This window comes from Phacochoerus africanus, chromosome 4 (genome assembly GCF_016906955.1).
Source record: "Phacochoerus africanus isolate WHEZ1 chromosome 4, ROS_Pafr_v1, whole genome shotgun sequence".
Taxonomy (NCBI): Eukaryota; Metazoa; Chordata; class Mammalia; order Artiodactyla; family Suidae; genus Phacochoerus; species Phacochoerus africanus.
The window spans coordinates 55,817,887-55,889,975 of NC_062547.1; the positions used below are offsets into that span (position 1 = coordinate 55,817,887).

Below are 72,089 nucleotides of genomic sequence, written 5' to 3' on the forward strand. Positions count from 1 at the left end.
CCATGTTCCTGGATTGGAAAAATCAATATTGTAAAAATGGCCATAATACCCAAAGCAATCTACAGATTCAATGCAATCCCTATCAATTTACCCAGGACAGTTTTCACAGAAGTAGAACAAACAATCCAAACATTTATATGGAACCACAAAAGACCCAGAATCACCAAAGCAATCCTGAGAAACAAAAACCAAGCAGGAGGCATCACTCTCCCAGACTTCAAGAAATATTACAAAACCACAGTCATCAAAACAGTGTGGTACTGGTATCAAAACAGACAGACCGACCAATGGAACAGAATAGAGAACCCAGACATAAACCCGGACACCTAGGGTCAATTCATCTTTGACAAGGGAGGCAAGAACATCAAATGGGAAAAAGAAAGACTATTCAGCAAGCATTGCTGGGAAACCTGGACAGCTGCATGCAGAGCAATGAAACTAGAACACACCCTCACACCATGCACAAAAATACACTCTAAATGGCTGAAAGACTTAAATATACGACAGGACACCATCAAACTCCTAGAAGAGAACATAGGCAAAACACTCTCTGACATCAACCTCATGAATATTTTCTCAGGTCGGTCTCCCAACGCAACAGAAATGAAAGCAAAAATAAGCCCATGGGACCTCATCAAACTGAAAAGCTTTTGCACAGCAAAGGAAACCCAAAAGAAACCAAAAAGACAACGTACAGAATGGGAGAAAATAGTTTCAAATGATGCAACCGACAAGGGCTTAATCTCTAGAATATATAAATAACTTATACAACCCAGCAGCAAAAAGGCCAATCAATCAATGGAAAAATGGGCAAAAGACCTGAATAGACTGTTCTCCAGGGAAGATATACAGATGGCCAACAAACACATGAAAAAATGCTCAACATCACTGATTATAAGAGAAATGCAAATCAAAACTACCATGAGATACCACCTCACACCAGTCAGAATGGCCATCATTCATAAATCCACAAATAACAAGTGCTGGAGGGGCTGTGGAGAAAAGGGAACCCTCCGGCACTGCTGGTGGGAATGTAAACTGGTACAGCCACTATGGAGAACAGTTTGGAGATACCTTAGACATCTATACATAGAACTTCCCTATGACCCCACAATCCCACTCTTGGGCATCTATCCGGACAAAACTCTACTTAAAAGAGACACGTGCACCCGCATGTTCATTGAAGCACTATTCACAATAGCCAGGACATGGAAACAACCCAAATGTCCATCGACAGATGATTGGATTCGGAAGATGTGCTATATGTACACAATGAAATACTCCTCAGCCATAAAAAAGAATGACATAATGCCATTTGCAGCAACATGGATGGAACTAGAGAATCTCATCCTGAGTGAAATGAGCCAGAAAGACAAAGACAAATACCATATGATATCACTTATAACTGGAATCTAATATCCAGCACAAATGAACATCTCCTCAGAAAAGAAAATCATGGACTTGGAGAAGAGACTTGTGGCTTCCTGATGGGAAGGGGAGGGGGAGGGAGTGGGAGGGATCAGGAGCTTGGGCTTATCAGACACAACTTAGAATAGATTTTCAAGGAGATCCTGCTGAATAGCATTGAGAACTTTGTCTAGATACTCATGTTGCAACAGAAGAAAGGGTGGGGGAAAAAATGTAATTGTAATGTATACATGTAAGGATAACCTGACCTCCTTGCTATACAGTGGGAAAAAAAAAGTGTTTGGAATAGTTATGACAACTCAATTATATTAATAGATACACAACATAAAGAGATTTAAATTGAGATTACAACATAAATTATGAGAGGAAAAAGAAAATATGTCTTAAGTTTTATGTAATTGAAGATAAGTTGTGATTAGCTAAAAATAAACTGTTATTACTATGAGATATATTATGAAAGCCTAATGGTAATTATAAAACAAGTTTATAATAGATAACCACATAATTAAAATTATAGAATCTATGTATGACACTAAATAAAAATCATCTATTCACAAAGAAAGACAACAAAAGTGAGCAAAAGGAAATAAAATACAATGCAATCAGAAAAAAATTAATTAAATGATGATAGTGAGGGCTTAACTACCAATGATTGTTCTAAATGCAAATGATTTAGATTCTCCAACATTAAAAATGTGTACACCAAAAACTAGTGTAATATTGTAATTCAACTATATCTCAATTAAAAAAAATCTTTAATAAGAAAAAAAAGTTGCTTAGTAAAGAAAAAAAAGGATTCAAGTACAGACTGCTTCAAAGGATTCACGTAAAGTTTAAAGGAAAAAGTGAAGTGATGGATAAAGATATACAATGCAAATGGGAAAAGAGCAAAAATATCTTGTGTTATTTCATAGGAAACATGACTTTAAGTCAAAAGATGTAACAAGTGGCAGAGTTCCCATCGTGGCTCAGTGGTTAACGAACCTGACAAGTAACCATGAGTATGCCATGGGTGTGGCCCTAAAAAGACAATAGACAAAGAAAAAGTAACAAGTGGCAAAGGAAGTCATTATGTAATGCTAAAAGGGTCAATCCATCAAAAATATATAAAATTGTATACAAATGAACATATCTGAAGGAAAAAAATAGACAGCAAAATATAATAGTACAGTATTATATCATTTCATTTTCAACAATGGAGAGATAATGCAGAGCGAAAGTCAATAAGGAAGTAATAATCATAATGTACACTTTAGATAAAATGTACATAACAGGTGTATACAAAACAAATTGATCCAAAACAAAGAGTATACATATACTTTTCAAGACAATCTGGTACTAGCATAAAAACAGGCACATATTCCAGTGAAATGGAATAGAAAGCCCAGATATAAATGCATACATGTGTGTGCAACTAATTTCTTTTAAAAGAACACACAATAAGGAAAGCATAAGCTCTTCAATGAATGGTGTTGGGAAGACTGAATACCCTCCGATTACACCACTCCCAAAAAACAACTGGAAATGCATGATAGACTTAAATGTAAGATGTGAAAATATAAAAATACCTAGAAGGAAACAAACCAGAAAATATATTCTTGACATGGTTCTAGGCAATGATTTATAGGGTAATAAACAAAAGCAAAAGCCAGCATAACCAAGTAAAACTTCGTAAAGCTAAATAGCTTCTGTACAGCAAAGAAAACAATAAAAAAGATTTAAAAAATACTTGAAAATCTGCTCAATGGTAAAATATATTTGCAAACAATACATTTGATAATAGGCTAATATCCAAAATACAGGAATAACATATATACAGATGAAGAACAAAATGAAAAAATTATCTAATGAGCAGAGAGGAATTCCCGTTGTGGCTCTGTGGGTTGAGAATCCAATTAGTATCCATGACGCTGCAGGTTGGATCCCTGGGCTCACTCAATGGGTTAATAATCCGGTGTTGCTGTGAGTTGTGGTGTAGGTCTGGGACATGGCTTGGATCCTGCATGGCTGTGTCTGTGGCTGGCAGCTGCATCTCTGATTTGACACCTAGACTGGGAAAATTCCATATGCCATAGGTGAATTCAAAAAAAAAAAAAAAAGAGAGAGAGAGCCAGGAATCAGTATAGGCTCTTTTCCAAGGAAGACATAAAAATGTCCAATGAGTATATGAAAATGTTCTGAATACCACTGATAGTCAATTAAGTGCAAATACTCCTGTTGGTAGGCTATTAGCAAAAAGACCAATGACAACAAGTAGGTGGAATGAAAGTGGGTAGAAAAATTTAATCCTGTACGCTGTTGTTGGGAGTGTAAATTGGTGCATCCATTATAGAAAATAATACTTTTTTTTCCAAAACACTTAAAAACTGAAATACCATAGGATACAGATATCCCATGTCTAGGTATCTATACAAAAGAAATAAAGTCAGTGACCCAAAGTAATATCATGACACATGTTTTTTACAGCATGAATTACAATAGCCAAGATTTGGGAACAACCTACATGTCCTTTGACAGATGTATAAAGAAAATGTGATATGCATTTATAATATAACATAATATAATAGAACAAAATTATATAACTAATATATATTAATGTTATTGTATTACATATATAATAATATAATGAAAATGGGCTGGAGATAATGGAAAATGTGGTAATGACTCTTAAAATGATCAAGTTTTCAGTTTTAAGGCAATATGAGGATCTAATACATTGCATAGTAAGAGTAATAATATCACACTATATACTTGGGAGCTGCTGACAGTAGATCTTAAGTCTCAGTACATATACACAAAGGAAATACAGGTATGAGCTGAGGGATGCATTCATTACCTTGAACTCAGAAATGCTTCCACAATGAATAGGTATCATGCATTATGACATTGTACACTTCAAATATTTACAGTTATGACAGAGATAGAGTAGGATAATGAAATAGTTTTTTTTTTTTAATTCCTTAAAGACAGAATTTTAAGTGAGATTAGGAGACTGTTGTAAGGTAATGACTACTCAAAATAAGAATCCAGTAACCTAGAAATAATTTACAATACCTTGAAGGAAAATCAAGTGGCTCTAAGAATCAGGCACACTTAATACTCAAGTCCTTCTAGTTAAAACATAAGACAATAGGTATGTGGTCTGAATCTTGTTACATGAAGTCAGGAAGTAAATAGTCCTTGTACATGTAGCCAGGACGGAAAAGTAGGTGAAAGGTGAAAGAATCTAGATGAAAGTGGGCATTATAGCAAAACCTGAGATGAGCTACCATACTTTAGTATAAGTTGCCACACTTTTGCTAATACACACATGATTTAAATAGTGCCATGACAGTGCTGGTTAAAACATCTAGGGTCAAAGGAGGAAATAGGAGAATCCCATCAAGGATTTTTATTTATTTATTTATTAATTTATTTATTTTGCTTTTTCTAGGGCCACTCCCATGGCATATGGAGGTTCCCAGGCTAGGGGTCTAATCGGAGGTGTAGCCACCGGCCAATGCCAGAGCCACAGCAACGCGGGATCCGAGCTGCGTCTGTAACCTACACCATAGCTCACGGCAACACCGGATCCTTTAACCCACTGAGCAAGGCCAGGGACCGAACCCGCAACCTCATGGTTCCTAGTCGGATTCGTTAACCACTGCCCCACGACAGGAACTCCCCATCAAGGATTCTTGATGTCTGCCAAAGAATGAGAATGGTAGTGGTCTTCTCTACCCCCTTACTTTTCTTTTGTTTATAAAAACAGAGTCCTCTCAGTCCTCAGGTTAGAACCCTCTTGCCTGCCCATTTGTATTTCTCATGAGCATACAATGCTGATAAACTCACCCTGCTTGCCACTTTTCCCCTCACTGAATTATTTCTCCACCACAACAAAATAAGCAAACTTCAGTAAGTCCTGACACTTAGTGAGAGGTTTTAGTGGATGTGAGTTTCCTAATAAGTCAGGGAACATGGGTTCAAGTTCCACCTAAGAAATGTGGTTGCAGTTATATTTGTCAGTTATTCCTCAACAAAGTTAAAAAAATCAATACGATTAAACATGTTGGAGTTCCTGTTGTGGTGCAGCAGAAATGAATCTGATAGGAACCATGAGGTTGCAGGTTCAATCCCTAGACTTGCTCAGTGGGTTAATGATCTGGCATTGCTGTGAGCTGTGGCATAGGTCACAGACAAGGCTCAGATCTGGCATTGCTATGGCTCTGACATAGACCAGCAGCAACAGCTCTGATTAGACCCTAGCCTGGGAACCTCCATATCCCGCAGGTGTGCCTTTGAAAACAAAAAATAAATAAAAAATAATTAATTAATTTAATAGACATGTTAAGCTAACTAAAAATATTTTTAAAAATTCTAGTGCTCTTTTGTTCACATCCTGTTCTGGTTTACTATCTATTCTTATGTTTTTGTCTCTCAGAATAAATACATCATAGTTCCCCTTGAAATAACACTTTTGTTCCCTCTTTATTTTTTCCCCTCTGTTTGCTATCCGTATTTTCTTTTAGACAACTTATAAGTTGGTTGATCCCTGACATTCTGTTGTTAGGAAGGACTTTGGACAAGAGCAAATCTTAATAACTGTAAGTTTTACTGACCTCTGGTAAAAATAATCTGTTCATTTGGGAAACTCTATATTTGGGCATCTTCCTTGGACTCATTACCTACGAAAATGCTCTAACAGGTGTTTGAGGACATAACTGGCTACCAAATTTCTGACAGCAAAAAAAAAAAAAAAAAGAGCTGGAATATTTCACAATTCATTTGGTAGACATTTCACTCATTCACTTATATTCTGCCTACTTTTTCCCAAATCTAGAGTCCCTTATGATCAACATATCCATAAACTAAACGACTAGTGCTGTGCCACTTAAGGGAAGTCCAGCTAAACAGAGTAGGTGTGAATATCTAGGGCTTAATAGCCTTAAACACAGATTTTTCAGCCAAACCCCCTGTTTTAGAATCAAATATTGTGTACACAAATGCCTGGTTTTGCACACTGAGGTATACGGAATGATTGGCCAATGAGGATCTGCTGTATAGCACAGAAATCCCCATCTAATATTCTGTTATAATCTCTGTGGGAAAATAATCTAAAAGAGAATTGATGTGTGTGTCTGTACAACTGAATCATTTTGTTGTACAGCAGAACTTATCACAACCTTCTAAATCAACTATATTTCAATACAACTTTAAAAAAGGGTCATATGATAGTTCTGTGTATAGTTTTCTAAGGTACCTCCATACTGTTCTCCACAGTGGTTGTACCCGCTTACATTCCCATCAACAGTGTAGGAGTGTTCCTTTTTCTCCACACCCCTCCAGCATTTGTTATTTGTGGACTTATTAATGATGGCCATTCTGACTGGTGTGAGGTGGTATCTCATGGTAGTTTTGATTTTCATTTCTCCAAAAATCAGGGATATTGAGCATTGTTTCAAGTGCTTGTTGGCCATCTGTATATCTTCCTTGGATAACAGTCTATTCAGGTCTTTTGCCCATTATTCAAATGGGTTGTTGGCTTTTTTTCTGTTGAGTCGTATAAGTTGTTTGTATATTTTAGAGATTAAACCTTTGTCAATTTCATCATTTGAAACTATTTTTTTCCATTATGTGAGTTGTCTTTTTGTTTTCTTTTGTTTTTCAAAAACACTCTTGGACATATATCCAGACAAAACTCTACTTTAAAAAGACACATGCACCTGCATTTTCATTGCAGCACTATTCACAATAGCCAAAGCATGGAATCAACCCAAATGTCCACTGATAGTTGATTGGATCAGGAAGACATGGTATATATACACAATGGAATACTTCTCGGCCATAAAAAAAAAAAACAAAATAATGCCATTTGCAGCAACATGGATGGAAGTAGAGACTCTCATCCTGAGTGAAGTAAGTCGGAAAGAGAAAGACAAATACCATATGATATCCCTTATATCTGGAATCTAATATATGGCACAAAGGATCCTTGCCACAGAAAAGAAAGTCATGACATGGAGAAGAGACTAGTGGTTGCCAAGGGGAAAGGGGAGGGAGTGGGAGGGAGTGGAAGCTTGGGGTACATAGATATGGAATATTGTCTTCGGGATGGATTAGCAATGGGATCCTGCTTTGTAGCACTGGGAACTCTGTCTAATCAATTATGATGGAACACGTAATGTGAGAAAAAATAATGTATACATGTATGTGTAACTGGGTCATCATGCTGTACAGTAGAAAAAAAAATATATATATAAATAAATAATAAAAAATAAAAATTAAAAAGGGAAAAATAAATGCATTGTTATTCCAACTTCAAGCTGCTTGGGGGCTTCTCAGGGCATCATTTATTTTGCTTCTTATATCTTCTCATTTGTAGTTTAATTATCTGCTTTTTAAAGTCTAATAAGTTCAATACTGGTTATTCTTTTACTTTTCAGCTTCCAAAATATTATTGCTGTGGTCTTCTGGCCCAGTCTCTGGATCCTTGTGAATTTATGCCTGGATTTAACAGTCCTTCATTCAGTGGGAAAAAATTATGTCCAAAAACATAATCTCAAACTGTCTTTTTCTCAAAATATATTTTTCTTTCACTTGAATAATAGTTTAGCTTTATATAGAATTTAGGAATAATAATTTTATTCTAGGAATTTTCTTTGAAATTCTTCTTTAACCTGGGTTGCTTAAATTTATATTTTTACATTTCCATGTGTTTAGAGATTTTCCTGAAAAGGAATTAGTATTCATCTTGAGTTTTATTTCATTATTGATGATAATGCAGTCTATATGACTTCAGCACTTTAGAAATGTTTGTTTTACGACCCAGAAAGTTATCTACCTTGAACAATATTTTTGAATGCTTGAAAATCTGTGTTCTCTATTGTTTTTTTTTTTTGGTGGAATTTCCCAGTTTACATTGCAGCAGGGTTATCTTTTTTCTTTGCCCTATTGAGTTTTTTTTTTCCAAATGTTTGAGCTTTACAGTAAGAAAAATTCAGTGTCAGTTTGAACAGGGCTACTTGAAACATATTACTCACTGGGCTTATGTCTAAAAAGCAATAATAATCAAACTTTATCTGTTGAAAATTTCTGACCCATAATCTGCTCCTGCTGCTTATTAATATAAAATGCACTGCAAAGCATCATTTTACACAACTTACAAGACTAACAGGACATGTCCAGTTATTGAAGATGAACATATTTTAAAATGGAAAGAAGATGACTAAACACCAGAACTTATTTTTAAAAAGGAGTTGATTTGGATGGTAGGAGAATTAAAAGATAAATAAATAAGAAAAATAATAAGGGGAAAAACAAAAATAAATAAATACAGAGCAACCACTTCATCCTGTCAGCTAAGAGTGCAAAAAGTAATGTTTCCCATAGTCCCACAATTATTTCATCTGTTAAGTATTCTTAGGCTTTAACAGCAACAACAACAAAAGAAAAATACCCACCATTTCCTTACCCATATTTTGAAAAAAAAATTTTCACATCACAAATACATAAAACCTTCTCTTCCATCCTCATCATTTTCAGCTACGTCTCTTTTCTGTGTGTGATATGTATACGACTATTTACCAATACTCTGTTCTGTTCCACCTGACTGACTAATGACATCTAGCAAGCACTACAAATACTGTGATAAATCAGGGCATTCCTGTCTGTCTCACGATTTCCTGTAATTACATGGTATTACATAATAGCACAAGACCCATGAAATATTCAATAGGCCTCAATCAAAATTTCCAATTCAATTTAACGGTGCTAAAAATTGCTGGGAGCACCATTTAATACCTGAGTTCTTTTTGTGAAAATCCACTTGTATTTTGGCTGAGTTGCATTTGTAAAAATTTACAGGAATGAAAACACAGGAGAAACAATTTTTAAGTATTATTTTTATTTTAAAATAGCCTCATTTTTTGTTTGTAGGTTGAAGAATAGATTTGTCTACATATTTAGGAGAACTATAATTTACATAAATTTGTAATTTAATTTGTACATAGATAATAAATTGAAGAGAGTTCTCTTGTGGTTCAGTATGTTAAGGATCTGGTGTTATCATAGCAGTGGCTTAGGTCTTTGCCATTGCATGGGTTCAGTCCCTGGCCCAGGAACTTCCACATGCTATGGGCACAGCCAGAAAGAAAAAAAAGTTAAAAAAGAATAAATTATGTATGGGTTAAATTTAAAGGTGTGTCCCATAGGTTAAGTATACCTCCACATTGTGTGTATTTAAACACATCATAGGCACCTCACTGTTCTGAGTTCATCTTACAAAATTCCACATAAAAAGTAAATATAGTACAATATATGCATGCAACACTTCTTTACACCCAAGATATCATTCTCATAGTCAAATTAAAGAAAACAGGCTGCATGGCTAGAAAGGACATAGGAAAACTCTAGCAACATTTCCCTTCATCATTTTAAACATGTCTAGAAAAATTTGTGACATATAGTTCTTTTATGTTTTTAATTTTAAAACACATAAAATATAAATCACAAGTCACTACTTTTCTAATTTTAAAATGTTCAGTTCATGCTGTCTAAATTTTTTAAGAAATATAAATTCTTCAAAACAATTTCTCAAATAGTGTACCTCCCTAGAAAAATCTATTTTGAACATTTAATACATAGACAAAACATTGATTTATACAGATTTTTTAAAAAAGTGACTTGTAAAACAATAGGCATAAATAATAATTCATAAAATTCTATGTTACTTAAACCCTCCCAGTTTTAATGCTAATCCAAAGACTCTCTTACAGACAGTGGGTGGATATCATTATTTGCATTTACATTCTGGTTCAAAAAATCAGTTTACTTTGTTTTCTTATGCTGAATCCCTTCCTCAGCAGTCTTTGCAAGGCACTTCTCACATCTTTGTTCCTCAGGGTATAGATGAGAGGGTTCAACAATGGTGTGACCACAGTGAAGAAGAAGGTGACCAACTTGCCACATTTTGAAGCAAACTGGTTCTTAGGGTCTGTGTAAACCATGGCCACTGCCCCATAAAACATGAAGACCACAGTAAGATGGGAGGAACAGGTGGCAATGGCTTTCTTCCTTCCCTCTTCAGAGTGGATGTTACCCAAAGCTTGGGCTATGTATCCATAAGAAGTCAGGATCATTCCCATGGGCATGATGGTAAAGAGAATAGCAGAGACTGTCATCTGCCACTCAGTAATGGCAGTGTCTCCACAAGTCAGCCGTATGAGGGATGGGACCTGGCATAGAAAGTCATCCAGACAGTGGTTTGCACAAAAGGGCAGCCTGAATGTGGTAGGAGTTTGGGTAGCAGATTCTATCAGGCCAGACAGCCAGGACAGAAGCACCAGCTTCCAACAGAACTGAGGATGCATGATGATAGGATAGCGCAGGGGCTGGCAGATAGCAACATAGCGGTCAAGAGCCATCACCACCAGCATGACACCTTGAGTGGCACCAACACAGAGTGACATGCCCAGTTGGATGACACAGCCAGTATAGGTGATGCTCTTATCTGGCCCCCACAAGTTGAACAACATTTGGGGTACAACAATTGTGGTGAAGCAGAGATCCAAGAAGGAAAGATGGCTAAGAAAGAAGTACATGGGGGTGCAGAGTCGAGGGTCCACACAAGAGAGCAAGATGATAGTCAAGTTGGAGAGAACGATCATGGTGTACATGATGATCACAATCCAGAAAAGAGCCATTTCTAGCTGAGGGAATTCAGAGTAGCCAAGAAGTATAAATCCCACTGGGAAGCTCTTGTTGATGCATTCTGTTGCTTTTGGCATTGGATTTTAGACATAATTGTAAGTAAGATTTAGTGAATGAGTTTAAGAAAAACTTTACTTCAATTTATCTAGAGATGGAAAGAATTAGTTTTCCAAAGGGTCTTAGGAAACGGGACATATGGGTGCTTTTCCTTTCCTTACCAATAGGATAAAATCTCTCTTCCATAAGAATGTGAGTTTATGCAGTAGCTGTCTAAATTATTTAAAATAAAATGTTGAGGAGTTCCCATCAAGACTCAGTGGTTAGTGAACCCAACTAACATCCATGAGAATACACCTTCAATCCCTGGCCTCACTCAGTGGGTTAAGGATCCAGTATTGCCTTGATCTGTGATGTTGGCCACAGATGCAGCTCAGATCCTGTGTTGCTGTGGCTGTGGCATAGGCCAGTGGCTACAGGTCCTATTGGACCCCTAGCCTGGAAACCTCCATATGCCATGACTATGGCCCTAAAAATTCAAATAGACCAATAAATAAATTAATTATTAATAAAATTAATTAAAATAAAGTGTTGAATACAAAGTTTTAACTTTGAAATACGTGGTTCTCTACTTTATCAAGGTAACATTCATATTGTTTGGTGTGGTTAATAGGAAGGTGTGAAATGGAGATTTATTCCCCGGTAACAGGGCTTTTCAGTTCCCATTGTAGATTTGAAAGTGTAAGGCCTTGGCCATAAATAATTTTCTAGTGTCTGAAGAAGAGAATATTGGTATTTGAAACACCAGTTTTAAATGAGGCAAAACTTGGTTGGATATTATTTTCCAAATATGTTTAAATTTATTTAAATAAATAAAAATATGAGCTAATATTCTTACATAAGAAATGGCTATAATAAACCCTACAGGTGAATAAGGCCCAAATTATGTGAATAATTTTACAATAGCGCCTGTACAACAAAATGTTAAGCATTATAGAAGTAGTGAAATGAAAATATTAAAAATATTCTCTGGGAATTCCTAGTGGCTAAGAATCTGGCATTATCACTGCTGTAGCCTGAGTCACTGCTGCGGCTCAGGTTTAATCCCTAGCCGAGGAACTTCCAAATGTTATGGGCATGGCCAAAAAACAAAAACAAAACAAAAAGTATTCTCTGATTCTTGCTTCATAAATGTTCACTATTGTTCTCCTCAATAGCCTCTTGGACATAACAGTGTTTATATAGAGCTAGAATTTAACAATAGAAAAATCAAAGTGATAAAATTATAAAAATATATATTTTAAAGCTTTAAATCATGGGCAGAAAAAAAATGAAAGATGATGCAGAGGCATTCGCTAAACAATAGTAACCTAGGGCATTATATTTGGGAATAGCTGTCCTCGAATATTAATATTCCATTATCTAGAAACTTTAGAACTATTCAGAGGATAACAAGAATGAGTGGCATTGGGAACAAAAAATGCTGTTAGGTATATAAAACTGATATCTAGATTATAAATATTAAATTTTTGGTGGCCAAACAATGCAGAAATCTGAGGAAAATTACAGTGGTCCCCTTCTATTTGGTAACAATTTTATGTGTATTTATTAAAACTTTGCATATGCCAGGAGCTGTGTTATAACATGGGAATATACTCTGAAACAAAGAGGTAAAATCCCTGATTTACAAGAAATACCATAGGATAAAGGGATAGAAAGTGAAAAAACAAGCAAGTAAATCATAAGTATTCAACTGTTTTAAAGATAATTAATAAAAAAATACTTTAAAAATTGGGGTATTATGGTTGAGGATAAAAATGGAGGATGCAAGAACGGAAGAGCATCTTTTTATTCAGGGGAAACAGGACAAGTAAGCAGTCTAGTGCTAAGGAACTGTGTCCACTACAAGAGGTCCAACTGGCTGAGGAAATATGAGAACCAGGTGTGTTGGATGTGGTCAGATATGTCCGCTGAACTCAGCTTCTCTATGCTAAACTCTCATGATTTTATCCTGAACTGACCCCATTTTTTTCTCTCCAGGGATTCCTGAGTGAAGTGTAGAGTATCTACGTTACATCAGACTGTATCACTTCCTCAGTTCTCTTACTATTCATAGTTTTATTTCATGTACTTACCTTTACTTGGCTCAGATGCATCATAATTAGCATTTAGACAAGAATGTTCTAGTTCATTTGGAATTTGTTTAAAATGATACTATGGGCTCGTTTGTCTTTAAATAAAAATAGATTTAGATAAATGGTATTTTTTTACTAAAATTTCCTTGAATTACTTTTAAAGATTTTTTTACTTTAAAATATTTCAAAGAAATTGAATGCATATATTTCATGTTATGAGCACTATAGATAATTTAACATATTTTATGAAACAAAAAAGAAATAAAGTCCCTTCTAATCCATCAAACAAAAGAAAATTCTGTAAAAGTTTGTTTTCTTCTTTTAAATATATATTTCAGTAAATGATTTGCATAGATATATTGACATAGTATATAAAATATATACCTACAGAATATAATTAAAATATGTATATCTCTATATTTACCTATGTTATTATAATTGTTTATATAACCTCATGGCTTTAACTATTTTAGAAATGTAACCCCTTTAAGTATAATTTAAATCTCTACTCCATAGTATTTTATTTTAGTAACTGATTTTATATAAAATATTCTATTATTTTAAATGCAAATTCTTTTGAATTTTTTGGTAACCTAAAAAAACACCGAAGTGGCTAAGAAAATATTCTTTATCCTGCCTAAGAATATATTTTTATTAAGGAAAAATTGACTCTTTCATATTCAGGTTCCTTTACATGATTTTCCCTGATCTACCACAGAAAGCAGTCTTGGTAATTTACTCTTTTTTCTTAATTTTATCTTATTTATTTTTTATAATTTTTGTTTTTTCCATTATATCTGGTTTCCAGTGTTCTGTCAATTTTCTACTGTAAAGCAAAGTGACCCAGTCACACAAACATCTATACATTCTTTTTTATCATATTATCATGCTCCATTGTAAGTAACTAGATATAGTTTCCAATGCTATACATCAGGATTTCATTACTTATCCATTCCAAAGGCAATAGTTTGTATCTATGAACCCCAAATTCCCAGTTCATCCCACTCCTTCCCCCTCCCCCTTCACCTTGGCAAACACAAATCTGTTCTCCAAGTCCATGAATTTCTTTTCTGTGGAAAGTTTCATTTGTGCCATATATTAGATTCCAGATATAAGTGATATCATATGGTAATTTTCTTTCTCTTTCTGACTTACTTCAATCAGTATGAGACTCTCTCTTTCCATCATGATCAGTAATAATCATCCTTTTTCCCAACCTGACATTTAGCAAGCAAAAGAGTGGGTCTCTGTTGCGGATTGAACTTGTGTTTTTGTTATCATATGTTCATTTGTTCCTGATAATTCTTCACCAAAATGTTTATGAAATTTTAACTTGATATATTTACCTTTTTCTACTAAATATGCCAAAGATTAATACACCTTACTTTTAGCTTTTGATATATGTCCACATAAATTCTACAATTTTAAATATTTTAATATAGTTTATATCTTTCTCAGAGTTTTGTTTTTGTTTTTGTTTTTTTATGGCCATATTCACAGCATATAGAATTTTCTAGGCCAGGTATTGAGTCCCACAGAAGTCAGATTCATAACCACTGCTCCAGAACAGGAAACCTATTTTTTTTTCCAAATCCTATTTTACTTTCCATAATACTTTAAAGTTTTATTTGTTTATAGTTTATGTAAAATTTTTCATATACAATTGCCATGCTGTTTTAAATATTTATATCTAAAAAGATATTTAGATCTAAATCTTTAATCAACTTAATTTTTAAATATGAAACATATCTAAATTTTATTTCTAATTGATTACTATATCATCAGAATATTTTATTAAAGATTCATTTTTCAGCTCACTGAGTCAAATGACAATTTTGCTGCATTTGTTTGCCAAGAGATCAGCTATAATCATGGTTGGGGGCCACATATTCTATTGTCACTGATATGGCCCAAAATTAACCAATGTGTTAGGAGAACTCTTTCTCTTTTTCTTTCTTCCTTCTTCTTCTTCTTTTCTCTTTTGTCAAAGGAACATAAAAATGGAGTTAGCATTGCTAAAAGATTTATCCAAAATGGAGCTGGGAGACAATTGAGGAAGTTAGACATAAGCACATCTCGGCCTCAATGGGATCTGATCTTTTGAATACTTATTATTCTAATAAAGGCTTCCAGAACATCTGTCAGAAACTCAAGATACTTATCCGACCCTTAACCTAAAACAACCATGACAACCTAACCCTGAAGGACAAATATTTCTTTTGTCAGAATACAGCTTCCTGGCTTTTACCTTTATTAACCCCAGCTCTTTCTTTTCTTCAGCACACTCAGTTTTGCTCAGATATGTGGCTCCTGAAATGCAATTCTTCAGACCCCAAATAAATCTCTTTCTTCTGTGCAGCCTCATTATTGATTATGGTTCAAAGTTCTGTTTTATTTTTATCAGATTATGACGTTGGAAACTTTTTGTGATGGCACTAGTTATACCTAATAAATATATTTCTATGTAGATTTTAATTTTTATTATGCAATCTGTACATTTCTTAAGGATGATTTGTTTCATATTATTACATGTAGAGTGTCTAAAGACATGAAATCATTAAACTCTAGGGTTTATTTTAAATTATACTAAACAATGCACTATTTAATCCTGTACCCCTTTTAATATGAGGGAGTTTTAAAATGTACTACTATAACAAGATAAAAAAATAGCATACAGTAAAATATCTGCCAAAAAGCATTGAAACAAATCAGTTATACATCTAAATGTAGGAATGTTTTAACATACAGTCTCTACATAATTTACAACACGGAATTGTTGAGGTTGAAAAGAGCACAATGATAATCTCATTATATTAAAATATATCATTCTCCATATATTTGCCTGTTTTCCCTTAGAGGCCAAGAATATCTCATAACTGTCAAATTTACATAAGTATGGTGATTTTTCTTAATTTCTAACTGTTCCACCTCAGATGTGTAAGTAGCTTACCTGGGTTGGAAAACAGGTCAGTGGCAGAATCTGGAATATCTAAGACAGACTTTCTGAAAGCCATCCAGAAGTCTTCCTTGCTTTGAGTTCTCATCAAAGACACACCCGCTGTCAGTGACTCCCCAGTTAAATATATGGAACTGTGTAGTCATTAGAAGATGTGACAAAAGGGCTGAACATTTTCATTCTTTTGAGAAAAAAAAGCATAAGCTGCATAGAGGGAACAGGGCTACTCAGGAGGTCTCTGGGGCATGATCACTGCTGGCAATTAGTTGCTAACCCAGAGAATTTCAAAAATCTATATTTAAAAAAAATCCTACTTATGATGGAGCATGATAATGTGAGAAAAAGAATGCATGTATGTTATTTTGCTGTACAGTAGAACATTGACAGAACACTGTAAACCAGCTCTGATGGAAAAATAAAAATCATTAAAAAATAAAATAAGAAATGAACAGGCATAAAAAAAAGAGAAAGTCACATGACACTTGGTTCCCAGGACTTGAAAAAAATGAAAATTACATTTTAAGAAGGAAATACCTATTGTATCTCCGTTAAAGTCCCCACGTAGTTTTATTGTTTCTTAAAAGGATTACATTCACAGTATAATGGTCTTGTTATATAATTTTTTAAAATAAATACACTGATTAGATCAATTTCAAAATTTAAACCAGTCGGAACATTCAGATTCTAATTAGGCGTCAGGTTACTCTGTGTTTATGCACAGGAGTGTGGGTATTTATATGTAACGGGATATCATATACATATATCTATAAATATCTATAACACAGCTATTTATGATCTGATAATCATACCAGCAACCATAGATATTGTTTTAAAGACTTTCAGATCTATTATACATATTACGTTTCCTGGTACAACAGTTAACGAAGTATTAAACAATCCAGTGTATACTTCCATTACCTATCATTGCATGCCTAAGATAAAACTGTGTTATTTTCATCTTCTACTTAATCTTTAGTCTCTAATTTTTTTTTCTTTCCTCTTGTGTAAATACTACTTTGAAATATCCAATATCCTCTAACATATGCAATTGATTTTAACTTATAAAAAGTTTTGTTTTAATGCGTTCTGATTTTCCTTCATCTCTATTATGTTTCCAAAGATTAATATAGGTATAGGCGAAAAACTGGGCATTTAATGAACATTTATGAGTTGAATACCAATGCTTTATGAATCTTAGCATACATAATAAATTAATTACTTAATATTGGGGGACCATTTAAAAATAGCCCATTGACAACCGTTAAATTTCTGCTCAGTTCATAAATTAAATAAGGACTTTTATATTATGTACATTATTTATTAGCACATCTATATGAGATTTATATTATATTAAGTCCAATTGGCATCATACAGTAAATTGGCATACAAAGGAAATGGATAAAATGATTAGCTAAGTCTAGTCCAGTATCTATATTTGCTGGTATGATTATCAGATCATAAATAGCTGTGTTATAGATATTTATAGATATATGTATATGATATCCCGTTACATATAAATACCCACACTCCTGTGCATAAACACAGAGTAACCTGACGCCTAATTAGAATCTGAATGTTCCGACTGGTTTAAATTTTGAAATTGATCTAATCAGTGTATTTATTTTAAAAAATTATATAACAAGACCATTATACTGTGAATGTAATCCTTTTAAGAAACAATAAAACTACGTGGGGACTTTAACGGAGATACAATAGGTATTTCCTTCTTAAAATGTAATTTTCATTTTTTTCAAGTCCTGGGAACCAAGTGTCATGTGACTTTCTCTTTTTTTTATGCCTGTTCATTTCTTATTTTATTTTTTAATGATTTTTATTTTTCCATCAGAGCTGGTTTAGTGTTCTGTCAATTTTAAAATATATTTCAAAATCAAATTTTGAATAATTTATATCAATAGATGAAATAGAAACCTATAACAGCATAAAATTTAGACAACATCTAAAAGGAAAAAAATGTGATATATCAAGAAAGAAAAAGCAGGAGTTTACATGCAATGTTATGTTGGCAATTTTGATCCCCCAAACAAAAAATATAATACCCATTCATGAACAAAAATGTTTTTGATAAAAAATGTTTTCACTTCCCTATGGAAGGGAATATTGGAAGGGTCTAACCCATTTACACATTGGGTAATAGGCAGGCATAATTCGGTTCTGACTGTGGATGCTGCAGCAACCAATGAACCAGGCTCAGGAATTCTCCACTGTATTTTAGGATGCCCTGGAAAACACATCTAGGGCAATAACCTACATAAGAGATCCTTTGTTGATGTCAAGGTTTTCAGAGGGTTCTGGCACCTCACTAAAGCTAAATAAAAGAAAAATAAATGGATAGATTAGAATGGGTAAAAGGACAGTTTCATTTACTCAAGGTGGCATGTCTAAGAAAGATATTTGACTTTAATTTATCCTGAGAGTAAAGAGTATGTGAGTGAGCACCTGACTTCCTCACATATATTGGACATGCCAAAGAGGCATTTGTCTTAACGTTTTAAGAGAACTAAACTAGGAGCTCCACAATTTTGTGTTGGAAACTATGAGAAAGCAGTGACCAGGAATGTCAGAAGGCATTAAAGAGACATGGATTCTAACTACATCACAAATTCTAATGAGACATCTTCTCACAGGTCACTGGGAGTGTGTCATCTTTTTATTTTCATATCTGGCCTATGTGTTTGTCAGCACTCTGTGTTTCTTACCCATATATTTCCTCCACCTTATAGGCATTTCCCTGTATGCACTCACAAATGTGGTATAAGTAGGCTTTGGCAGATACCTGGTGAGTACATAAAGAACATTGGCTAAATCTGGAGGCCAGGGAAAGATTATAAATATGAGCTATAGAGTTATATTTTGGAAAACAAAAGAGAAATGTCAGCACGCAACTTGGTGAGTTGTAGGATCCAGAGAAGGTACACAAGTTTAGAAGCTCTGCCCCAATAAGAAGCAAGAAGATTGGAACATCTACCAACCCCAACTCCACATCCATCCCACTCCCTCTCCCCTCTCCATTGACAACCACAACTCTGTTTTCTGTGTCTGTAACTCTGTTTCTATCTTATAGGTAGGTTTATTTGTGCCGTATTTTAGATTCCACAAATAAGTGATATCATATGGGTCAAACTGCGCAGGGAACTATATCCAATCTCTTGGAATAGAACATGATGGAAGATAGTATGAGAAAAAGTATATAAATATATATGTATGACTGGGTGACTCTGCTGTACAGAAGAAATTGGAACAGCTCTGCAAATCAACTATATGTTAATAAAAATGAATAAATAAATAAAAGCAGTATGGAGCTGGTATATCCATAGAAGCTTGAGAAAGCTTCAGACACTGTATAACTCAAAATATTTCTCCCCTGAAGGAGAGTAGTAAAAACCAGAAGAGGAAAGCACTACTTTAAATTCAAAAGTACCAAAGCAAAATTCTAAGGAATATGAACAATTTAAAGGCAACATATTCCAGCAAAGTATCACAGTAATCACTTAGTTAATCAAACACAAATATATTGAGATCTTCAATTTATCAGATAAATAATTGAAAACAGCTAGCATAAGGAAACTCAGTGAGTTACAAGAGAATAGAGAAAGAGAGCTCATTAATGTAAGGGAAACAATGCATGACCAAAATAAGAAGTTTAACAAAGAAAACAGAAATCTTTAAAAATCTTGGAGTTGAAGAATACAATGATCAGGTGACTTGGTCAAGTAGAAAAAAATGGTAAGCTTTAGTATAAGAAATTTGAAATTACTTATTATAATAGAACAAAGAAAATCAGTTTAAAAAAAGGAAAAATATTGAAAGGATAAAGGCAACATTGTCTATGGATTACAAGTAAAGGTTCAAATTTTGAATCATTGGAGCTCCAGAAATAGAAGAGAGTAAGAAGGTAAGAGAAATTTTATTTTAAAAGGTAATGGCTTAGAGCTTTCCAAATCTGGGGAAAGATACAGGTATGCAAATTCATGAAGCTCTTAGGTTACCAAATACTTATATAGGTATTCTCTCTAAAACATATTAAAATAAAACTGTAAAACATCCAAGACAAAGAATCTTCAATGATGCAAAAGAATATAAATTTATAACATATAAGGGAGTTCCCATTCAAATATAAATGGATGGATTTCTTACAGGTCAAAAAGACTAGTATAATATATTCAGTCTAATAAACCAAAATAAAGTAAAGCTGTACTTCAGAAATTAAGATAAAATTATGACAGACAAACAAAAAAGGAGGGAATCCTTCAACATTAGACTTCCTTTAGAAAAAATACTGAAAGGAGTCCTTCAAATCCAAATTAAATAAAGTTAATTAGCAATATGAACACATATGAAGAATACAACACACTGGTAAAGGTATTTAGCCAAATCAAAACACTATAATACTGTAACATGGTGATTATTAACAACCTAATTCTAGTATACAGGTTAAAATAACAGAGTATTAGGAGTTCCCATCATGGTTCAGTGGTTAACGAATCTGACTAGGAACCATGAAGTTGCAGGTTCAGTCCCTGGCCTTGCTCCATGGGTTAAGGATCCAGCATTGCTGTGAGCTGTGGCATAGGTTGCAGATGAGGCTCAGATCCCACATTGCTGTGGCTCTGGCATAGGCCAGTGGTACAGCTCCAATTGGACCCCTGGCCTGGGAACTTCCATATGCTACAGGACAGCCCAATAATTGGAAAAAGACAAATAAATAAATAAATATATAAATAAATAAAGTAACAGACTATTAAAAATGACTACAGGTTAAATAATTTATTAATAAAAACAATGAAAACATAAAATAAGGGAGAGTAGTAGTTTTTTGTAGGCTATTTAAGTTGTTATCAGAGATTGGGACAAGATGGCAGGTAGAAATACTTAAACTCACACTCTGTCATGAAAACACTAAAATTATAGCCAACCATTGAACAACCATCAATAAAATAGACTGGAAACTACTAAAAAAGATATTCTATGCCCAAAGACAAAGAGGAGGAAACATCAAGACAATAGGAGGGGAACTTTCACAATATAAGCAGTCCCATACCTGCTTGGTGTATGACCCATAGACTGGGGTAAAAAAACCTATATTACAAAGGCTCTCCCACAGGAGTGAGCGTTCTGAACCCAATATCAGTTTCCCCAGCCAGGGGGTCTGGCATTGGAAGGAGGAGCCCCCACAGTATTTGGCATTGAATGCCAGTAAGGATGTGTGCAAGGGCTCCACAGAAGTGGGAGAAACAGAAATTCCACTTTTGGAGGGTGCACAGAGGATTTCATGTGCATTGGGTCCCAGGGTGAAGCAGAGACTCCATAAAAATCTGGGTCAGACCTACCTACAGTTCTTGAAGTGTATCCTGGGAAAGTAGGGACAGCTGTGGCTCATTGTGGGGGCACAGCATTGGAGGCAGAGGTCCCAGAAATATTCATCAGTGTGAACTCCCCTGGAGTCTGCCATTTTGGAAAAATCTGGCACCACCCACCAGGGCTCTGAAGGCCCAGGCCAAACAACAAATGAGGTTGGATCACAGGCCCACCCATCAGCCAACAAACTGCCTAAAGTCCTCCTAAGCATACAGCTGCCCCTAATCACATACAGATACATAGCCCCATCCACTAGAGGGGGAAGACTCAGCTCTACCTATCAGTGGGCAGGTACCAACCCTCTGATCTGAAGGCTGAAGCAAGCCCATTTATCAATCTCCCCCATAAGGAGGCAGACAACGAGAGAGGTTACAACCCTCTAGCCTGCAAAAATGAGACCAGACAAAAAGAAAAGTCAGAGGAATATAAACCAGATGAGGGAATTAGAGAAACACTCAGAAAAAGAGTGAACTCATGCATGAAAAAGACTTTATAGTAATGATAGTAGAAATGATAGAATATCTTGGAAAAAAATGGAGGCAAAGATTAATTAATCACAAGAAACTTTTAACAAAGAAATAGATTTAAAGATTAAGTAAGCAAAGATCCAAATTTCAAAAACCAAAATAAAAAAAATCACTAGAAGAAACCAATAGCAGATTATAGAAGGCAAAATAAGCAAGGTGGGAGATAGACTGGTGGAAAACACTGATGTGAAAAAGTGTAAAGGGAAAAAAAGAAAGAAAAGAAAATGAGGAGCATCTAAGGGAACTCTGAGTAACCTTAAATGTACAAATATTCACACTATAGGGGTGTCAGAAAAAAGATAGAAAGGCCCAGATAAAATATATGAAAAGTTAATAGCCAAACACTTCTCTAACATGGGAAATAAATAATTCACTCAAATACAGGAAGCAGAAAAAATACCATATAAAATAAACACATTGAGGAACACCCCTAGACACATATTAATCAAATTGACCAAAATTATTGACAAAGAGAAAATATTGAAAGCAATTATGGAAGAACAATAAATAGCATACAAGGTAACCCCAGTCAGGTTGTCAGCTGATTTTTCAGTAGAAACCCTAAAGGCCAGAAGGGAGTAGCCTGATACACATAAAGTCATGAAAGGGAAGAAACCTCCAAACAAGAATATTCTGCCCAGGCTCTCATTCAGATTTTAATAAGAAATAAAAAGCTTTACAGACAAGAAAAAGCTAAGAGAATTCAACACCACTAAACCATCTTTACAGAAAATACTACAGGACTTCTCTAGCTGTAGAAGAAAAGCCACAACCAGAAGCAAGAACATTAAAAATGAGAAGGCTCACCAGTAAAGGCAAACGTATAATAAAGACAGGATATCAGCCATACACAAATATGAAATAAAAATTGGCAATTGTGAGAAGAGGTGGATACACATACATGATACTGGAGATGCATTTGCAATTAAGAAACCAGCAACTTAAATCAATATTGTATGTATAGATATAGATAGATAAATAGATAGATAGAGAGAGAGAGAGAGAATAACTCCTATATCAAAACCTCATAATAAAGGCAAAACAAAAACCTTCAATAGATACACACAGAAATAAGAAAAAGCAAAAAATATGCAACTCTAAAGGGAGTCATCAAACCAGAAAAGAAAAGAACAAGAGAAGAAGGAAAGAAAAAAGACCAACAAAAAATAAATCCAAAGCAATCAACAAAATGGCAAAAGAACTTACATATCAATAATAACTTTAAATGTAAATGGACAAAATATTGCAAACAAAAGAATAGACTAGCCAAATGGATACAAAAACAAGAGCAATATATACTCTGTCTACAGGAAACCCACTTCAGCTCTAAGGATACATAAAACCTTAAAGTGAGAGGATGGAAGAAAATATTCCATGCAAATGGAAATCAGGAAAACTAGAGTAGAAATATTCATATTAGAGAAAATAGACATTAAAATAAAGACTGTTAAAAGAGACCAAGAAGGTGAGTACATAATGATCAAAGGATCAATCTAAGAAAAATATGTAAAAATATAAATATATATTTATCCAACATAGGATCACCTCAATTATATAAGGCAACTGCTAACAGCCTTAAAAGGAGAACTCAACAATTGCACAATAATAGTGGGGGAATTTAACACCACACTTAGAGCAATAGACAGCTCCTCCAGAGGTAAAATCAACAAGGAAACACAGCCCTTAATGATGCATTAGACCAGATAGACTTAATAGATATTTATAGTATATTCCATCCAAAAGCAGCAGAATACACATTCTTCTCAAGTGCACATGGAACATTCTCTAGGATAGATCATATTCTGGGAAACAAATCAAGCCTCACTAAATTTTTAAAAAATATTGATATCACATCAAGCATCTTTTCTGACCACAATGCTATAAGACTAGAAATCAACAACAAGAATAAAAAAAAAGCTTCAAAAACCATGAATGTGTGGAAACTAAACAACATGCTACTTACTATACAACCATTGGATCACTGAAGAAATCAAAGTGGAAATTAAAAATACCTAGAAGTAAATGGCAAAAAAGATACAATGATCCAAAAACAATGGGATGCATCAAAAGCGGTTTTATTTATTTTTTATTTTTTGTCTTTTTAGGGCAACACCCACAGTATATGGAGGTTCCCAGGCTAGGGGTCTAATCAGAACTGTAGCTGCTGGCCTATGCCACAGCTTCAGCAATGCCAGATCCAAGTAGCATCTGCAAACTACACCACAGCTCAGAGCAATGCCAGATCCTTAACCCTCTGAGCGAGCCCAGGGATGGAACCTACAGCCTCATGGTTCCTATTCAGATTCGTTTCTGCTGCACCCTGATGGGAACTTCCCAAAAGCAGTATTAAGAGGGAAGTTCATAGTAATACAAGGCTACCTCAGAAAACAAGAAAAATCTCAAATACACAACCTAACTTTGCACCTAAAGCAACTAGAGAAAGAACAAACAAAACCCAAAGTTAGCAGAAAGAAAGCAATAATAAAATACCAGAGCAGATATAAATGAAAAAGAAACAAACAAAAAAAAAACATAGAAAAGATCAATAAAATTAAAAGATGGTTCCTTGAAAAGATCAACAAAATTGATAAAAAACTTAACCAGACTCATAAAGAAAGAAAGGGATTCAAATCAATCAAATTAGAAATGAAAGGTGAGAAGTTACAACAGACATCACAGAAATACAAAGAATCATAAGAGACTATTGCAAGCAACTGTTATGCCTATGACTTGGACAACCAAAAAGAAATGGACAAATTTTTAGAAAGGTACAATCTTCTAAGACTAATCCAGGAAGAAATAATTTAAAAAAAAGATAAATGGACCAATAGCAAATACTGAATTTGAAATTGATTAAAAAATTTCCAACAATCAAAAATCCAGGACCAGATGGCTTCACAGGCAAATATATTAAAAATTTAAAGTGTCAACAGTACACTTCTGAGACTATTCCAAAAAAATTCTGAGGAAGGCATGTTCCCAGAGTCATTTTATGAGGCCACTATCACCCCAATACCAAAACCAGACAAAGGTAGCGCACACACACACACACACACACAAAGACAATTATAGAACAATATTACTGATGAAAATAAATGTAAAAATCCTCAAAAAAATACTAGCAAATGTGATAGAAATCCCAGAAATAAACCCAAGCACCTATGGTCAACTAATATATGACAAGGGAGGCAGGAGCATACAGTGGAGAAAAGACTATAACTTCAATAAATGGTACTGGGAAAGTTGGACAGGTACATATAAAAAATGGAATTAGAACATTTTCAAACTCTATACACAAAATAAACTCAATGAATTAAACACTTAAACATAAGGCCAATTACTATAAAACATCCAGAGGAAAACATAGGCAAAACACTCTTTGACATAAATCAGTTATTTTATTCACCTCTTCAAATAATGACAATACAAAGAAAAGTAAACCAATGGGAACTAATTATACTCAGAAACATTTCACAGTAAAGGAAACCATAAACAAAATGACTACACACGGAATTGGAGAAAATATTTGTAAATGAAGTGACTGACAAGGGATTAATCTCCAATATATATAATAAACTTCTTCAGCTTAGTATAAAAAAAAAACATGAAAAGATGTTCAACATTACCAATTATTAGAGCAATGCAAATCAAAACCAATATGAGTTAATACCTTACAGCCAGAATGGCTATCATCAAATTGTCTATAAATACTAAATACTGGAGAGTGTGTGGGGAAAATGAAACCCTCTTACACTATTGGTGGGAATGTACATTGGTGTGACCACTATAGAAAACAGTATAAAATATCCTCAAAAAACTTAAAATAGAACTCACATACAATACTGCAATCCCACTCTGGGGCATCTATCCAGAGAAAAACCAATTTGGAAAGGTACAGTCACCCCAATTTTCACTGAAGCACTATTTGCAATAACCAAGACATGAAACAACCTAAATGTCCCTCAACAAAGGAATGTAAAGAAGATGTGGTACATATATGCAATGTAATATTACTCAGCCATAAAAACAAATGAAATAATGCCATTTGCAAGCAATATCGAGGGACCTAGAAACTATCATACTATGTGAAGTTAGACAGAAAACAAACATCATTTGATATCACCCATACGTGTAATCCTTAAAAAAGTATACAAATGAACTTATTTGCAGCACAGAAACAGTGTCGTAGATTTTGAAAAACCTATGGTTAACAAAAGGGACAGGTTGAAGTGTGGGAGGGAAGGATCAGGGTTTTGTGATTAGCATATGCACACTGAGGTATATGAAACAATTGGCCAGTGGAGACCTGTTGTATAGCACAGAGCATCTACTAGTATTCTTTGATAGTCTATGTGGTAAAAGAATCTGAGAGAGAATGGATATGTTTGTACATATGACTGGATCACTATGTTGTACAGCAGAAATTAGCACAGACTCATAGGTTAACTATACTTCAATAAAAATTAAACAAAATAAGTTGTCCTTATCAATGTAAAATATAATCTTACATCTGTAAGATGCGTTATGAAGGCCTAATAGTAACCACAAAGGAAAAATCTACCAAAGATGTGCAAAAGATAAAGGAATCAAAGTGTACCACTACAGAAAGGAAGGCATTAATACAAAGGAAGGCATTAATAGAGGAAAAAAGGAATGAGGAAACTACAAAACATCTAGAAAATAGTCAATAAGATGTCATTAGTAAGTCTTTATGTATCAATTATTACAATAAGTTTAAGTTGATTGAATTCTCCAAACAGTAGGCATTGAATAGGTAGAGAGATTGGGGGAAAAAAAATCTATGCTATTTATCAGAGATGCACTAAAGGTTTAGGAACACGTGAAATTCCAAAGTTAATGGATGAAAAAAATATATTCCATACAAAAAAGAAACAAAAACAGTAAGAGTAGTCCTACTTATGTTAGATAAAATAGACTTTCATCCCAAAGTGTTAATTAAAGCTAAGGTCTACTTATAACGATAAAGATGATTAACTCATCAAGAAGTAACAGTCATAAATATATATGCCGTTAATATATTAGGCAAATAAATAACACTTAGGGGATAAATGGACAACAATGAAATAATTATAGAGGACTCTAGCACCACAATTTAATAGTGGATATCATCTGGACAGAAAATCCACAAGAAAACTTTAGACTTGAACTATTCTGTACACCAAAAAAACTTATAGGCATATGAAGTGCATTCCATCAAACAGCAACAGAATACACATTTTCATAGGTCATTAGCTTGGTCACCCAAAAAGTCTTACACGTTTAAGAAAACTGAAATCAGACCAAGTATATTTTCCAATCACAATGACATAAAACTAGAAATTGATAATAGAAGGAAAACTGGAAAATTTTAGTAATAACACCTGTGTAAGTAAAAAATAAATAATTAAATTAAACAATCTAAATTTACACCACAGAAAAATCAGAGAATGAAAAAACTAAGCTCAAAATTAATAGGAAATATTATTTCCTATAAATGAAGGAAATAAGTATTAAAACAGAAATAAAATAGAGATCAGAAAAATAATAGAAATGATTAATACAACTAAGAGCAGTTTTTTGGAAAAAAAATAAATTTGGCAAACATTTTACCTAGAAAATTAAGTGGATGACTAAAATTTAAAGTTTTGGAACAAATGTCCCAGAATATTCTAGGATATTTTCTATAAGGCAGGGAACAAAATATTGTATCTTGTAATTCTCATCATGAAGAAGAAAGAATAATACCGAATAGCCCTCTTTGACTTGGAGGCAACATTTTCCACCTCTAGGAGTACTTCTGCTGATAATGTAAGTGTCATAGAATGTGACATATATGATGGGGCCAAGAAGGAAATCTCTGTGCAACAAGTCTTGACTGAATTGCTAGTAGCCCTGATGTTTTTGCCAGTGTTTAGTAGTCATTGGTGGGAAGAGATTCCAAGTGCAGTTTCTGGTGAACAACAGTAAGAGAACCACGATGGAGACATCTATGCTTTTGGAAAAAATAATATATTCATGGAAACAATATGATATACAGAAATATCGGGCATGATTTTGCACTTAGGTAGAAATGGAGTATCTGATTATAGTCACTTGATGAATATATATATATATTTCATGAACCCATTCTTATGCCCAAAGGAGAGATTCCTTATAATTAGGAGGTGAAGAATAAAAAAATAAACAAATAAACAAATGCAAGTTTGAATTCTGGATGATATAACTTCGCATGAGGTGACCGAAAGACAATAGGTGTTTGAGATTTAAGTCCAAGAGTCAGAGTTTTGGGTAATACACCTTATTATTTACTTTATATGGAAGTATAGATGCTCCAAAGTTCTAGTATATGCCAACACATATGCAGCAGCAAACGAATTGGCAGTTAGGTCAAGGGTCCCAATGAAGAATAATTAAAATATTGGGGAATAGAAGGTTTTGAGGGACATAGAAGTGGACACTGAATGAGAATATTTAGATGATGTATTATAATGCCTACCAAAGAGAACACAACACAGATGAAATATTAAACAAATTCATAGAAAAATAATTCTTCTAGTTGATGTCCATCAGTATATATTATGAGCTGGTAATAGTTACATAATAATGCAGTACTCATGTTACAGAGTAGGGGTTTGTGCATTTATCCCACATTATGGACTTCTACTCACCAAGGTTGTTCTATATAGAGTTACTATGAATTTTTCAACATGTCATTAACAGAAACAATTACCCTGATAGGGAATAATCCCTGGGAAAAACCAATTGGCCAACTGGTGGAAAGTTAATTATACTGGGCCAATTCCTCCTGGAAGATACTCATTTTGACTGAATGTTCTACAAAATTCTAGAAAAAATTTCTAGAAATGGGATTATATTTACTGCTCCCAAGTTACTAGCCAGAACCACTAAGAGCTTTCAATGCATTTAATCAATCAATATGGAACCCCATATAAAATTAATCTGACCAACTGTTTTACACCACAGCACAAGATGTTTAGTGAATATATATAACCATGAGATCCACTTTTGTATTGAACACTCAACTGCCCAAGACCTGCCAGTCCAAATGTGCAATGAAACAGCCTGTTGAAAACACAGTTGAGGTGACTGGTTGAAATGATACTACAGGAGGATGGGATGCCATACTCCAGGATACAGCATCTATTCTAAATAGATAAACATAATAGAGTTCTCTATTTTCTTGAACATATGGGCCTTGTTATAAAGAAACAGAGGTATGACAAATTTAAAGTTACCCCTAGTGACAACTTGGAGAGTGTGTCATACTGTTTCCTCTTCTTTTGGGTTCTGCTGGTTAAAAATAATTATTTCCCATTAGGGGAAAAATACCACCAGGGTATTTATAAAACTACCACCAAGTACCATAAAAGTTCCATTGAATTTTAAACTACCCCTGGGAAATTTAAATTTTAAATTCCCCCTGGGAATTTATGTTCCTCATGCTAAATAACAAGCCAAAAATGATAGAAATCACCATCCTATATGTATGTAGTAACTACCCTTCTCATTGGGAGGTGTTAGGGAGAAGTTTTACAAAGAATGCAGTGATTAATTTGTTTGATACTCAGGTGATCTGCTTGGGTATCTCTTGGCACCTTTTTGTTCAATTATGTCAACAAATCTGTAAGTGTACCAGATGTAAGAATAAGATTCTCAGTCACACTACCACATAGACTATCTGCTCATTGGTTGGATACCTCATCAAATTGTTCCATCATCCTTCCTTTTAAAGTTTTTCTAGTGAATGAATTCTGGACCTCTCCCTGACAATGTATTATTCTGATATGTTAGTTAGTATTTTACTATTTACATTTCTAAAATTACATTATTAGAAGATAGATTCTCCAAAAATATACATGTAAGTGTATCCAAGTGGCATAAATTTTGATGTGCCATGCACATCATTTTTGGAGAACTAATGAAATGATTTCCTCAGTGCTTGAGAATTCTGCTAGCATCTCATTTATAGCTGTTGGCCTTCTCTAAGGAATTGACATCAGATGTAGAGAATGGCTTCATCCAAGGTCACCCCCACTTCCTGGGTGCAATGTGCATTGCATGATTGTATGGGATTATAAGACCTCTTCCAGTCATCTCAATTTGGGAAAATTCTGAAGGATCACCTAAATAAGAACTGTCCTTGAGTCCAGAGAAGGTCCCTATAATGTCTATATTGCAAACCAATTTCTCCTTATTCCCACCTTTTCTTTTTATCTCCAACCTTGGGTCAAATTTTAAGAACTCTAATCTCTGAATCTGCACTTTGAAACACACTATATATATGATGGAATTCTCAATCAAAAAAAAAATTTCTTTCTCCATTACTACCAGTGATTATTTGAAGGCTGTTGACAAAGAATTGTTATCTAAATAATATCTTAGCTAATACTTATTATGGAAACAAGTGCTAGGCAATATTTGTAGGGATGCAGTTCAAATACTTTGATGATGGATTAAGATAAATTTAAAAATTAGTAACAATGAGCAGTGAAAATATGGATAGAGTATCATTTTTACATGACTTAAATTTACAAATGAACATTTTAATTGAACATTTTAAATGTTCTCTTTATTCCCTTGTTAGAATATAGACAAAAAGTCATAGGTGTCACATAAACCACAGCAATAACTTCTCAGATCCGCCTCCTAGAGTAATGACAATAAAAACAAAAAATAAACAAATGGGACTTAAAAGTTTCTGCACAGAAAAGTAAACCCTAAACAAAACAAAAAGAAAACCCACAGAATAGGAAAACATATTTGCAAATGAATTGGCTTGCAAAGGATTAATCTCCAAAATTTGTAAACACATCCTGCAGTTCGATACCAAAAAATCAAACAACCTCATCAAAAAATGGGCAGATGATCTAAACAGACAGTTCTCCAAAGAAGACATATGATGGCACAAAATATATGAAAAGATGTTCAACATCACTCATTATTAGAGAAATGCAAATCAAAGCCACTATGATGAACCACCTTACACCAGCCAGAATGGCCAGCATCAAAAAGTCTACAAACAGTAAGTGCTGGAGAGGGTGTGGAGAAAAGGGAACACTGTTACACTGTTGGTGGGAATGTAAGTTTGTACAACCACTGTGGAAAACTGTATGGATATTTCTCAGAAAGCTGAAAATAGAATTACCATTTGATCCAGCAATCCAACTCCTGGACATCTATCCAGAGAAAACCATGAGTCACAAAGACACATGTACTCTGATGTTCATTGCAGCACTCTTTGCAATAGCCGAGACATGGAAACAACCTAAATGGCCATTGACAGAGGAGTGGATCAAGAAGACGTTGTATGTATACACAAAGAATATTGCTCAACCATTAAAAGGAAATATACCAATATTTGCAGCAACATGGATGCACTTTGAAATTATGCTAAGTGAAGTGAGTCAGACAGTGAGACACCAATATCATATGCCATCACTTACATGTGGATTCTAAAAAAATGAAACAATGAACTTCTTTTCAGTACAGATATTGACACACAGACTTTGAAAAACTTATAGTTTCCAAAGGAGACAGGTTCGGGGGTGGTGGGATGGGCTGGGGGTTTGGGATGGAAATGCTATAAAATTGGGCTGTGATGATCAATGCACAACTATAAATGCAATAAAACTCATTGAGTAATTAAAAAAAAATCATAGGAGTGCCAAAGAGTAGATGACTATCTGTCTTCACAGTATCATTCACACAAGGTTATGCTTTTCAATTATTTCTAATTTCCATTGGTTAAAATTGGTAACTTCTTATTCTTTTTTTTTTCCAAATTCTGGGAATCACAAAAGTTTTGTACTGAAAATCTTTTTCGTAATTTTAAGCAAATAGGATTAAAATTATTGAATAAATTTAAAATAAATTGAAAGATAGACCTTAACTCACAAAGAATAATCTGACTCTATATATTTATAATATATAATACATGCAACAGATAACAATTATACAATTCTCTGAATCAGCACTTAGAGTTCTCTGAATGCACATATGCATATATGTGCTTTGAGAGACAGAGACAGAAAAGAAAGAGGGATTTAGAGAGACTAAGAGACACAGAGAAACAAAGGAGGGTGGGAAAAGAGAGAGTGTGAGAGTGAGAGATATATTATTTTGTTTTTTTGAGATGTAAATTTTACTATGGCATTGATGCAATTTATTAAATAAACAGAAATCAGTATATCTAACAACAATTTAAATAAATGCCACAAGATTTACACTTCTTTAAGTTTGTTTATTCACTTATTCACAGTGACGTTTACATTCTTTATGGAAAGTCAGAAAAAAATGTTTTATTTTATCATCAATGTTCTTTATTTTATGCCAGGCATCTTTAGGGAATGTGTTACCAACTAGCCTCTGTTTATATCTCTGTTTTCAGGACATCAAATGATAAGTTTTGGAGTTTATGTTGGGTTTATGGTGAATTCCATAATGAAAGAGAGGAATTTACTGTGGTGTTTAGAATAACTCTCTGGGGATTGTAGTTAACTACAAGTCTCTAATCTAGAGACATGCACCACCAGATGGAACCAGTTCTAGGGGGACACAAACTGGATTGACAAATTTCTGGAGCCTCAAGGTATTCTCAAGAATAACTTGAGAAACCAAACTCTCGTGGACCAATTTCAAGGGTATCACTTTCCACACAAGTATGATTTTCACATCCTGGAGTTCCAGCATGTTTTCACTATAATAAAGAGTGAAAAATTCTCTTATGGTTTTGAGAAGAGAAAATTAATCATTTGAAATATGCTCAGAGCTCTTTTTTCCCCTATCAAAAGCCTGTTCTCAATAAAAGACTATTTACCAGAGTTTAATCTATTTATGTTTTACACAGTGTAGCCAATCTAAGGGAAAGGAAAAAACTAAAGTCCAACCCCTTGTAGCCCTCCACTTTCACTTAAAGGAAGAGGGGAAGTTGAGAACAATCTGTGAATGTTACAGACTGTGGACACATGCTGGCTAAAGGATTAATACATAATCAAAGGTCTACAGAATGCACCAACTCCTGTCCACATTATTAAAATTAAGTGCAGTAAGGAAACTGGACTTGGAAATTCTCTGAGCAGACAAAACTATGCAAGGCACATAGCAAAGTTAAATGTAGCTTATTCTATGAACATAAAATTTAGATTATTTCTTGAAAATATTCCTTATAATTATAAAAAATCTAATTTGTAACAATTATGGTTGAATTAAGTTCTAATCTAATAACTTAGAAAGGAAAAAAATCTGTTGCGGCATGGTGAAAAAAAGATTTTGATTCTCACCATTCTGTGTATTCCTATGAAACTAAGTTAGATTCCAGGTTTCTTTTGGGTTTTGTTTGTTTGTTTGTTTGTTTGTTTTAATTTATTTTTTCCATTATTATTTTTAATTACAATAATAATAAATACTCCATTAATGAAGCAAATCTTGTTAGAAACTAATTAAGAAAACTTGGTAGAATTCAAATTGGAAACAGTTTGAACTGACAATTCTGAGTGCATAGTGGTAAGTAACAACTATCATACAGTAATTAAAGAACATTTTAAATCTAACCCCTCAGCTGTATCTTCATACCTCTTAGCTAGTTAACTAATTCCAAAGCAAATATATTCATCACTGTATACAATTTTCTTTTCATGTTCAATAATATCTAGTGATTGGTTTGCATGGTTTAGGAAGAATGACTGTTCTTTAATTTTTTTTTTTTTACAAAATAAAATACGTATATTTAAACACAATTACATTAACACAGATTATTATATCATGGATCTTAAGAAACAGATTAAGTGACTCCCACTGGAGAAGTGGAATGGAAAATATGCTGAGACAAATAGGAAATTTATTCTATACTTTATCCCATTTTGTATGGCTTTCATCTTTACTATTTAGTAGTATCTATTACATTTCAATTTTTCTTTAAAATTAGCATTATATTAAAATTGTGTGTATTATGCAACTAAAATTTATAAAGAAAGCCTTATATACCATTAAATATTTTATATAGCATAATAAAAAGAATAACTTAACTGGCAAGCATAACAAAAACAATATACCCTCTTAAAATAAGTAAAATATAAAATGCATAAATTGGTGAAAAAACAGTGTAACTATATAAATATGTCCTCACAATTTGTTACATCTCATTAGTTCTTCAATAAAGGCATTACACCATTCTAGGTGATGTGAAAAGACATTATAGACTTTACATTGTACCATGGAGAGAAATGGTTATTAATAATACAATTGTAGACCTACATTATTTAATTATACAGTTGTATTATTTAATTATAATTATCATAAGTTCTTTGATGGAGAGGAAATCAGAATCAGATGTAAGAAGACTTCAGCATTCCAAGAAGGATGTCAAATGACCCCCTTCATGGTGGATTATGCACTTACGTACTATGAGATATGTTTCATCTTCAGAGATTCCTTGTTTGTGTATCAATTGTAGATTTTTGGTTTGCAGTTATTCTGAAGTTTTGATGTAAGGGTCTATATGTATATGAGATTGTTTTAAGTTGTTGTTCTCTTAATTGAAAGTTCATCTCCAGTGTCCTGAATTTGTACCCACCTCTTCCCATGATTTCTGATTTTGGTGGTATAAATGTGCATGGATGATTTCATATCTTTACTGTATATACACCTTTACTGGTGAGCCTTGTCATTTGTGGAAATTTTATTTCCTGTTGCAACCTTTTCTTTTCTGCCTAGAGAAGTTCCTTTAGTATTTGTTGTAAGCCTGGTTTAGTGTTGCTGAATTCTCTCAGCTTTTGCTTATCTGAGAAGGTTTTGATTTCTCCTTCAAATCTGAATGAGAGCCTTGTTGGGTAGAGTAATCTTGGTTGGAGTTTTTTCCCTTCATCACGTTAAGTATATGGTGCCAGTCCCTTCTGGCCTGCATAGTTTCTGCTGAAAAATCTGCTGATAAACTTATTGGGGTTGCCTTGTATGTTACTTGTTTCTTTTCCCTAGCTGCTCTCAAAATTTTCTTTTTGTCTTTCATTTTGGTCAGTTTGATTAATATGTGTCTCGGGGTGTTCCTCCTTGGGTTTATTTTATATGGTACTCGTTGTGCTTCCTGGATTTGAGTGAGTGGTTCCTTTCCCATGTCAGGGAAGTTTTTGGCTATTATAACTTGGAATATTTTTTCTGTCCCCTTCTCTCTCTGTTCTCTTTCTGGAACCCCTATAATACAGAGGTTGTCCCAGATTTCTCTGAGACTCTCTTCATTCGTTTTCAGTCTTTTTTCTCTTTTCTGTTCTGTATTCGTAATTTCTTTTAATCTGTCCTCCACCTCGCTTATTCATTCTTCTGCCTCCTTTATTCTGCTGTTAGCTGCTTCTAGTGAATTTTTTATTTCAGTTATTGTATTTTGCATATCTTCTTGTTTAAGTTTTATATCTTGTATCTCTTTGGTCAGTGTTTCCTGTAAGTGGTCCATCTTTGCCTCCAGTTTATTCCCAATGTCTTGCATCATCTTTAGCATCAACAGCCTAAAGTCTTTTTCCTGGAGGCTAAGAATCTCCTCCTCACTTAGCTGATTTTCTGGGCTTTTTCCTTTCTCCCTCATATGAGTTATAGTTCTCTGTCTTTTCATTTTTATAGGTTTTTGGTGTGGTGACCTTTTTACAGATAATAGAATTGTAGTCTCTCTTACTTCTGCTGTCTGACCCCTGTGGCTTAAGTCAATATGGGGGCTTGCAGTAGGCTTCCTGATGGGAGGGGCTGATGCCTGCCCCCTGGTAGGTGAAGCTGATTCTAATCCCTCTGGTAGGTGGGGCTTAGCCTCTGGATGGGATTAGAGGCAGCTGTGTGCCTGAGGGGTCTTTAGGTAGCCTGTTTACTGAGGGGTGGGGCTGTGATCCCACCTGGATTGTTGTTTGTCCTAGAGCTTCTCAGCAGCTGACTGAAAGGTGGGGCCAGATTTTCCCAAAATGGCCACCTCCAGAGAAAGGCACTTCTGCTGAATATTCCAGAGAGCTTTACTTCCAATGTCCTTCCCTCACAACAAGCCACGTTCACCTGTTTTCCCAGGATGTCCTCTAAGAATTGTAGTCAGGTTTGACTCAGATTCCCATGGAGACTTTGCTTTGCCCTGGGACCCAGTGCATGTGAATTTCCGTGTGCACCTTTTAAGAATGGGGTCTCCATTTCCCCAGTCCCATGGAGCTCCTGCACACAAGCCCCACTTGCCTTCAATGCAAGATGCTGCAGGGGCTCTTTCTCCCAGTGCCAGATCCCTACATGTGAGTTTTTGATGTGGGGCTCAGAACTCTCACTCCTGTAGGTGAGCCTCTGTGAACCAGTTAGTTTCCAGTCTGTGGGACTTCCCACCCAGGAGGTATGGGGTTGTTTATAGCATGAAGTCAACCCTCCCACCCCTTGATGTGGCCTCCTCTTTTTCTTCTGGGGTAGGATCTCTTTTTTAAGGTTTCTAGTCCATTTGAGTGAAGATTGTTCAGCCTTTAGTTGTGAATTTTGTTGTTTTTAGGAGAGAAGTTGAGCTCCAGTCCTTCTATTCGACCCTCTTAATCCCCAGTTTGGGGTTATTATTCTTATCTGACTACTGGTTATAATAAAATGTTGAAAATAAAAATGTTATAAATGCTAATTTTTACCACACAAAATTTCATAATTTTTCCATCAAAACACACTTAAGCATGATAAACAAATTTAAACCAAGAAATCTAATTTAATAACAGAGATAGATGGAGGGATCATGATGGTGGAGTAGAGGGATGTGGAGTTCACTTCTTCCAAGATATACATAAGGATATATCTACAAATGGAGTAATCCTCACAGGACACCTACTGAACACTGGAAGGACTAAATCACATGAAATTATAAGAGGAATCTCCATGTAACTGAGTAGAATGAAAGGGGAAAAAAAGGATGTAGAAGCAGCTTGAAACCCATGCTCCTTGGAGGGATCTGAAGGAGAGGAGGGGTTGCCACACCTGGGGGAGTCCCTTCACCAATAGAGGGGTCACCTGGGACAGGAAAGGAACTTTAAAGGATCAGAGGAAAGCACAACAGCTTGTTTGTGTCAAGCAGGACAGAATGAGACATACACCAATAGTCAATGCAAATGCCATGCATTCCAAGTCTGAGACACATATCCACAGATAGAGTTGGGAACTGAGTGCTTGCTGAGACCAGCTCAGCAGGATGGGGCTGAAGAACAGGTGCTGTGGAACTTAAGGAAAAAAATTAACATAAAACAAGACACAGAGACATTTATCTTAAGTAAAGGTGGGAACCAGGGGACTCAAGGTCTCAGGGACCAAGAACACCACCTCAAGAAACCACACTGCTTTTATTGTGCTCTTGAGGATTATGTCAAGTGAGGAGGGGGTTGTAGGTGCAGGATATAGGGGTTTTTATGTTATTTTAAAAGTCACATAGCTGGTTGTTGATTAAGCTTTTATTCTGATCTTTAGGCATTTAACAATCATTAGCATTTGAGGAAGCTTGGTGTCAGCTATCTAAGCATAGCATTCTAGAGAATCACCATTGTGCCTCTGCAGATGGCCTGCCTATCTGCAGCAACCCAGCATGCCTAGGTTTTTCACTTTGGTTCTTCTTGCTAATGCATATCCTGCTAACAAGCCCCTCATAAATCCCTTGGGACCATGAGGCTCCTCTTTCTTTTATTCTTAAGAGGATGTAACATGCTGTGCAAATGGTGTGCCAATCTGCACAGGTCCAGTGTGCCTAGACCAATGCAATATGTCTCCATTCAGCTGACCCTATGAATAACTTATGCCTTTAGGTCTTTGTTCTTAAGCTTAAGTCATTTACCAGCACTGTGACTATTTTTCAAGCAAGAACATGGGCTAAAGTAAAGCAGGATGAGATGGAGTTTTCAGCAAAGAGGCTAAGAAAATATTGTAGAAACATGTCTCACAACAGGTGCTGGAGTTTGGGGCTTGGAGAACAGACCTGGGGATCAGATTGCTGTTCATTATGCAAGACAGCCTGGAGGAGTAGGAGGGTTGAATTCTGCAACCAAGAATATTCACAGAGGAGGCCTGAGTCACCACAGAGGTCAAGAGCCATTGTTAGGTGGCATGTGAGGGGTGGTGATTCCATTATAACTGCCTTCTCCACCCAGGCCCTGCATATGTTGTGTATGAGAGAGGCTCCAATCTCAGCTGTACTGCACTCAGAAAGAAGAACTGAATTATCTCCTCCTAGCTTCACAAATCACAGATTCACACCTCCATTTACAGCCTTATAAATTCAGTACTGGAGACCATCCAAATGGACAATGGGTGCTCCCACAGCTGAAAGGGGTCTAGCTTTAGCATCTATGGGCTTTGTGTCTGTATACATGTGGGGATTGGAGGAGGCAAGAATCTGACCTCCCTCCTTAACTCCCATAGTGGGTCCAGGTACATGGATACTATAGCTTTAGGTCCTGACCTAAATGAAACTGCACTACTGGCTAGGTGAAAACAATACCTGAAAGACACCTTTGTTAAAGTGGGATGTATAGCAGTGCCAATAACAATGTAGTTTGTGAGCCTGCACCATGGGTGAAAAGTGACACAACTGAGCACACTCACAGGTGATCATCTCCAGCCACAATCCATCATATCTGACACCATAGATAAGAAACACAGCTCAGAATCAGATCTGGAAGTTATATTACAACAAATAGCAACTAGACATTGCCTTTTACAAGGCTGAGACAACCACAAAGCTAATAGGAGGCCTTGCTCAATATCTAGTATATGCCCTGGTTACCACAACTTTAGTAACATCTCCTATCAATGGAAAAATGGCCATCACAGACTGATGAAAGTTGTGGCAGTCATCCAAACTAAAAACAGCTCTTACACTGATAAATAAATAAGTAAGCAATCTAAACCACTTTACATGGCCCTTTCCACCAGAGGAACAAGACCCAGCTCCACAAGCAAGTGGGCAGGCACCAGTCTCTCCAACAAGGAATTCTGCACAAGCACCTGGATTAAATTTACCTAGAAGAAGGTAGACATCAGAAACAAGAGGAACTAAAACCCCAGAAGCCTCATATAGAAAGACCAGAGAAATTTAGACAAAATGATGTTATAGAGGAACATGTTTCAGACAGGGAACTATGATAAAAACCCACAAAAACAACTAAATGAAGAGGAGATAGGTGATTTATCTGAAAAAAATAATTCAGAGTGAAGATGGTAAGAATAATCCAAGATATAATCCAAGAATAATCCAAGAGCTGGAAGATTTACAGAGAAAGCAAAGATGAACAATACAATAACTGAAATGAAAAATACACTATAAGGAGTAAATGGAAGAATTTACAGAGGCAGAAGAATGAAAAAGTTAAGTGGAAGACAGTAGTGGAAATCACTACCATGGGAAGAAAAAAAAAAAACTGAAAAGAGATGAAGGTCTTATAGGCTTCTTGGACAGCTTTAAATGAACCAGCATTTGCATCATAGAGTTCACAAAAGCTAGAAGAGTTAGAGAAATGACCTGAGAAAATATTTGACAAGATTATAGCCCAGAATCACCTAATATAAGAAAGGAAACAGTCACTCAAGTGGAGGTAGCTCAGAGAATCCCAGGAAAGTAAGGGGGAATACCTGGAGACACATGTTATCAAACTGACAAAATTAAAAATAAAGAAAAAATATTAAAAAGCAACAAGGGAAAAGCAAAAAATAGATACAAGGAAATCGCCAAAAGGTTACAAGCTGATTTTTCAGCAGAAAATCTGTAAGCCAGAAGGCAGTGGCATGGTAATTTTAAAGGGGGAAAAAAAATCAACCAAGAATATGAATAATCTACTCAGCATGGCTCTAATTCAGGTTTGACAGAGAAATTAAAAAAAAAATTATTGACAAGCAAAAACTAAAATTCAACATCACCAGCTTTACAACAAATCCAAAAGGAACTTTTCTAAGTAGAAAAAAAGGCTACATCAAGAAACAGGAAAATTACAAAATGGAGAAGGTCTCCAGTAAAGGCATATATGAAATGAAAGTAAAATATCATTCACAGACAAATACTATACCAAAAACCAGCAATCTGGAGAAGAGGAGAAATCAAGTGTAGAATTTCAAAAATGCATATGAAAATAAGAGCCCATCAAAGTAAAACAATTTTGTATTTATGTAGAATGCTATAGGAAAACCCCATAGGAACCATACATACACACACATAAAGAAAAATCAATCCAAATACAACAATAAAGAGTCATCACATCACAAGAGAAGTGAACAAAAGAGAGAGGCAAGAAAAAAGTCCAACAATAAATGCAAATCAATTAAGAAAATGATAATGAAAGCATACATATCATAATTATCTTGAATGTAAATGGATTAAATTCTTCAAGCAGAAACATAGACTGGCTAAATGGATACAAAAATAAGACTTATATATATGCTGTCTACAAGAGACTCACTTCAGATCTAGGGACACATAGTGACTGAAAGTGAATGTAGGAAAGAAGGTATTCCATGCAAATTGAAATCAAAATAAAGCTAAAGTAGCAATAACCATATCAGGAAAAAAATGGCTTTTAAATAAAGAATATTATGAGACAAAAAAAGACACTGGCTAATGATCAAGGGATAAAACCTTACAAGAGGGAGATATAACAATTGTAAATATATATTCCCCCAATAAATTTGAACCTCAATATATAAGGCAACTTCTAAAAGCCATAAAATGGGAAATCAACAGCAATACAATAACATTGGAGGACTATAACAACCCTCTTACATCAATGGATAAATCATCAAGACAAAAAATCAATAAAGAAACATATGCTGGGAGTTCCTGTTGTGATTCAGTGGAAACAAACATGAGTAGTACCCATGAGGACATGGGTACAATCCCTGGCCTTGCTCAGTGGGTGAAGGATCTGACATTGCCATGAGCTGTGGTGTAGGTTACAGATGTGACTTGTATCAAGCTTTAATGTGGCTGTGATGTAGGCTGGTGGCTACAGCTCTGATTTGACCCCTAGGCTAGGAAATTCCATATGCTAAAGTTACAGCCCTAAAAAGCAAAAGGGAACAGGAAAAAGACAATAAATAAATAAATAAATAAATAAATAAATAAATAAATAAATAAATAAAAGGAAGAAAAGAAAAGGGAGGAATAGAAGCTTTAAATGACACATTAGACAAGATAGACTTAATTGATATTTATAGAATATTCCATCCCAAAGCAGCAGAACATATATTCTTCTCAAGTTCACATGAAACACATTAGCCAATAGAAATAACATATTGGGCCATATCACACCTCAGAAAATTTAAGAAAATTGAAATCACACAAATAGTTTTGTTCTGACTGCAACACTATGAGACTAGAAATGAATCACAAGAAAAAAAATTGCAAAAAAAAAAAAACCCGCAAATAACTTGAGGCTAAAGAACCAATGGATCACTGAAAACAACTAAGAGGAAATCAAAATATATCTATAGATAAATGACAATGAAAACCTACAGGGCAAAGCAAAAGCAGTTCTGAGGGGAAGTATACAGCATTAATTTTACCTCAGAAAAAAAAAATAAGTTTACTCCTAAAGGAACTAGAAAATAAAAGAACAAATTAAATTCAAAGTTAGTAGAAAGAAAGTAATTATGAAGATGAAAGCAGAAAAAAATAGTTGAGAAGAAGAAAAAAAAAAAGATATCCACAAAACCAAAAGTTGGTTCTTTGAAAGGATAAAAAATAAATTGATAAAGCCTTTATCTAGAGTCATCAAGGAAAAAAAAGTGGGAGGTATCAAATTAATAAAATAATGAAAGAAAAAGGAGAAATTACAACTAGCACCACAGAAATACAAAGTGTCATATGAGACTAGTTATAACTAAATATATGCCAATAAAATGGACAAAATACAAGAAATGAACAAATTCTTACAAATGTACAAACTCTCAAAACAGAACCAGGAAGAAATAGCAAATATGAATAGACAATCACTAGTACTGAAATTGATAGTATGATTTAAAACTTACAATAAACAAAAGTCTAGAACCAGATGGCTTCACAGACAAATTATATTGAACATTCAGAGAAAAGTTAAATTCCAACATTCTGAAAATCTTCTAAAAAGATGCAGAGGAAGGAACACTCCAAAACTCATTCTATAAGGCTACCATCACTGTAATTCCAAAACCAGACAAAAATAACACACACACACACTCAAAATTACCATCCTATATCCTTGATAAATACAGACACAGAAATTCTTAAAAATTGTTAGCAAATTTAATCCCACAGTCTGATACTGGCACAAAAACAGAAATATAGATCAGTGGTTCAAGATATCCCAGAAATAAATCCATGTACATATGGTCAATTAATATGACAAAAAAGACAAAAATACACAATGGAGAAAAGAAAAACTCTTCAATAAGTGGTGCTGGGAAAACTGGACCATTACCTGTAAAAAATGAAATTAGAACACTTTCTAACACCATACATAAAAATAAACTCAAAATGGATTAAAGCCCTAAATGTAAGTCCAGATACTATTATACTCCTAAAGGTAAACCTAGAACACTATTTGATATAAATCACTTTTTGGATCTATCTCCTTGAGTAATGGATCTAAAAACATAAAATAAATAAATGAGACCTAATTAAATGTAAAAGCTCTTACAGAGCAAAATAAACAATAAACAAAATGAAAATACCAACCCAGAGAATGTGAGAAAATCTTTGCAAACCAAGGACCAATAGAGATTAATCTCCAAATATACAAACATCTCATACAGTTACATATATACATGTATGTATATATATCTCCAATCCAAAGATGGGCAGAAGATCTAAATAGACTTTTTTTTTTTTTTGGTCTTTTTAGGGCTGCAGCCACAGCATATGCAGGTTCCCAGGCTAGGTGTCTAATCATAGCTGTTGCTGCCAGCCTGCACCAGATCTACAACAACCCCAGATCTGAGCCGCTTCCATGACCTAACACCACAGCTCATGGAAATGCAAGATCCTTAACCCACTGAGTGAGGCCAGGGATTAACCCACAACCTCATGATTCCTAGTCAGATTCATTTCCTCTGCGTCAAGACAGGAACTCCTAAATAGATATTTTTCCAAAGACAGTGGCCAAAAAGCACGTGAAAAGATGCTCAATATTGCTAGTTATTGCAGAAATGCAAATAAATACTACAATGAGGTATCACCTCACACCAGGCAGTATAGCTATCGTCAAAATATCTACAAAAAATAAATGCTGAAGTAGGTGTGGAAGAAAGGGGACATTACCCCACTCTTCTTGGAAATGTAAATTCAAGCAGATACTATGGAGAATTAGTGAAGATTCATTAAAAATCTAAATAAAGAACTACCATATGATCCAGCAATCCCACTCTGGAGAATAAATCCAGAGAAAATCATAAATCAAAAAATACATACACACCAATATTTGTGGCAGCATTATTTACAATACCAAAGATGTGGAAGCAAAATAAATGACACCCAACAGAGGAGTGGATGAAGAAGATATGGTACATATATATAATGGTATAAACTCAGCATTCAAAAAATTAAATAATGCAATTTGTAACAATATGGATGACCTAAAAACTACTAAACTAATTGAAGTAAATCAGAGAAAGACAAATATCATATGACATCACTTATACATGGAATCTAATAAAAATGATCTAAAAGAATTTATTCACAAACAAACAGATTCAGGGAATTTGAGACAAAACTTAATGATTATCAAAGAGGAAATGATGGGGATAGGGATAAATTTGAAAGTTGGGACTGAAATATTCACACTACTATATGAGGAATCAATGAGTAACAAGGACATACTCTATAGCACAGGGAAAACTACTCAGTATTCTGTATGGACCATATGTGAAAAGAATATGAAAAGGAATGGATATGTGTATATGTATAATTGATTCACTTTGCTGTATATGTGAAACTAACACAACATTGTAAGTCAACTATACTTCAATAAAATTTAAAATGTAGGAAAATAGACATAAATCAAAACAACAAATTTATAAAGTATGTGATTATATGTTTTCTTCATGTGCAAGAGCAAAATATGATGCAGAGGCATTAGATAAGTAACACTAGTTTAGGGACTTGGGTTAGGTGACATTTTCCTGGAGTATTAATTTTCCAGGAACTGTAGACTATAGATCAGAGGATATAAGGATAAGGAGATATTGGACACAAATTTTTTTTTGAAATTTTTGCTAATCTAAAATTTAACATATTAAATATTTAACATATATATATATATGTATATATATGTATGTGTATATGTGTGTATGTTAACTTACAAATTCTACAATAGGAGTTCTATTGTGGCTCAGCAGAAACAAAACTATTATCTGTGAGGGTGTGTGTTCAATCCCTGGCTCCACTTAATGGGTTAATGATCTGGGGTTTCCATAATCTGTGGTGAGGATCACAGATGTGGCTCAGATCTGGTGGTGTTGTGGCTGTGGCATAGGCTTGCAGCCATAGTTCCAATTTAACATAGCCTGGGATCTTCCATATGTTGCAGCTGTGGCCTAAAAAATGTAAGTAATTTTTAAAAAGCTACAAATGTGGTATGGGCCCTCCCAGAACAAAGGGAAGGCAACTGCACAACCAGCATCTGTGCTCATACATGCAACTTTGTGGCAGTATGACATAATCAGTATCCATGTGCAACTTTGTAGCATATACCTTCCAACCAGAATTTACAGAATGTATGTTACATTATAAGGGGGACAAATGGACCAAAGTGTAAAAGAAAAAATAATGGAGGGTATATAAGAAGCACTCTGCTGCATTTGGGGCTCAGCCTTTGGATATGAATCTGCTGAATCTTGCCAGCACAAATAAACACTTCTCCCTAGCAAAAAGGCCTGTGTCCTATCTCCCTGTACATAAGTCCTGCAACATTTATTGGGGGCTAGTCCAGATTCAGAGACAGTGATTTCACTTCCTTTGTTTGGAGTGCAAATCCCAGGACACCAGGAGAGATGATCTTGCCTGACACCAGTGGACCCATTGATCTATAGTTGACTAGCCCTCTCAGTATGCCTGGGTGAGGACCTCGGGAGCACAGCAGAACCTGGTGAGGCCCAGGAACCAGCCAAGGGAGTGCTGCCCATCAGACTGGTAAGAACACAGGTTCAATTTTTTGGCCTGCCCCTAAGAGGCAGAAGGGAACCTGATCACCTCACAGAGTTGCCCAGGTAGTCTCACAGGAGATGAAACCACAACTCTAAGGTGGGGTTGGAGATGTAGTATGAATATGAGTGAATGAGACAGACGACAGGACAGTTCTGACACAACCACTGTTCTGTGGTGATCCTCATATGGCTTATGGTGGCTGTCTTCAGAGAGTTCCTGACATTGGGGTTTATACAGTCCCACCAATGCTAAGAGGCACCTGAAATATCTCCTCCAGGAGAGCAGCCAGAGATGGAGGAGATACTGCTTCCCTTTCCCTTCTTGTGTGTGACTGTCGTCTATTAGGGTGAGGAAACTGTAAATATACCCCCTTAGAGTGTATTATTTAAAAAAATAAATAAATTCAAGAGGGAGATTACAGTATTAAGTTGACTCCTGGAAAACTCTGAATGTTCTCTGAGATAGATTGGCCTTCATTCAGTTTGGGTTGGCCTTCCAAGGGATCACTAGAAAAAGAACTAGTTAGCAAAGCGTTAGGAAGGCAATAGGAAATTCAGGCCAGCAGTGAGAGCCCCTCTTCACCATAGTGCCAGGGGCCCTGCAGATGCCACTGAGAGATAACAGAGGGCCTGTTTATTTTGATCAAGAAGGCCAAATTCAAGGAAGCAAATGTATTTTTGTGTACCAACACTTCACCACCATTGATCTCCTAATTGGAAAAATCATACCTGCTCCTACAAAAAGAAGCCCCAAGTGATGATTGATCTAATGAAATCCATCATCCAGACCCACAGGCCCATTTGGGCTGATTGTTGCCAACTATTCCTGACCCTACTCAAAATTGAGGAATGTCACCAAATCACTCAGACTGCTTTAAAATGGCTAGAAATACATGCCCCAGCTGGCATAAATGCACGGCTTACTCCCAGAGCTAATTCCCTGTGGAAGATCCTCACTGGGACCCTAATAATGCCTGAGGATTTCAAATGCTCAAGCATTACCAAGAGGCTCCTTTAAACAACATGAAGGAGGGAAGAAAAAAGGCTATAAACATGAGCAAAACCTCAGAGGGTCCTGATGAGAGCACAAGCCAATTCTATGAGAGGCTATGTGAGGCATTCTACCTCTATACCCCCTTTTACCCAGAAGCAAGTGAAAACCAGCAGATGGTCAATGCAGCTTTCATGAGCCAGGCACTAGGGGACATCCAATGCAAGCTTCAGAAATTAAAGGGGTTTGCAGGCATGAATGCCAGGCAGTTGCTGGAGATAGAAACTAAAATGTTTGTCAATCATGACCAGGCAACATTAAAAGTTGAAAACAAAAAATCCAAAAAAAGGCAAGCCTACTGACTGATGTCTTGGTGAAGCAAACAAAAGATGCCCCACAGGACTGAGGCCAAGGCCAGAAAAAGGAGCAACAAGGGGGACCATCTCACCCAGGGCCAAAACTGTGATGAAATTAATGTGCTTACTGTCACCAGAAAGGCCACTGAAAAAATGAGTGCCCCCAATTGTCAGATGATCCCCAATTGTGTTCCAAGCTGAGGTGAAGAGGCCAGGTTGTCTGGGGCTGATATCAGCTGGACCAACAGCCACATGGGGCCCCCCCAAAATGATTTTGTTGGGAAGACTATAAGAAAGACTAGTTCCAACAGGGCTCTATTTTGCTAGGCCCCCAAAAGCCTATGGTCCAAATGAACATTGGGGGCCAAGCCATTGACTTCATGGTAGCTACTGGAGCAGAATACTCAGTGGAAACTCAGTCTGTGGGCCTTCTCTCTTAGAGGCAAACCATCATAGTAGGGGCCACAGGCAACCAAACACAGAACCCCTTCTTGCTGCCTAGATGATGCAACTTATGGGTACATGAAATTATTCATGAATTTATATACCTCCCCAATTGTCCTGTTGTTTTTATGCATTGGGACTTATTGGGAAATCTACAGGCCCAGATAACTTTCAACTCCCACAGTCAGATAACTTTCAACTCCTAGGGTGGGGCCCATCTGACAAAAGCAATATTTCAAGCCTCCTAAGGCCCAGATAGGAATTCAAAGGCACCTAGAAAGGCTCCTAAAGTATGGACTTCTCTGGTCTTGCTATAAAATTTCAAGGATGAAAGCCCAATTTTGTTGCGAAAACAGTCAAATACCTTGGTTTTTACCTATCCCAGGGACAATGTCAACTGGGCCCAGAAAGAAAACAGACTATCTGTTCAAACCTGGTTCCATCCACCCAATACTAGGTCAAGAATTCCTTGGGGCCACAGGTTTCTGTAGAATCTGGATACCTAACTTTTCTGTCTTGGCAAAACCCCTTTATGAGGCCATAAAGGGAGGAAAATAAGAACTTCTATGTAGGATAAAACACAACAAAAGACCTTTGAAGAGATTAAGTGGACCCTCACCAATGTACCTGGCCTAAGGCTCCTGGACATGGCCAAGCCCTTCTTGTAGGTACACAAGTGCACAAGTGCACTGTTGTCATAGTAGGGGTCTTAACTCGGATGATGGATTCATGGCAACATCCAGTGTCATACTTTCCAAGCCACTTGACTCCAGTGCCCAAGGATGGCCATCCTGCCTATGGGAACTTACAGCCACAGATATCTTAGTGTCAGAGGCTGATAAATTGATTATGGGACAAGAATTAACAGTCTGAGCACTACACTTGGTACTAACATTAATGGAGTATAAGGCACAATACTGGCTAACTAACACCCAGATATTCAAATATCAGGGCATGTTATGTGAAAATCCATGCATTCATCAAGCAGTAATAAGGACCCTAAATCCTGTAACCTTACTACATATCAGGCTGGACCAGCCAGATTATGCTTGTGTCAAAGTCATGGATAAAGTATTATCCAGTCGACCAGATTTAACAGACCAGCCCCTTGAAGGCCTAGATGCCAAATATTTCACTTATGGTCACAACTTTGTAAAAGAGGGAAAATGCCTTGCTGGCTATTCTGTGGCGACCCTACATTCCACCAATGAAACAAAAGCTCTACCAAAAGGGACTTCCACACAAAAAAGTAGAACTCATCACTCTAACCTGAGTCTTCCAACTGGCAGGAGGAATACATGTCAATATATACACAGACTCCAAGTATGTACATGGGGCTTTACATAAAGAAAAGGGCCTAATCAGCTCAAGAGAAAAGGACATAAAATATGGCAAAGAAATCCTTGGACTCTTAGATGCAGTGTGGGCCCCTATGATGGTGGCGGTCATACAGTCAGGGACACCAAAGGTGGAATACCACAGTCACTAGGGGAAACCATAAAGCAGAACAAGAAGCAAAACTCACAGCCTCCAAGGGGATAATAAAATCAGTGGCCCTGATCACTGCACTCCTCCCTAGTCCATTTGCAGAATGAGATTGAAACTACTCACAGCATGAAAACACCTGGTTCAAAACTGAAAATGGAAACTACTTCCTGGGTGGATAGTGGAAATTTGAAGACAGCCAAATAGCAATCCTGTAGGCTTAGCCCCAGCCTTCGTCAAACAATTTTACCAGGAGACTCACCTTGGCCGAACAGCTCTCGAGACCACATTGCACCTACACTTCTACATCCTTTGGCTTTCCAGCATATCCTAAGTAATATGTGAAAAATGTGAAACTTGTGAGAGAAATAACCAACATCAGGGGCTTAGGGCTGCCCCTGGATAGAGTGTTGGCAGGGCCCCATGCAAAAATACAGTTGTGGACTTCACTGAGCTTACCCATGTCTGAGGCTATAAATATCTGTTAGTCTTCATATGTACATTCTCAGGTTGTGTAGAGGCTTTCCCTACTTTCATGGACAAGGCACATGAGGTGGCCCAATTTCTCTTAAAAGAAATCTTTCCCTGATTTGGGATACCTATTACTATTGGATCAGAAAACAGACCAGCATTTGCAGCTGAGGTGGTACAGTTGGTGGCAAAGGTATTGAAAATCACCTGGAAGTTACACATGGCCTATCGGCCCCAAAGCTCTGGGAAGGTGGAACAGATGAATTGGACTCTGAAACTGCAATTAAGCAAACTGCCAGGAGACTCACTTACATTGGGATGAGCTCTTGCCAGTAGACTTGCTAAGAATTAGGTCCAGCCCCACTACATAGACAGGGTTTTCCCCTTATAAAATTATCTATGGGAATCCCCCTCCTCTCATTAAGGGTATAAGGGGGTCTTGAAGGAATTAGCAAACCTTACCCTGAGTAACAGATGCAGGTGCTAGGTTCCACCCTGGCCACCCTCCATCAGCGGGTCAGGGAACGGTTGCCTGTAAGACTAACCACAGACACTTACCCCTTCAGACCAGAGGAGGCTCTATGGGAAAAAAAAAAAAAAAAAAAAGACTATCCAGACATTAAAACCTCTTTGGAGGGACCCATTTACTGTCATTTTATCCACCCCTACTGCAGTACAGGTGACAGAAGTGGCTCTTTGGATTCACCACAGCAGAGTAAAACTTGCTTTCTAGGGCTGGGAAAACACTTCTGATCTATCAACACCATGCAAGCTGACCATCCAGAGGAAACAGATTGCAACCGCAGAGACCCTTGAGGACTGCAGCCCTGTTTTAGTCACTCCAGAAGCTGACTAATCTACACATGGCAGAAGCTTGAGGAATTAGGTACCTGAAAGGATAAATACACTGGTTTTCTTTTCTATTTCCATCCTCTTACTGTAATGCACTGTCACACTTGTCCCTGTCTGTTGATGTGCTCTTCACCCTAATCTTTGCCATAGGGTTGGTGAAAACTGCCCCAGCTGACTGGAAATGTGACAAAAGGCCTGGGATGAGGTCAACACAGATATCAAATGGAGGGCCCCAAGTGGACTATACTGGATATGTGCGATAACAGCCTATACTGTACTTCCCCAAAACTGGTCAGGATTTTGTGTGTTGGGGTTGATCTACCCATCTTTTTTCTTGCCAGAGGGGAACATTTGGGAGTCCAAGTGTATGAGTACTGGGAGAACCAGATAAAATGACATGCCCTACAAATTGGCAACTGAAAAGATGACAAAGGGCTGCCTAAGCATATATCCATTACTACAGTCCAGCCACCTGGGCAGAGGACAGATCCTATGGATACCGTACTCCCATCTATATGTTAAACTGCATTATCAGGTTACAGGCAGTTGTTAAAAAATTTGTTTAGTGGATGGTTTTCAACTTTGGGGGGATTTAAAACCCTCATAATTGTTGTGTTTTTATTTTGGGGGCTTGTCTAATCCTACCATGTCTAGCACCGCCCAGTTATGAGGTGTGTCTCCAGCCTCATTGAAGGCATGGTCAAAGAAAAACAGAACACATGTAATGATGCTATGGAAATATAAACACCTAAACCAAGATGATGCTCTTTGAGCCCCCAAAGTGGAGTCTGAGAATCAAATGGGGGAATGTGGTAGGGGCACTCCCAGAACAAAGGGAAGGCAACATGCACAACCAGCATCTGTGCTCATATGTGCAACTTTGTGGCAGTGTGACATAATTAGTATCCATGTGCAGCTTTGTAGCATAGACCTTCCAACCAGAATTTACAGATTGCATGTTACCTTATAAGAGGGACAAAAGGACCAAAATGTGAAAGAAAAAATAACAGAGGGTATATAAGACAGTGCCCTGCTGCGTTCAGGGATCAGCCATTGTATATGAGTCTGCCGAGCCAGTGCCAGCCCAAATAAATGCTGCTTCCTGGCAAAAAGGCCTTGGTGTCCTGTCTCACTGTACAAGTCCTGCAACATAATAAATTCACAGCACAAAATCATTGAGTCTGGGAGGAATATAGTGATGATTTGTGTGTCTTAAACTACAACCTGTCCCACTAACTTTCACAGCACATAGCATAAGTATCCTTAAAATTTAGGGAAATGTTATACACTCAGAATTTATGTAAGTCTGATCTTCTCTTTCTTTTTTCTAACTTTTCTATCTTAGAAATCTGAGTAGCATATCTAGTTGGAAAGCAGCTCAGTGGAAGAGATGAAAACAAATAAATTATCTGAGGGGCTGCCCTCACATTTCCCTGCCCTGAGCCCTTATATTAGGGATCTCCATTCTTAGTGACTCCTGTCTTAAACACAGAGCATTGTGTAGTCATTAGAAAGTGTCAAGAAAAGTGAGAGTATTTTTTCTCTGTTAAAGGAAATAAAAAGAGCACAGAAGGAAATGAGCTTCTCAGGAGGCCCCTTGGGTTTCTGTTTATAGGTAATTAGCTGCCAGTCTGAAATGTGGTTAAAAAATACAGAATTTTTTCAAATGCTTCCCTTATTTTCAATAAATTAACTGAGCTACCACTTCTGATGGTTTTCAATTGATTCCTCATTAACATAATTTAAAAATTTGATCTACTGATTATGTGTGTTAAAATTTCCCATAGTCACTGGTTTGTTACCAACAACTGTTCTTGGACTCCTTTTACAAGAGAAATTGATAAGATGCCAGACGAGAAATTCTGTCAAGATTTTTATCTGGAATCACTCATGGTGCAGAATGAGAGCATGAAAAAAAGTATTAACTTCCCTTGTTTGCTCCTTGGGGGTGGGAGGGAAAATTCTTTATGGGGTGAGGGTTGGGGAGGGCCTAGAAGTCAGGCCAAATAGGTGGCTTGGGTGGTCTGCCTATGTCTTTGGGCATGCACATTTCCCTGCTTTTGCTTTGGATGTCTCAGAAGTAGCAGTTGGATTTTTGGTCTTTTTGTATCTTGTTCATTATTTGTCCCAACTGAATGCAGTTATTTTTAGCGTATTTTAGAAACTACAAGTTTCTTTGTATTCTGTTGCTCTTGGAGATGTTTTTCAGGAGCAAGTACCGCAGCAAAGGGTCCTCGGTCCCATGTGATCCCAGATATACTTACTGACTCCACAAAGTTCATTTAGTGAATTATGTGACCATCTTTATGCTAGTCATTAGACATTACAGGTTGAAAAACAATACAGAAATAATTAAGATGATATTCTTTATTAGTCTGAAACTGATTGCATACACTTTTACATGACTAGATATAGTCAGAAAGGATTGAACAGTTCAAAGCAATGTTTACACAGGAGAAAATAAATAATAAAACTGAGTTTGGGGTGCTTAAGGATAAAATATAAGATGAAAACATAAAGATTTATGTCTGGCAACAATGATGGGTAATAAAACCTCTCTGCAAGACTATAGAACATTTTACCGAATACTGTTCAATGAAAGCTTTGTAAAATATTTAAAAGATCTAACAGGTTCTAAACACATTTTAAAAACCAATTTTTGTATAAAATACATTGATACCTAGGAATAGAAACAAATTACTTTAAATATGAAATGTTTCTAGGCAACATCATATATCAGAAACAAAAGGGAAGTTACATAATAGAAAAGTTATGATGTGATATCCATGAAAATTATATTTTTTTATTTATCTTTTATTTTTTTGTCTTGTCTAGGGCTGCACTCATGGCATAAGGAGTTTCCCAGGCTAGGGGTCCAATTGGAGCTGTAGCCACCAGCCTATACCAGTGCCACACCAATGCCCGATCTGAGCCACTTCTGTGACCCACACCACAGCTCACAGCAGTGCTGGATCCTCAACCCACTGAATGAGGCCAGAGATAGAACACACAACCTCATGGTTCCCAGTTGGATTCGTTAACCACTGAGCCATGGTGGGAACTCCTGATATCCATGAAAATTATAAAAAGTTTTTAGTCTTGAAATAAAAATGTAAGTCTTGAAACAAAAACATTAGTCTTGAAATAAAAATTAAACTATTCTGTACAATAGAATTCAAATTCTATATATGAGATAATTACAGAGTAAGTATAAAGTAAAAATAGAGAATACTATTCAGCCAACAAAGGTAATTAATAAAATAAACAAATTAAAAAGAAAACAATTTTAAAAACAAAATAAGATTAGAAGTAGCTGAAAACAGTTAAGAACTAAAGGAAAAAAAAGGCTTAAAATTACTGGGAAAATATTTTAAAATTTAAAAGATTTTAAAGGTAATGATAGCTTTGGAAACCAATAATATTTTCAAAGAAAAAACAATTTTACAGGTAAAAATATAACCATACTAAAAAGAATGAAAACAAATATCCAAATGCATGTTTTACAATATGAGATAGCCTTTACTACATCTGAAAAAATATTGAGCTATAAGTGTAGAGAAATCCTTAGAAATCTGCGGAAAAACTTCCTGTTGCTTTATGCAGTTGCAAATATCATTACCATTTTATTTACCTCTTTATTTCTTTATTTACCTCATTACCTCTTTATTTCATAATAATAAATAATAGAAAAATGGAAAATATTTACAAACCTACAAGTGGAATATCTTTTAAATAGTAAACATTTTCTTTATGTTTTAAGAAAATGGAAAAGAAATTTCAAATAGGAGATACTTTAGGAGATAGAGCATCAATATGTACTTCATAATAAAATTGGCCGAGAAAAAAATCTTAGCCCACTAAGTAACATGTGGGAAAATATGTGGGAAATGATTCATGATGAGACAAAATCATTTCATTGTAATACATGAGAAAATATGAATATATTTGACTGGATAAATGATGATATCACTAAAACCAAAATAGAAATGACAGAAATCACTACAACACAGAATTAATGTAAGAAACACGATCCAGATATTCATATAATGGATGTGGGAATAGGAAGAACTACTTCCACCAATATATACGAGTCCTGTTCCTTTACATCTTCACAAAAGCAATAGCTTTCTTTGCATGGTAACTAATTCATGATGTAAAGCTGATGAATCAATTAATATTGGAGATATTATAGCTATGACTATTTGATCAAAATAATTCTATATATATAAGGATATTCTTAATGTTTTTAATATCAATAACTAAACAACAAACCTGGTGCAACATGGGGGAGATGGTAACAAAATAAATGTCTTTTTTTTTCTTAAGTGATACACAGATGCTGTAGAAATACTGAAGAAGTAGATATTTAAATATAATATTTGAACTACCACAGTATTCAAAAGAAATGAAAAACTGAGTTTCAAACATAGTTTGAAAAGGTAAACAAAGTAAGTTAAAAATGAAGGAAGAACCATAGAAATAAATATATGAAAGGAAACCAAATGATATTTGCACTGTACTTGAATAAAAATGTAATAGGAACAGCTATTTAAAAAAGAAAAGACAGAGTTTCCACTGTGATTCAAGGGATTAAGGACATAACATTATCCTGTGAGATATGGGTTCAATCCCTTGCATTCCCTCGGTGAGTTAAGGATCTAGCATTGCTGCAAGCTGCAGCGAAAGTCACAGATGCAGCTCAGATCTATTGTTGTCAAGGCTGTGATGTGGGCTGCAGCTGAAGTTTTGACTCAAAACCTAGCTCAGTGGTTTTCTTATTCTTCAGGTGTGGACATTTAAAAAAAGAAGAAAAAAAGGATAATATATTGAGTGGCGAAATCTAAATTTATGTTTCAATAACAAATGTTTCATTAATGGCTATTGTTATTAGTTTACTTATCTTCCTTTCCACATCCTTCAATTATATTTTTATTCACTGTTAGAGCTGGAAAGGTAAAATTTTAAAAATACATACTCCATTGTATCTGAGATTTTACCTGTGATTTAGGTTCTACTAACCAGGTGCACGTGAGATTAAAATGGTGGAAATGTGGAGACTGTCTTGTTTGGCATTTTTCTGTGAACATGGGACTTTTTTTTCTTTTTCCTGCAAAGCATTGCATTTTCCATAGAACTCAGAGGCAGGAACAGTAGAACCATTAAAACAAGAACAAAAAAAATTCAGCACGGGTCAATAAAAATCATACTGAATTATTTTAAGCTTGTCAATTTTTTGAAATCACCATTCTCCATATTTCCTTCTGGCTTCTTTTATCCTCATTTGTGGATTGTGAAATGCTTCATTATTAACATTGCACATTTTATGGATCTTTTTTCTAAACATTTTTACATTTCCAAAGTTTGCATTTTAGATGGGCTGTCTTTTTATTCTATTTTGTAATTGGTTGTTTTAGACCCAATGAGAAGATACCGATTAATGTTAATCACTAAGCACCTCACTAAATCTGACTATTTTTTTTAATTGACTTTGTTTTTCCTGTTATGAGGTTTTATGGGAGACTTCTCATTTAATGCTTTTAACAACCCTATATAATAGATGTGGTTTTTGTCTGAACTAAGACCTCTAGTGTGTAACCTAGTTTACCTCTCCAAATATATCTTTGACTTTCTCCATTGAACTCTTTGGGCTTCTAGTGCTATTGTAGTTCTTTCTATTTGAGAAAATTTCTATATTATTGTTTTGTTTGTTTGTTTTAGAAACCTAGCAATTGCTGCTTCCCTTTCCTGGATTACTTCTCCCACCAATATTTACAAGTCTATTATTTACTTTATGATTCCACAAAAATAATGCCTTCTCAAACACTACATTATATGAATTAGTGGGGTTTTTTTGTTTGTTTGGTTTAGTTTTGAGAGAAAGATGAGTAACATTACTGCTTTCTCGACTGTTATTTTATTTAATAGATATCATATAATAATCATATAATAATATGCATGTACAATATGCATTATGTATGCATATATACTGTATTTATACAATTTATATATTATACAATATGCATTATCTAAATTCATATATTTTAGTGTTTATATATATGTGTATTTTTTTTCCTTTTTCACAATATTCAGGGCACAATTCCAGACTCAATCTTTCATTTGATAAACATTTTTCCATCTGTGTTCAATTAAAAATAATTCTTTTTTCTTCTAAATATAATATTTGTTAAAGGTTACATATTTCCAGCTGTATTTATACTTCCCACTATTTTTGAAGGAATTTTAAAATTTCCTCTCACTTTATTTAAAAACATTACTTAGCATTTAGGAATTCTTTTTCTTTTACCTTCCTCCTTTTATTGTTTTTTTACTTAGAGGATTTCTTTTTTGAATTTGAGGAAATCATCCACTATTTTTTTTTATACTTGAGTATGTATTTTCTTGAATGCATTATTTTTTGAGACTCCCTGTATCAATGGAGACATGACTATAATTTATCTTATGACTATTATCTTCTGAGCATTATGGTGATTTTTTCCTTTCATTTTCCTCTTGGATTGAATATCTTTTCTTGTTACATATTAGGGATGAGAATCATCATCCTCAGCCAACTCAACAAATTATCCTGAATGAATCTCTTTCTAATTCCCATATCTATATCTATAAACTTCAAAATGTTTCCATTTTTTTTACTTACCATTTGAGCTAGACTTTGTGCTGTGGGTTCCCTCAGTTTTTTTTCTAAAATATTATGTTTTCTCTTACCTTTGAATTCTTCTATATATGTGTGTGTGTGTAGATATATATAAATATAAAAATAATAATAAAATAAAATAATAAAAAATTCTATATGTAATAAAATATTAAATTTTTTATTTAATAAAAATTCTACATGTAATAAAATATTAAATGTTTAAAATAAAATATTATATGTTTTCTCTTTTCTTTGAATTCTTCTATATATATGTTTTTATTATTTTATTATAGTTTAATAAAATAATAAAAAATTATTTTCTTTGAATTCTTCTATATATATATATACATATATACATATATATAGAAGTTTTTAAGTACTTTATTATAGTTTTTATTATTATTTTGAGACATTCATTTCTGCCATTCCATGGAGGGAATGGTGTAAACATTTATACATTACATGCACTATTTTAATTGTACAGGTTAAAAACCATTACAATGTTGAATAATCACACAAATAGGCAAGATTGCCCCTTCCATGGGGATAAAATGGAAAAATGTTTGGAAAGCAAATTGATAATGTGTGTAAATTGACATATATATCCCTGTTTTTGCTTTACTGATTATAATTTTAAAAATACCTTATAAATATATTGTAATAGATATAGACTACAAACATGTATATATGTTTAATGAGGTTATTAAATAACAAAAAATGTGAACAGAGTATCCAACTGGAGGAAATTTAAAAAATAAATAGTGTATATTTTTAGAAATTACACAATCACAACAGAAAACTCAGAATACTATAAATAAAAAAGGTAGTATGGTCTTGTACATGCACTATAATTGCAAAAACGATGTCATCAGGAGTTCCTGTCGTGGCGCAGTGGTTAACGAATCTGACTAGGAACCATGAGGTTGCAGGTTTGGTCCCTGCCCTTGCTCAGTGGGTTAACGATCCGGCGTTGCCGTGACCTGTGGTGTAGGTTACAGACGCAGCTCGGATCCCACGTTGTGTGGCTCTGGCGTAGGCCGGTGGCTACAGCTCTGATTAGACCCCTAGCCTGGGAACCTCCATATGCCTCAGAAGCGGCCCAAAGAAATAGAAAAAAGACAAAAAAATACCAAACAAAAAAAACGATGTTATCATAGAGAAAATATCATTAAATACAGAAAAAAAATAGTAACATATTTTCCCGAATATGTTTACATCATCTAAGTCTTTTCATTCAGCTTGTTTTCCATATTTGCTGCTCCTCTTATATTAATTATTGTCATCTTTTTGAAGGGATATACCTATATTTTGTGTTATTGTATAGAATAGCATATTTATCTTTATTTTATTCTACCAACTCTTTTCTCCTGTTTTATGTTAGCATTTAAATTGTTGTGTACGATAATAAATTTTTTTCCAATTAAAACTTTTTCATATTAGCTCTAACTAGGTTTTTATTTTGTTCTTTTTTGGGGGGAGTCTCTTATCATAGATTTTTCTTCATATTGTTTTTTTTTTTTGGTCTTTTTATTTCCTAGGCCACACCCATGGCATATGGAGGTTCCCAGGCTAGGCATCTAATCAGAGATGTATCTGCCAGCCTACAGCCACAGCAATGTGGGATGAGAGCTGCGTTTGCAACCTACATAACAGCTTACAGCAATGCCAGATCCTTAAACCACTAAGCAAGGCCAGGGATCAAACCCACAACCTCATGGTTCCTAGTTGGATTCATTAACCACTGAGCCATGATGGGAACTCCTCTTCAGATTGTTTTGTTTCCTTTACTTCATATCCTGTTTTTGTTTTTAGTTGATTTTTCTTATTTTTCAATCATTTAAAAAATTGACCTAGGATACTCACCAATTATTTCTTTATGGTCATTTGTTTCTGGTAGTGACAGTGACTGTCCCCTAAGATCCATCCAGGTGGCACTTGAAGAGGAGTTCTGAGTCATCCACCACTCTGCCACCACCCTAGGTGCAGGGAGCTGAGAAGATACAAGAAGCCAAGGAGGGAGCTTGCCTGAACAGTGCAATTCTGAGGGCAGGTTCCTAATCAGAAAAAGTGGCCTGCCTGAACGTTGCAGTTCTGAGGACAAGCTCCTAATCAGGAAAAGGGGCCTGTCTGAATGGTACAATTTTAAGGGCAGGTCCCTAAACAAGGGGATGCCTGCCTGTATGGCACAATTCTGAGGACAGGCCCAGAAGACAATAAGGCTCGCCTGCTGACATAGGTGTAAAACTAAACTTCCCAGGAAATAATTTCCATTTTGTGTTGCTGAGTGGGGATTGTTCCATGGATAACTTAGTTTTTTCTGTTATTCGCTTGCTATTCAGTTTTCCTCAGTCTTTCCTGATTATTTACTTATTATTCTTATTTCCCATTCTTATTTTCCTGTGGCGATTTGTGATTTAACAAAATTACAACAATAATATAACAAGAATTTCATCCTGAAGGACTTTCCCCTATTTTAATCCAACCTAGTTAAAACATAGTGTTTATCTATTAACCAGTTATATAGTAAACTTTAGAGTTAGGATCTTAATGAGGTTCATAAAAGTTAGACATATATTATCCAAAAAGCCTAGCTGTGAGTTTTGTCCTTGATTTTAAAAGCTTTTAAGTGATAGCTAGTTTAATTAAGTTGGTTTATTTTAACTTACACTATCTCCCTGCCATAACACTTTGAAGATAAGCACCAGTCTACAAAAAAAGTTTGTGAATGCCAAATTCTTGTGTCTATGGCCTCTTCAAAATACTCACTAAGTTTTGTTAAGATAGAGATCTTAAAACATGATGTATAGCTGCTATACCATGTAATAGTTAACCAATGTACTTTTAACACTGTGATATAATCTGTAGTGAAAAACTGTCTATATAATCAACCACTGTTGCCAATAAAGTTTGAGCAGTCCAGCACCCTGAAAGAAGGGACAAAGAGGCTGTCTCCATACTGTACATTTCCGCTGACGCCATCCATCTCCAATCGGGAAAATGTGTACACTCCCTGGCTGCTGGAGCTGGCCTCCGGCACCTAGGTTTTTAAGCAGACCCTTGGCGACAAGGATCTACAGATATTTCCTGGAAGACACCTGGCCAGAATTTTTTGTAGGCCTTGTTAAGAATCTCATGGGTGACATCTCTCTCCTCCCCAGGGGAGCTGAGCACATAGGTATCTCTAGGCAGCTGGCATTTCAGAGTACTAGATATCCTGGAGAAGATTTACCTGTTTTGTTTTGTTTTGTTTTAAATTAATTATGGTGTTTTCTCTCATAGAGACTTTATTTAATTTAAAGTGATTTAGATTCTGACATATGTTATGTCCTTTCCTATTTCATGCTTTTCTGAGTATAAAGAAGTGATGTATTTATAACTGTGAGGTTTCCTGTAGAACTTCTCTCCTTGGTTATTATAAATGAAAGCATGCATTTCTAAGCATAGTCAGTGAGGTTTACAACTCTTCATCCCATTATTGAGTGGGAAATTCACATAAGAAAATTCTAGAAGACAAAATAAGTTTTTTATGGTTCCTCTTTATATTAAATTAAATAGTCATCATTACAATTGTTTTAAAGATGTTTAATAGGTTTGGAGAGGCATGCCTGATTCACTCAAAAAATTTTTCTGATACTTTTTTTTTTCCCTATGTGTGCAGCTGTTTTGCCTTCAATCTGGTATTTGGCATAGAGATAGGTCTAAACATTATCTTTAACATTTATAGACTGACAGTAATATTCTTGTACAAATTGAATTTAAATGAGTCTCGGTTTTTGGTTGTCATAATTCTAAGTCACATAAGAATTTGACTGTTTCCACTGGTATTTTCATGTTCATTCATTTGTTTGTTTTTCACTTGTGGGTATTTAATGAAAGATGGAAGTAAAATTAAGATCAGAGGCAGAGAAAATGACACTGTCACTTTCATTCAATTTCTAATGCCTTTAAAGAAAAAGGGAATTAATCTAAGTAATACATGGATTTATATGTTTCATAAAAGCTTACTTGTTTAATAAAATAAGAAAGTAAAAATTTACATCACAAATGTTATCAATGTATCACAATTTTGTCCTATATTTGTGTTTTTCATCATATAAATGAGCCAATACAGTGAAGGTTGTCCACTCTCCATTTAAATTTACCTTGTTGGAGAATGGTCAAATATATTATTTCCAAGTTTATATACATACAGAGAGAGTGAGTATGTTTCATGCTCTCAGGAAATATATATTTTGAAATAATTACTTTTACCCAGAGAGTGAGATAGATCATGTCTCAAGAAAATTCAAGAGTATAGGTAACATTTTGAGATTTTAGGGGAAAGTAGAGATTTATCGTATAGAGTACTATTCCAGGGTAAAATAATTTGTGTGTGTGAAAGTTGATGACATGGTTGAGGAAGAGCAAAGAATTTACTGTATATAGAGCATAGAATCTTGGACTTCATGAGAAAGATGTTTGGAAAGAGTGAAACTATTGTACTTAGTCATGTTAGTTAATTAGATAGTCCTGTGTCCTTAATTACTCCTTAAAACATTGAACAAGAAAATAGTACTTAAAGCAAATAATCTGTAAACTCAAAACAACCCAATAAGATTATACCTACAGCTCATACCAATTCTGAACACAAAGTATTTCCCATTACCAGTGTCCTCATGGCTAATTTCACATCTTTGTTTCTCAGCGTATAGAAAATGGGATTTAAGAGGGGGGTGACTATGGCGTAGAAGAGAGAAAAACTTTCCCTAGTTTTTGGAGCTACTTTTAGCTGGATGAACATACATGAAAATGATGGTCCCATTGAAAATGATGACCACAATCAGATGGAATGAGCAAGTCCCAAAGGCCTTTTGGTGCCCTCTAGCTGATTTTATACTCAACACAGCTTTGTTATGAAGCCATAGGAGGAGTTCCCGTTGTGGCGCAGTGGTTAACAAATCTGACTAGGAACCATGAGGTTGCAGGTTCGATCCCTGCCCTTGCTCAGTGGGTTAACGATCCGGCGTTGCCGTGAGCTGTGGTGTAGGTCGCAGACGTGGCTCGGATCCTGCGTTGCTGTGGCTCTGGCATAGGCTGGCAGCTACAGCTCTGATTAGACCCCTAGCCTGGGAACCTCCATATGCCGCGGGAGCAGCCCAAGAAATGGCAAAAAGACAAAAAAAAATAAAAATAAAAATAAAAATAAAAAAATAAAGCCATAGGAGACTAAGATGAGTGACACAGGGACAATTAGAAAGATTACACTGGCCACAAAGTTTTCTACCTCATTGAAAGTTGTATCCACACAGGTAAGTTTGATAAGCACTGGCACCTCACAAAAAATGTGGTCCAGTTTGTGGTCACTGAATAAGGGAAGTGATGAGGCCACTGAGCCATGCTATGCTGGCCGAGGATACACAGAGCTGAGGATGCATAATGGTTGTGTATTACAGAGGCCAACAGACAACAGCATAGCAATCATAAGCCATGACTGCCAGGAGAATACACCCAGAGGACACCACCCCATGGCCACATAAAACTGGGCCACACATCCACCATAGCTCATGTTCTTGTATTTCTTATTCATGGTAACCAGCAACTGTGGGGCAACACTTACGGTGAAGCAGATGTCTATGCAAGAGAGGTTTCTGAGGAAAAAGTACATGGGCTTGTGGAGTTTGGGGTCAAGGCAAGACACCAAAATGAAGGCAGTGTTCCCCAGGAGGCCTAGGATGTAGAAGAACAAAATTATAACAAAAAGGATTCTCTCTAGCTGGGGCCTATCAGAAAATCCAAGAAGAAGAAATCCCTTTTCAGAGCTGTTGTTGCTTTCCTCCATTATCCTGCAGGTTTCAAATCATAAAATAATTTATATTCTGGAGATAGAAAGTGATGAGGTGAACATTAGTAAACTGTGACTGTTTCCATTATGACTACCTTTCTTTGATAACATTCAGCTGTGATGTGAAAATGGTAACACTTTCTTCAAGTTACATCCTTTGACAGAAAATACCTCTCCATTGATTCCTTAAAGCAGATTTTACTCTTTCCAATTGGAGGAACTTTAATACAAAAACCATCACAGTATCATTTTCTTTTCATTCCTAATCCAGGAGTGTGTCATCTGCTTTTCAGTCTTCCTCGTTGAGGAAATTAAGTGATGTCCATTTGTGAGACCTATTCTATCAATTTTGTGAGCTACTCCTAGAAGAGTTTGCTATAAATATCTAGTATAAATATACTATATATATATATGGTATACATACATTAATATATATATAATGTATAAATTATATTTTATATATGTTACATGCATATTAAATGTTCATGGGTACTGTCTTATCAAAGTAACATATAAGTTACTCTGAGTTTAGAGTCTGTGGAATTTTAAGATTTTCCTTAATGTAAAGTAGAAACAAAATAGTACAAATTCCCTCAGCAATCAAAGCACTATACTGTTACGGTTTTTGTTTAAGCTAGAATAATGTAAAAGAAAAAAGGAAAAAAAAGTCTTTGGTTCTAGAAGAACTTTATAGTATTAGTTATTTGTTTTGCTAATAAAGAATAGTCTAAAAGAGAATTTCCAGGCCAAATTATCTATATACATTCTAATTAGTCATAAACAGAAATTTTTTTCTATAAATTACATACATATATACAAATATGTGTGTTAGGGGTATGGGTTTGTGTGCCAATATCCCTTTATTACCTTCTCCACCATGGCCCTGTCTACAACCCGGACCTCTAATAGAGCCCTCTAACTGAAAATCCTTTGCATCCTTGCCCCAAGCCTCTCCTTCCTCATAGGGGCAAACAAAGCAAAACTTTTCCAAACATAAATAAGGATGTTCTGGGATCTGATACACACCTGGAAGCTGGTAGAATTCTGATCTTAATATTTCTACTTTTATTCTGAGAATATATATTAAACATCCAGGAAGATGAATAACAAAAGAAAACACACATTCATTATTACCAGGAGACAAACAAATAAACAAAGCTTCATCAAATTACATGTAATGGAGATGAAAGGGACTGAGACTCATCAGAATTTTTGCAGAAAACTCAGAATGGGACCAGGAGGCCATGAAGAGAGGAAGAGGAGTTTTCAAGGCCACTGGTAGTGGCAACCCCCACAAAATATCAAAAATAGCTTCCTTTCAGTGATAGGTTCCTACCAGTAGTGTGAACAGCTGTGCACAAATCTAATAGGTAAGGAGGCAGGGGGGCAATCAGAAAAGGTATTGAGAAACGTTTGAAAAGATCCTGGGAATGTGATAGAGCTAACAAAGCAGGATTGTCTAAACTGAGGGGATTACCATCCCGGTTCTGGAAGAAGATGAGAAAGTGAAAAGAAGTGGGGCAGAGAGAAGAGTGTAAATATAAAACCAACAAAGCAATAGAGCCTGAGAAACCAGGACAATTCCCCAGTAATTGCAACCCCATAGAATCTAACTAGTAATAATTGGAAAAGAAAATTAAAGCCTTAAAAATAACATAAAAATGCAGTGCCATTACAAAAATGCTATAGATAAAAGAAAACAAAAATAAGCAAAAAATTTCTTCACAGAATAGGTAAATTGACCTGAAAAGTTTTGTCATAGAGCAGATCAAGATCATGATGCAATGTTCAAACTTAATTTACAATAAAAATTCTTAATAAACCACTTTTATCTATGAAAGAACATCATGAGACAGACACACAGTAATTCAGAGATTTTATAACCAGTAAAGTGGTGGCAATAGCAGATTCCCACTGTGGCACAGAGAGCTGAGGGGCTGGCATTGTTGGAGCTATGGTGAAGTTCACAGCTGCAGCTGGGATTTGATCCTTGGCCCAGGAACTTCCATATGCCACAGTTGCAGTCAAAATTTTCAGAAAACAGAAAGATATGAAATAGGAATTGACTTAAGTCAGGAGGAAATTTGAAGACAATGATAGATATTAAGTGGAATGATTACTTCATGATTTGCTTATGGCAATAAATAATATTTAAAGTTGATTAATCAAGTAGTGAGTGATAAACCATATTTAAAGATACAGTAATAAACAGAAGGAAAAATTAACTAAGACTAGATAATGAAGAAAGGGAAGATAGGGAAATATTCTAGCAAGTCCTCATTCTTGATTATGTTAGGGAATCAGTAGACACTATATACAGAGAAAGAAGACAAAGGGTATTTTACTCTCTATAAAGTATCTCTTTTTTATTTTTTGCATTTTGTCTTTTTTTTAGGGCCACACCAGTGTCATATGGAAGTTCCCAGGTTAGGGGTCCAATCAGAGCTGTAGCTGCCGGCCTACACCACAGCCACAGCAATGTGGGATGCAACCCATGTCTGTGACCCACACTATAGCTCACGGCAATGCCAGATCCTTAATCCACTGATCAAGGCCAGGGATCAAACCCACAACCTCATGGTTCCTAGTCAGATTGGTTTCCACTGTGCCATAGGGGGTACTCCTAAAGTATCTCTTATACTCTATACAAATATTGTTAAAAGATCAATGAACTATAAAAGTATTGTTAAAAATTAATGAACAAAGATACAAATTTTGGTAAGTGGAAAAATAGTAGGGCACATAGTGAATGACTTTTTAAAATAGACATGAAGATATTATAAAATCATATATAATTCAAGAGAATATAATAGACATATCAAAAAATATAATTGGGTGTGACATACTTATTAAGGGAAAAATATTTTCCCTACCTGGAAATCTATATCCCCAGATAAGTTGTGGCCTATTTCAATTCATTCAGGTATCTTTTCCACAATTTGATTACCAGAAAAAACTGACAAGTCAGTATTAAATAATCATATGTTCCTTACCCTGTTTTCTTTTATTCACAACATTAACTACTCATCATTTTTTACAATAATTTTTTTATTCTCTCTCTCTTCTATAATAGACTGTAAATCCAGGAGTTATGACATATTATTCTATATTATCACAGGTGTCTCCCCAATTTCTAATGCAGTTTCTACTCCAATGTAGATATTTAAAAATCATTGTTTTATTAAAGAGTTCACTAAATCATGTAGGAGTGGAATCAGCAAGTTGGTAGAATAGTTTATCCTTGACTTTATTCTCCCTCACAAAAATACAAATTAACTACTATCTATAGACAAGAATACCTTTGTGAAAAATCCAAATGTTGGTGGTGAGGCCAAAGCACTTCCCTAGAGCACAAAATTCAAAATAAACTATATTAGATAGAAGGATAGAAGGAGTTATTTCACTTTTAATGAATCACCCACATCTCCATGTAGCAAAACACTACCCTGAGAGGGACCCATTGACCTATGGATTTTTCAGTGGGGAAAAGAGAGCCCAAGGCATACATTCCACTTCCCCAGAATTCTGGGGCACTTCCTAGGAAGCCCACTTCAGTTTTGGGTAATGGAGAGCACTGAAGAAATTAGCAGAGCAGGACCACCTAGGGTCAAACTGGAACAAAAAAATGGGGTGAGGCTTACCTACCAGAGCAAAGATCTTGATTGTAACACCATATTCTTCTTGACAATAATACCTGACCAGGAAGCCAAGTCAGTAGCTTCATGCATGTGTGGAGCACAACTGCAACCCCATATGGCTAGTAAACAGTCAAGAGTTCTTCATGCTTAAGGTCCTTAAGCAGTGGTCCTGCCTGGCCATGGAGCCAAGCCTACAATCCCACCTGACTTTAGAGCAGAGAGATGAACCCTTCTCAAAAACCTATCCCAACTTGTAGACCTATTCAAATGTGGGGCATAGCCTGAGACACCATCCTACCTGGGACTCCATTCAGTGATTTCACCCAACCAAGCACAGCCTGTGGATTTACCTGCTAATTGAATCCAAGTTGTCCTCTGTTCAAATGTGGAGTACAGTGTACAGCCCTTTTGAAAACAGTCCAGACAGTGGCATCTTCTGGCCAATGAGCATAGCTTGTGGAATCAACCAATCAGGGTGATTGCAGGCTACTGTTCAGCATGATCACAGAATTAAGCCAGCAAAATTGCCTAATTACAGAGCTCAGCCTGAAGTCTCATCCAGTTTCAGAATCTAGCCAGTGGCACTGCCTGGTGAGGAATTACATGCATTCCATTCAAGGAAAACTACTCAATGGTTCCACTTGAATATAATGCCAATTCAGCTGCTGCTCCCTATTTCAGAGCCCAACCAGAGAACTCACATGATTAGGGAGAAGAGACAGTGGGCCCACCCACATAAAGTGCCGAGACAGAGAACCCACCTTGTCATTGAGCCCAAACAGTGGAACTGCCATATTGCAGATATCAACAAATTAGAGCTCTTGCAGAGGTCCTAGCTGACCTCAAAGTCCAGGCATTTGTTTCAGCCAACCAGAGACTTTGGCAAAATTACCCACTTCCTTATGTATATTATAAGCTAGCTTGGCTAGAACACAAGGTTGGGGTAACTGGTAAAGTTCTTTTGATATTTGCTGAAATTAATCTGTAAAGAATGGAAGAAAGGAGCCATTTTTCAAATGGATAGACAGCAACTTAAGGATACAAGGATCATGAAAACAATGGGATCGAGGTACAAAAAGTTCAAAAGTCTCTAAAAAGACTCAACTTAAAGAGGATTTCACTGAGACACAATATTTGGATGAAAGAAGACAAAGAAAAGATAAAATCCTGAAAGCAACAGGAGAAAAAAAGAGTCATCACAGAGAAGAGACTCCCTATAAACCTATTTGCAGATTTCTCAGCAGGGGCCATGAAGACCAGGAGAGAATGGGATGATATATTCAAAATACTGAGACAAAGAAAATACCAACAAAGAATACAGGACAAATTGTCCTTCAGAAGTGAAAGAGAATTAACCCCCCCCCATTGTCCATCAACAGAGGAATAAATAAACAAGATGTGGTACAAATACTCAATGGAATATTAGCCCTAAAACATAAGGAAATAATGGATACGTGTAGAGATTATCATGATAAGTGAAGTTAGTCAGTGAGACACCAATGATCATATGCTCACTTACATGTGGAATCTAAAAAAGGACTCAATGGACTTCTTTGAAGAACAGAAACTGATTCACAGACTTTGAAAACTTATGGTTACCAAAGGAGACAGATTGGGGAGTTAGGGGCAGATGGGCTGGGGGTTTGGGATGGAAATGCTATAAAATTGGGTTGTGATGATCCTTGTATAATTATAAATGTTATAAAATTCATTTAGTTAAAAAAGTATGTAAGATATATATTTTTCTTTCACAATAATGAAATTATAAGTTTAATATATATGACACATTCCTTCAGGTAGGAATTAATAAGTAACGACAAATATAAAAAAAAATTTAAAACAATCCTCTCCACCTGAAAAAAAGTGGAGTTCCTCATTAATAGAACTGCACTATAAGAAATGCTAAAGGTAATCCTTCAGTCCATAACAAAAAGATGTAAATAGTATAAAAATATTTTAATATATAACCTCACTAGAAATGGTAAATATGTTATCAAATTCAGAATTCTTTGATATTGTAATTAGGTTGCATAAAAACTACTTTTTTTGGATTCTTAGGGACACAGCTGTGACATATTGATATTCTCAGGCTAGGGATCTAATTGGAGCTACAGCTGCCAGCATATGCCATAGCCACAGAAATGCCAGATCCAAACCATGTCTGTGACCTACACCACAGCTCACGGCAATGCCAGATCCTTAACACACTGAGCAAGGCCAGGGCTTGAACCTGCATCCCATGAAAAATAGATTTGTTTCCACTGAGCCACAACAGGAACTCCCAAGAATGCATAAAAACTGAAATTTAGGAGTTCTTGTTTTGGTTCAGGGGTAATGAGCCTGACTAGTATCCATGAGGACACAGATTTGATCCCTGGCCTTGCTCAGTGGATTAAGACCCAGTGTTTCCGTGAGCTATGGTGCAGGTTGATGATGCAGCTTGGATCTGGTATTACTGTGGTTGTGGTGGAGGCCAGCAACTGCAGCTCCGATTTGACCCCTAGTCTGGGAACTTTGATATACTGTAAGTGCAGCCCTAAAAATAAATAAATAAATAACAAAAATATAACCTTTTAAATTTAGTACAAAACTAAGGGATGGATATTAAGATAACTTTATAATAATCTCATAATGGATACAGAATGTAAAAGATCTAAACTGTAACAACACTAACATCAAATGTGAGGAGGAAGAAGTAAGTAATAAACTCTTTGTATTTGGTCAAGTTAAATTGTTGTAATTGACCTGAAGTAGTGTGTTATAGCTGTAATATGTTTAATGTATTTGCAGTAGATACAAAAATATAAAAAGAAAATAAACAAAGCACACCCCTACAAAAGTGATCACATCACAAAGAAAGGCAGCAAAGAAGGAAGAAGAAACAAGGGAATTATAAGAGTTAGAAAACATTTAATGACATGGCAGTGGTAAGTCCCTACATATAAATAATCATTTTCAATACAAATTGACTAAATTAGATCAAAGACATAGAGTGGCTGAAAGGACAAACAAAGGGTATCAAACTATAAGCTGCCTAAAGGATTTACTTTAGCTTTAAGGACAAACATGAGCTGAAGTTGAAGGAATAGAAAAAGACATCCCATGAAAATGATAACCAAAGACAGCAGAGACGGCTTTATTTATATCAGGCAAATTAGACTCATCACAATAACTCACAAAAATAAAAAAAATGTTGCTTAATGATAAAGAAGGTCAACTATTCAAGATGATTAATTGATTATTATATTGAAAATGTTTTATTTATTCATTTTTTTAGGGTCACTCCTATGGCGTATGTAAGTTCCCAGGCTAAGAGTTGAATCAGAGCTGCAGCCTCTGTCTTTTGCTGTAGCAATATCCAGATCCAAACCACATCTGCAACCTACACCACAGCTCAAGGCAATGCTGGATCTTTAACCCACTGAGCGAGGCCAGGGATTGAAAGTGTCCTCTTGGATACTAGGTGAGTTTGTTACTGTGGAGCCACTATCGTAATTCCTATATTGTAGATATTATATATGACCCAGTACTGGAACAGATAAATGTATCAAGCAGCCATTAATAGGTCTGAAGAGAGTAATATACACCAATATGATAATAATAGAGGACATCAATATCCCATTTTCAACAATTCTAATAATAATCCAGAGAGAAAATCAATAAAGAAAATATTGACTTGAACAATACCAAATGGGTCTTATGGCAGATATATACAGAACATTCCATCCAATAGCAGAGGCATACGCATTTTTCTGAAGTACACACAAATTGTTCTCATACCCACTCCTGGGTATCTATCCAGAGAAAACCTTGACTAGAAAAGATACATGTACTCCAATGTTCATTGCAGCACAATATACAATAGCCAAAACATGGAAACCACCTAAATATATCAATAGAGGAGTGGATAAGGAAGATGTGGTACATATACACAATGAAATATGAGCCATTAAAAGGAAAGAAATAACAACATTTGTAGCAACATGGATGGACCTAGAAATTACCATGCTAAGTGAAGTCAGTCAGACAGTGAGACACTGATATCATATGCTATCGCTTACATGTGGAATCTTTAAAAAGGACACAATGAACTTCCTTGCAGAACAGATAATGACTCAGACTTTGAAAAACTTATGATTTCCAAATGAGACAGGTTGTGGTGTGGGGGGATGCTTTGAGGATTTGGGATGGAAATGCTATAAAATTGGGTTGTGATGATCATTGTACAACTATAAATGTAATAAAATTCACTGAGTAATTATAAAAAAACAAATTGTTCTGGTAATTGATTCTATGGAGCATACAAGTCTTAACAAACTGATGAAGATGGAACTCATATCAACTATTTTTTTCTGACCACAATAAAAATTAAAATTAAAAACAAGGAAAAAATTGAAAAATTACAAATATGTAGAAATTAAACAAAATATTCCTGAACAACCAAGCAGGCAAAGAAATAATCAAAAGAGAGATCAAAAGATTTTTCAGGGAAAAAATGGAGATAAAATACACCAACATTTATAGGATAAAGAAAACACAGTTTCTGGAATTCCCTTCATGGTGCAGTGGAAAAAGATTCGACTAGTATCCATGATAAGGGTTTGATCCCTGGCTTTGCTCAGTGGGTCAGGGATTGGGCATTGCCCTGAGCTGTGGTGTAGGTCTCAGATGCTGCTGCATCCCGCATTGCTGTGGCTGTGGTGTAGGCAGGCAGCTGTAGCTCCAATTCGACCCCTAGCCTGGAAACTTCCATGTGCCAGGGATGTGGCCCTAAAAAAAGCAAAAACAAACAAACAAACAAAAGCAAAAAGAAAGAAAGAAAGAAAGAAAGAAAAAGAAAACACAGTTTTAAGAGGAAAAATTTTATTGGGAAGAGAGACTGGGCCAAACAAGAGTGTTAAAACTATGAATTCTTAATACTTACAGAATGATAACTAAAAGAAGGTGTACTCAATATTGGTCAGAAATTTAAACTTCCAGGGAAATTAATCTCTCAGGTGACTTAAACCTATTTGTTTAATTTTCTTAAACTTTCAAATAATCTTAAGCTTTCAAATAATCATTTTGAATTATATATAGTATATATTTCTGTATATTATTTTTAAAAGTGATGTAAAATAATTCCTCCCTTTTACACTTGATCTTAGCCAAAAGGCTGAGAAGTGATAATTCCTCCATTTTATATTAAGAAATTAGATCTCCAGATATTGCATAAACTGTCCTTACCCTTTCTTGCTTTCTTCTTTTTCGGTTGCACCTATGGCATATGGAAGCTCCTGGGCCAGGACTGAATCCAAGCCTCAGCAGTAACCTATGCAATGCCAGATACTTAGCCCACTGCACAGGGCTGGGGATCAAGCACACACCACCTCAGAGACAATGCTAGCTCTCTAACCTACTGTGCCACATCAGCAAATCATATAGAATAATGTCTTTAAAAAGAAATGCCCCATACCCATTCATACAACATCTCTCTCTGTACTTAATGTTTGTCTCTCTCTTTCTCTCCCTCTTTCCCTTTTCCTCCCCCCCAAAAAATGTTTCCTAATTAAATAAAGAGGAAATAAAATATAAAATATAAATGTATTCTTTCCAGTCTTAGTGCTTATAAAATCATAAACACTAAACATATCTTGCATAAAGTTCTATATAACATATTTTTAACACATGGATGGATGCTTTTATGTCCTGTGTCTGTATATTTTTCAGGTAAGAGACATGTTGCTTCACTTCATGGGTACATTTTCTTTATTTGTCTTTAAAATGCATATATGTTAAATTTTTATTTAAATAGTATTCCTAAAAATAAACATTCTTATTTACAGCTATTTTATATTTCATATAATGTCAAGCCTATAACATTTGCCCACAGTAAAATTTAATAAACACACTTGAAATTACAAGAATCTATTTCCTCACATTCCAACCCCTTCCTCTCTCCCCACCATTAAAGAACTTTATTATTTCCTTAAGCTTGGTACAAGTTTGGTGCAAAACCATGCTGAATGGTTATCATGTACTATGTATATGTATAGGTAGAAGAATTCTTTTTTGCTTTTTTCGGGCCATACGTGCAGCAAATGGGAGTTCCCAGGATGGAATCAGAGCTGCAGCTGCCA

General features: G+C 35.4%; 1 protein-coding gene and 1 pseudogene across 1 annotated transcript; both read right to left on the reverse strand.

The window, feature by feature from the left end:
- Positions 1–10,220: 10,220 nt before the first annotated feature.
- Positions 10,221–11,108, reverse strand: LOC125124559 (olfactory receptor 2H1-like). The gene has a single exon (XM_047774631.1). It carries the CDS (start codon positions 11,106–11,108, stop codon positions 10,221–10,223), a length of 888 nt encoding a protein of 295 aa, XP_047630587.1.
- Positions 11,109–39,005: 27,897 nt separating this feature from the next.
- LOC125124560 (olfactory receptor 2G6-like) lies at positions 39,006–62,329 on the reverse strand (annotated as a pseudogene).
- Positions 62,330–72,089: the final 9,760 nt, after the last annotated feature.

What these genes read in the sequence shown, in the direction of transcription:
- LOC125124559 (XM_047774631.1), bottom strand. Translation starts at nt 11,108, where the DNA reads ATGGCTCTTTTCTGGATTGTGATCATCATGTACACCATGATCGTTCTC.